Source organism: Paramormyrops kingsleyae, chromosome 1 (assembly GCF_048594095.1).
Source record: "Paramormyrops kingsleyae isolate MSU_618 chromosome 1, PKINGS_0.4, whole genome shotgun sequence".
Taxonomy (NCBI): domain Eukaryota; kingdom Metazoa; phylum Chordata; class Actinopteri; order Osteoglossiformes; family Mormyridae; genus Paramormyrops; species Paramormyrops kingsleyae.
Window position 1 is genome coordinate 38037752 of NC_132797.1, and position 72089 is coordinate 38109840.

General features: G+C 37.1%; 4 protein-coding genes across 8 annotated transcripts in view; 2 read left to right on the forward strand and 2 right to left on the reverse strand.

Moving 5' to 3' along the window:
• The first annotated feature begins 7750 nt into the window (after positions 1-7750).
• On the forward strand, positions 7751-24176 carry ccdc93 (CCC complex scaffolding subunit CCDC93). Of its 2 annotated transcripts, XM_023844629.2 has the most exons (24): positions 7751-7894; positions 8281-8394; positions 8642-8736; positions 8930-9041; positions 10625-10723; positions 10821-10877; positions 11224-11324; positions 11888-11905; positions 14786-14822; positions 14978-15067; positions 16172-16222; positions 16646-16732; positions 16893-17009; positions 17229-17291; positions 18816-18889; positions 19361-19442; positions 19699-19773; positions 19858-19929; positions 20801-20909; positions 21257-21339; positions 21888-21925; positions 22740-22824; positions 23154-23267; positions 23737-24176. In XM_023844629.2, exons 1-24 carry the CDS (start codon positions 7811-7813, stop codon positions 23791-23793), a joined length of 1914 nt encoding a protein of 637 aa, XP_023700397.1. In that variant the 5' UTR covers positions 7751-7810; the 3' UTR covers positions 23794-24176. The 2 variants fall into 2 exon arrangements, with proteins under 2 accessions (XP_023700397.1, XP_023700398.1); XM_023844630.2 differs by lacking the exon at positions 11888-11905.
• Positions 24177-32964: 8788 nt separating this feature from the next.
• Positions 32965-40628, reverse strand: ddx18 (DEAD (Asp-Glu-Ala-Asp) box polypeptide 18). Its single transcript, XM_023844634.2, has 14 exons — positions 40453-40628; positions 39876-40067; positions 39351-39530; positions 38228-38363; positions 37883-37983; positions 37279-37478; positions 36974-37088; positions 36330-36469; positions 36035-36196; positions 35746-35898; positions 34352-34465; positions 34145-34201; positions 33858-34035; positions 32965-33388 (listed from the first exon to the last, which is right to left on the reverse strand). Exons 1-14 carry the CDS (start codon positions 40577-40579, stop codon positions 33243-33245), a joined length of 2001 nt encoding a protein of 666 aa, XP_023700402.1. The 5' UTR covers positions 40580-40628; the 3' UTR covers positions 32965-33242.
• A 6859-nt stretch (positions 40629-47487) lies between these two features.
• LOC111860690 (actin related protein 3) lies at positions 47488-60227 on the reverse strand. 2 transcript variants are annotated; one of them, XM_023844610.2, is made up of 12 exons: positions 60014-60227; positions 58058-58113; positions 56138-56262; positions 55501-55611; positions 53169-53264; positions 52460-52567; positions 51281-51424; positions 50533-50706; positions 50126-50218; positions 49696-49821; positions 49251-49334; positions 47488-48353 (listed from the first exon to the last, which is right to left on the reverse strand). In XM_023844610.2, exons 1-12 carry the CDS (start codon positions 60055-60057, stop codon positions 48258-48260), a joined length of 1257 nt encoding a protein of 418 aa, XP_023700378.1. In that variant the 5' UTR covers positions 60058-60227; the 3' UTR covers positions 47488-48257. The 2 variants fall into 2 exon arrangements, with proteins under 2 accessions (XP_023700378.1, XP_023700379.1); XM_023844611.2 differs by lacking the exon at positions 60014-60227 and adding an exon at positions 59295-59319.
• A 17-nt stretch (positions 60228-60244) lies between these two features.
• Positions 60245-72089, forward strand: part of LOC111860689 (solute carrier family 35 member F5) — a 19819-nt gene continuing 7974 nt past the window's right edge. The window contains exons 1-10 of one of the 3 annotated variants that reach the window (XM_072715319.1): positions 60245-61239; positions 61367-61455; positions 62845-62989; positions 63503-63652; positions 64214-64276; positions 66906-66987; positions 67213-67403; positions 67604-67685; positions 68254-68341; positions 69058-69122. In XM_072715319.1, coding sequence (XP_072571420.1) covers positions 62852-62989; positions 63503-63652; positions 64214-64276; positions 66906-66987; positions 67213-67403; positions 67604-67685; positions 68254-68341; positions 69058-69122 — 859 coding nt within the window. In that variant the 5' untranslated portion in view covers positions 60245-61239; positions 61367-61455; positions 62845-62851. The other 2 variants (XM_072715323.1, XM_072715321.1) reach the window with 2 other exon arrangements.

Below are 72089 nucleotides of genomic sequence, written 5' to 3' on the forward strand. Positions count from 1 at the left end.
CTCAAGCTTGAGCTTCTGGTATGGCCTCCCTGGACTAGCACAAACACAACATGCCTGCATACCGGCTTCCCATCTGGACTAATTTATCTGAGCTTCTCTGTCTGGTTGAGAATGGTACATCACACACCTCAAAACCTGGCCATAAGTTGTTAAACATGTCCCCTTTCCTACTGTGCAATCTTCAGCAATGGCATTTCCTAGTCCAAATATTTCTGCAGATTGCCTTGTTTTCTTCTGCACTGCCTTCAGTGATGTCATAACTGTAAAAAACCTGAAAATGTTGCAGAATTACTTTGTGTGTGCATAAATATATTTTAAATTGCGATAGTACAAAACAGGACATAAAGGCAATAGGCTTAACATCTCATAGTATCAATTTAAAAATGACAGAAGATTGAATAATATTATGAAACTGATTATTCACTATTATTAAATTACTTACTCGACAGAACTGAACCACATGGGCTTTGTTCTAGCTTTTACAAAACTAAATTAAAGCTGAGCTTCTCATAATAACTTGCAGACGGGTCAAAATTAGTGCCTACGACAAAATAAAGTACACTGCCTAAAATATTTTTAGGTAGAATTTTTATTACCACAATAAGAAAAGTCATTTGCATTGCATGACCATCCCGCTATTGTATTGCATTACTGAAAACTTCAGATGACAGGAGGACCCCTTCAACTTAATGCTATATGGCCAAAATTTTAAATGCTTGCAAGACATGTGAAAAGGAAAAAAAAAAAAACCAGAATAGGGACAGCCTCATCTTTCATCCTTAGGGCTTTTCATGCACCCTAACCTTTACATGGTGCTTACCAGCCATTCGTGCTCATTTAACTAATTTAACATATGAGAAACATGAGCGAGACATGACAGGGAGCTTGTCTGCCTCTCTCTGCCACTCCCAGAGTGACAGAGAGGCCATGCTCAGATGAGATGCAGGAGCCTGACTCAGGCTGATCAGCATGGTTTCCTATTAAGAAATGAGCAGAAGCTTTGGCCCCTGTGCCCTACCCTGCACATCTGTTCCAATATTCCACAGTGCACCATTACATACTGCTAAACAAAGAGTGGTTTCATGAATGGCAGGATGAAGTTAAACACCTTCCCTGGTCTCCCTGATTCAGATATCAATAAACTTCTAGATTCAAACATCAGTGAACTTAATATGCAACTTAGGATTGTACCTTCTTTATCCCTCAAACAACTGGAGGATTTTCTTCTTGAAAATGTTTGGCATTCCTGTCAAAATTACTGTTTCTATGAACAACTAAGCAAGTAAAAGATGTGCCTGTATTAATAAAGTGTCTCAGAGTAGGAAAAGGGTCCTAAGTGGCCCAAAATTCTCAGAGCTTTATTAAGATTCTTATCCTAGGAAAGTACTGCTCTGGAGCTGTCCTAACCCACTAGGAACTGCCAGATGATAGTGTTCAGGTGAAGATCAGCATGCACATTCCAGGAAAGGAGGAACTTGATGAATACAATAGACAACACAGAGCTCATAAAAGCAAATGACAAATGATATTTGTCAATTATTACTGAAAAGTATGAAGAAGTGTACTACAGTAATTAGCAAAGTAATATTTTGCCACGCCACTTTGTGTATGTTTACTTGTTTAAGTGGGGGGTTAGACCTTTGAATGAGCATTGCATCATGGTCAAGAAAAATGAATTTTTCAAGAAGAAATTGTTTAGAACACTGATTCGATCAGGATGTCAGAATTTTGTCTTCCTCAGTGGATGTACTGGCATCATGTAACTACTTCGTATTAAACATGAAGCTGTGCTGCTTTGATGTCATCCATCAATTCAAGGAACAAATAACACTTTCATGTATAAACTAAAGAAAGATTACTGGCTAAGAATCAATGGTATATAAAATACTTTATATTTATACAATTGCTTTGTATAAATCAAGCTGCTGAACAGCTTCATAATCATATGTAGACTACATATGTGGTCAAAATCTGCATCAGTGGATGCATGTACCAAAAAGCTATGATGTAATATGTGATGGTATTTAGGCAAAAGGAACGGGTACACCTTTAATGGGATTCCAGTCCATCACAGGGCACATACATACACAATGATACACTATGGCAAATCTTGAGATTCTAGTTAGGATTACTGAATGTCTAGGGACTACGGGTGGAAACAAGTACTCGGAGACAACCCACATGAAGCAGGGAAAACATGCAAACTCCACATACTGAGGTGGGATTTGAACTTCCATCTCTGGAAGTGTGAAGCAACAGTGCTACCAAATGAGCCTCCTTGAAAATTAATAACTGAAAACTTATTCATTCAAACAGAAAGCTAATCCTAAATCAATGCCTGTAACAAGCAAATTTGCATAAGCTGCTGATTAGTAAATAATTATTGCAAATCAGATTATGTTGTAATATATGCCATCAAGAATTTTAGTAAAGAATTTTTTAGTTTTAGAACTATAGCTATTGCATGCCATACAATAACGATCAGTCATATGAAAATATATCGATTTCTTCTGAAGAGGTTTCCTCTAATGTTAAACCTGCTGAATATACTAACCAGGAGATTTCCATACTTAACTTATCTCCTTAATATAACCACCCACTGGAACAAATTTGTTGAGTGAACACTTATAACACAACTAAATGGAACAGTAATGGTGGTTCATTTTAGACAAAGACAATTACCTTTGATCAAATCTAAGAAGAAAAGGACAAGCATATCAACCACGTGAATACAATGCTGATGATTTAAAAATGCTCATTATTTATTCATTCCAAACACAAGGATAACAGTATGTTTCATTAACCACAAAACAGCACAAACTAAGAAGTATAACTAATATGGATGCAAATTAATCATGCACAGGTTGAACATACTCCTCATAAATGCAATGAGAATCACATCAACTGGCTGTGCTAAGAACCATTTCCCCTCTATTAACATGGTCTAAAAATTCATTTAAAGTGGTTAGCAATGACACCATTCAAGCCAATCTGATTTTTCTATAATTCTGTGGTAATTTTAGTTCTTAGAAAACTTGAGTAAGAAGGAGATATAGGGAGATAGACAAACTAAGAGAGCATGAGAAAAATGAAAGGATGAGAAAGAGTTTTGTGTCAGGGAGGATCTAGGCAATAAGTGAATATGGCCAGACACCTGATTCGTCATTCCGCATGACCTAATATTTGAAGGCTGTTTTGTTGTTAGCACTATTTGTACCAGTGTCACACCCCTGCTATAATGTGTATTGAAGACTTTCATTCTGGCCCATTAGGCTACTCACCTCCCTTACTTATTCTGTGCAGGGTCTCTATATTTCCCATTAACCTTTCACCCCCAATTCCCTAGTGGAGACTGGGTGCTTATGATCTATAAAGGCATTAAACATTGTTACAAACATTTGTGGTTTGTTACACATAGCAAATGATTCTTTTATGAAATAAAAGCAAAAAATCCCTATTGTACAGGATTGGTCAATATAGTATGTATGATATACTTTATTGGTAATTTGTTTTTAAATATCCAGTCTCGCACTCTATAAAAGAGCAAGTTTTAGGGTCAGAGTGCAGGGTCAGCCACCATGCAGTGGAACAGTTAAGGGGTCAAAGGCCCAATGGTGATACGATTACTCTCCCAGCCACAGGATTCAAACCCATAACCTTCTGGACAGAGGCATAGATCCCTAATCCATTGAGCAACATGCCACCCCTTATATCAGGGGTGGGCAATATTATCTGCAATAGGCCAGGGTGTATACAGGATTTTGGGATAATTTGTGAGGACTCTTCAGCCAATCAGTCCTCTAATAAGTAATCTAATTAGGGAGTTACAGCGAAAATCCGCACACCCAACGGCCGATTCTGGATAAGATTGCCTGTCTTATATAGATAGATTATCTATTTTTCTCTATAGAAATTGCTTACTCCCTTAAATTCATGAATACTTTTCCCAACTACTTAACCACTACTGGTTTGTGGAGAGCTTAGAACTTATCCCAGGAAGCACAAGGTAAAAGGTAAGAGACAAACCTGGATAGTATGTTAGTCCATCACAAGGCACACATGACACACCATGGTCAATTTAGAGATGCCAGTTCTCCTAATGTTTTATTTTTTGGACTTACTCCCTTGAGTAAAGTGAGCAATGTATAAGTAAGATAAAAATTTACAAATGCATAATGAATAAGTAATGAAAGCTATAAATATCAAATTTATCAAAGAAATTGTGGTTTGCAGTTTGCAGTACAATCCACAAATAAGAGGTTGGAAGATGCATGCATGGTTCTCTCCTTATTATAGAAAATGATATTCCTGTTGCTTTCTGTTGTACATGCACCACCTAGTGACCAAGCATTAATGTAGGTTATAAAAATAATAACAGGTAACAACCAGAATGAATCCAGATTCTTGAATGTACTAGCTCAGACTTTACAAATACCACTTGCAACCATATATGGATTATGAAAATAAAAAATAAATATAACAATAGTACAAATACTATTGTACTAGCTCCAAAAAAAAGTGACATATAGAAAGCATAAATTAGCTGAGTATCACCATCAATGATTGTATTTAGTCAAAAAATATTAAATTACTAATTACTTAATTTGATTTCAAGCAGTATCGTAAGTAGAAAAAATAATGACAAAGTGGAAATCCTTTGTGTCGTAAGTCTATGAAGTTATGAAAAGAGACCTGCATTATGCCACATCTGACTGCCCAAACATGGTTTATATTATTTATATAAATAAAATGTAAATGTAATTCAGAATATAGAAAATATGAAGCAAGCAAAGCCTAGAAAAGCATGTCAAAAACGTCTTACTGACTAAGAAAACAATTCTTTAGCACTTTCACAATCATTTTCACGTTCAATGCAGAATAATTATTGAGAATATAGGGTGCTACAATATATGGAAATGGCAGCTCACAGTGGCTGTCAGTATGCTACACTTCGACTGCACAGACTGTCAGTGTTAATCAAGTCCCATCTCTTAACAGTGGCTGCTGGTATCAATGAGTGAAGATTAATATTCTGGGTGCAACCGATGATAAATCATTTGTACATAATTAGTGTGCAAGCAAGGTTACAGCTGACATGAATTTTTATCTTAATTAAGGGGGAAATTTGTTCCATTAATTTAATTTGGTGTGCATGAATAGGCCAGCACCTAACAAAGTTAATCTTACACCTGTCATCATGGCCAGCGGTGAAGCCCTAGTAGTGAGGTTATAGAAATGGCTTCTTTGTAGCACACAATTGTTTTCTGAAACCTGCTGTTCAGCTAGGCAATTGTGAAAAGCGTATCAGGTATTATTCTGAGGCACAAACTCTTTATTACAATTTAATAGTTTGGAATCTTTTAATTTGGTATTTTGCAAACAGAAACATGATCTAATGAAATGCTAACTCTTCTGAATTGTATTAGTTAGGAAAAAAATTATTAGATAAAAAAACTCAACTGTCCTTAAAAAGGAAATTAAGTAACAAATTCTAAATTTCAAAAGGGGTGTTTCCTTCCCATCCAAATAAAAGCAAATTAATCAAGAGACTAATCAAATATTTTATCCACCCTAACATTATGGAATATTCACAAGATATAACATTTCTAGTTTATCCCTTGATTTGAAAAGGAGCACTAGAAACACAAGTATAAAATTTATGGCTGCATTACATATCGGTGAGGTAAATGAAACTGGTTTTAAGGAGGATTCAGAGGGTGTTCATTTTTCTCATTGGATGAGGTTCTTATAATGGTTCTTATAACAGTTTAATAATATCTGCAACAACTGAATAATATAAATAACATTATTTAATTCTGGAAAACAACAATATTTAAATTTAGCTGTTTGTTGTATTGTCGTTTGTCATTACAGAACAGAATACAGTATGTTATAAAAAAAAACACTGTGTTAGTGTTCATTGTTTCTATGATATGACAATATTTGTTTCATATTAAGCATTATTTAGATGAGTTATTTTTTGCAGCAGTAGGATAGAGCACAGTAAGTTATTAAAACTGATTTAGGTGATTTAGTGAACTAGATTTTCTTATCACCATGGTTTGGCTATTAAACTCATTTTAGCAATTGATCAGTTAGAACACAATAAGGAGTCATGTGTTTCAGCATTAAGCTGTGATAATTGTGTCTGACCAAGTGGAAAGAAAAGTAGCTCAGTAGTGGAGCAAGAAAATGACTGATTTAAAAACAAAAAGCCCTAATGGAATTCACTACTGTCAGTCACTCACCAGGGAACTCTATTACCTGTAGTGATTCATAGTCTATTATACTATCTTCCATTTTAATAGAATGTCTATCTTCTTTAATACAGACCCCTCAACCATGTAACCATATATTTGTCAAGCACCTGAAATTATATGGAAACCTGTTTAAACCTCTGTACACTTGGTGGAAACACAATTTTACACATTCATATAAGCGGTACAAGTAAACCTTGTACCAAGATGCATATCTCTTTAAATATGAAATGACAACACTAAATGTCATCCCAAATAAGACTTACTATATCACATTCTTCACCAACATTTTAATCCTCCCTCTGTCTCCTGTTTCCTGTCATTCTGTCCATTCACTTCTGTCAAAGTAATGGAAGTCAGTAAGTAGCTCTAAGTCCTGTCACCTTTGAGTCGGGGCTGCCAATTTAGTAACATTTAAGCTTGTAATGTAGTGCATTTCAGACTTCAATAGAATGCTTAATGACTAATAACACCACACATCATATCTAATTATTTGATTTTTGGATGCACTTATAGACTTAGCCAGCTATTCTTACCTTAAGTGCTATGACATTTTGGGGGATTATTCTTTATTTTTATCCCATTTTAAAATGCCTGTAATGAAAAATGTTTCTTTAGACTATTATTTTATTTATTTATTTATTTATTAAAAGCACTCTTATTACACATTTCAATTGTGCCTTCTCCTCCTCACTTTGTGGCTGCCCTTCAATGGAGATAGAATTTCTAGCTTTACACAGATACATTTCTGGCACCAGGCTCATCTCTTTGCTACTGGCTAAAGGTCTTATCGTCAACACTTACCTTGTGAAACAACTTTCATTTTGAAAGAACTCCAACAAAGTGACACATAATAAATCTTATTGAAATCTTAGTTAATAAATTATGATGCTATGCATATTGTTCATATATAACTTTAAATTTGTAATTATACACCTGGTAGCGGATGTTATTTTGAATTTTTTTATATGCTGCTTTAACAACCGTAGATTACACAACTACATGACATTCAGCATACTTCGCAACGAGCGTGCAAATGGTTAGGGTGAATTGGAGGGTTGCCAAGTCCTGGCAAATACTTCCCAAAATTCTACATAACATAGCCTGAAACCTGGCCAAAATGTGTTGACATATTATATTCAACTATAATGTTAACTACGTCTATATATTGTAATTGTCCAAAGTTGTTGTCCTGCACCAAAGCAACTGAAATTCTTTTATGCTATTCATACGGAAAATTAAGTTTTCTGAGTCATGAGGCGGTACTAGATAGCTGTGAATGCGAAAGAGGGAGCCCCCTTCAGTATTTTCTGGACTGCCCATAAGAATTTTCTGCCGTAAATCCTTCTTTTTCCTAACATATTTCCTATGTATATGTGCATTCTAATTTAAAACAAAATCTTACTGTGAGTCCGGGGTCTATTTTTAAAATTGCGCGTTAAAAAGCTGCCATCCACCAGCCTCTGCCTAAACCAGCCCAATTTTACGTGACAACTGCGAACCTGGCAACCCTGATGACTTGTGCTGTTCATGTGATTTCGCTGTAGCTCAACATGGCGGCGGTGTCTGTGTTCCATAGAGTAAGAGCAGGATCGAAAATCGGAGTTCAATATGACCAAGATGGCAATCTTATCCAGGTGACAACATGATTATATGTTGGTGTCTACAAATGAACACCTTAAGTTACTAAGATTGTATTTTGTTTTGTATAAAATATTGTTCTTTTGACTCGCTTATACTATGTAGCGGGCAGAATCCTAGCTACCTGTATAGTTTTCGAAAAACAGTATCAATTCCTTTGTTTTCTACATGTTTGAATGTTTTTCCCTCTTATGTGCTAATATATTCAATTAAGAAGTCATTGATTACTACGTTCGTTAATTTTTAAGTTGCTAATTTGTTGTCAGTAGCGAGCTTATGTGTTTGACAAGCTATGTTACATTTCTAATAATGTATTAAATGCGCACAGTATTTTTTTCTTCCTACAAATAGACAGATAAGTAGATCCTGGTTCATTTTGCAGGTTGAGACGCGTGAAGATGAAGAACAGAGCAATAAGCTGTCTGAGATCCTGGAGCTCTTTTTGGCCGCCGGATACTTTCGAGCTCGGATTAAGGGATTGTCACCTTTCGACAAGGTTGTGAGACGCTAATAGCAAGTGAAAAATAGTCAATATCTTAAGTTTTGCATTCAGAACTTAACGTACATTTGAACCACAACGTAAGAAAAAAATAATATTGTTTGCAAATATTTACGTGTACTTAAAGTACTGCATCGCATTACTATTGTGTAGTAATAAACGACAATAACTTTTCATCAAGTGCAACACTTAGCAATATGCTTTTATCTAATTAGATATATTAATCCAAAACATTTTATAACAGGTCGTCGGAGGAATGACCTGGTGCATAACAACCTGTAATTTTGACATTGATGTCGATCTTCTTTTTCAAGAAAACTCAACCATTGGTCAGAAAATGTAAGTCCCTCAGTTGTTTTTCCTCGGAAAAATATAGTATTTTTAATAATAAAAAACATGTATTTTTATAAGCCGTATCAAAAACGTATATTCCAATTGTAAAAAAACTTGTTTAGAAATCTGAAGTCTGTTTTCAAACAAAAAAAAACCAGCTGTTAAACATATATAATGCTGTTATCTCATTCTGTTTCAGAGCCCTCACTGAGAAAATCGTGTCAGTCCTACCGAAAATGAAATGTCCCCATCGTTTGGAACCCCACCAGATTCAAGGGCTGGATTTTATCCACATCTTCCCTGTTGTGCAGGTAATGTGTCAAAAGTGCAAATCATGGCTACAAGTTTGCAGTATAAAACTAATTATCTCCTGTTACTTGACATTGTTTGAAGTTGATGTCTTTGAATGTTTCTTTTTCCAGTACATATTACAGGTTTTATTTATTTATTTTTATTTATTTACCTTTATTTTACCAGGAAGTCCCATTGAGATATAAAATCTCTTTTACAAGAGAGACCTGGCCAAGGTAGCAGCCATACAAAACGTAAACATATACATGACAATAAAACATTAAACCGTAAAACAGAACAACAATTGTTTTTTACAGCCATATAAGCTGAAGCTCTCATTTTGAGTTTTCCAGCAAACTATATATAGCCATCCAGCTGTAAAAGTTAAAAAGTTAGTTATTTTTTTTGCTATCTGGAGTGTATAGAGGACACTATATCTCAAAGGGAAAATAAAAATCTGAACTCTGGAAGGTACTGCCAGATTTCATGGTGGTGATGCAAAGGCCATTTGTTAAATTAAAATTTAATCTTTTTAAATGGTCTGCATTTATATAGCACTTTTTTCTACTCTTATGAGTACCGAAGCACTTTACAATTCGTGCCTCACATTCACCCATTCATGCTCACACTCACACACCGATGGCAGAGGCTGCCAAGCAAGGCGCCAACCTGCACACCGGGACCAATTTGGGGTTCAGTGTCTTGCTCAAGGACACTTTGATGGGGACAGGAGGAACCCGGGCTCAAACCTGCAACCCTCCAGTTGCCGAACGAGAGCACTACCTCCTGTGCCACCATCTTTATACAAATATTAATGATGATTGTAGTGTCGGATATTCGATATAACACAGGAGATCATGAGATGAACAATAGCTGAACATGTGGAAAGACCACTAACGTGTGCTGCTCTGTAAGCTTGCACAAAAAGTGAAATAATTGTTGCACAGTTTTTTTCTTTGTTTTTTTTAATGGTATTTTTAGTTATAGTATATTTTTTTTATAGAATAATGTTGTTAGTTTTTGTTTTTTTTGTTGAAACTAGAGCTCTTACTGTATAACACTATATGGAACCTTGGATGCTCAGTGAATAGAACCTCTGTCTCACATCTTTTGGGTTAGTGGTTTCAGTCCTACTACCACTCTGTATGTGTGGAGTTTTTCTGTTCTCCACGTCACATAGGATTCCTCTGGGTATTTCACTTTCCATCCACAATTCATTGATTTTTGGCTAGGCTAGCTGCCATCTGTAAATTGCTCATAGCATGTGATTGTGTAGGTGTGTGCCCTGTAATGGACTGGCATCACATTCAGGGTGTGTCCCTGCTTTGTGGCCTCTGTTGGGATATGCTTTAGGTCCTTGCACAACCCTGACCAGGATGAATGAATGCAATGAACTACTCATTCCTCTACCAAGTCACTCAGTAGGATAAACCCATCAATGAATATACTGCAGATGACTGTGCACTTTGCTGCCATCTGTTGATGGCAGAATGGACTCTGTCCTTGGAGTCTTTACAAAAACTATTTTACAGATATTTTAATTAGTTTGGGTCTTCTTTCATTATTGTAGTGTAATTTGATGTTTGTGTGTCCCTTGTTTTAGTGGCTAGTGAAGCGTGCTATAGAAACACGAGAAGAGATGGGGGACTACATCCGGGCCTATTCTATTTCACAGTTCCAGAAGACTCACAGTACCCCAGAGGTAAACTTGCTATAGAATGTAGCATCATCGCTAGCACAAATGTTCACTGTTTTTGAGCAATTTCATTGTTATATCCCACATAACTTTGTTCTCATAGGATAATGAGTTCATGCAGAGGAAAGAAAAAGCAATAAAAACAGTGATGGGTGTTTCCGTAAGTACAGATTCTGGTTAATTTTGGTTAAAATTTAAAATCAGAATTATATTTTTGTTTCCAACTATACATTGAACTATAAACTTGTCTTTCCTCATGAATGCTGAAAAAATGTAAATAAGATCATAAACTTTTTCCATCCATTTCTGTTCAATTATGTAACAAATAAAGCAACAATGGGTATTGCTATCTTTTATGTATTGAATATTATAATAAAGAACAAGTGTGTTGATGATGTTAAATTGTCTTAATTTTACTCCATGATTCTGGGGTAAACTGAAAATGCACTCGTAGATGTATACTTCAAGTATGAATAAATTATACTTATTCTTGTTCATCCTAACAGGACGTTTATAAGCCACAGAGGAAGTACAAAAGGCTGATGGAAGCAGCAGCCCTGGTAGACGAGGAGTCTAAAGTCCACTCTACTCTTCTGGAGTATGGGCGGTAAGTTGTGTCTTCATTCATTTCCTCAATCTTTTTTGTGGAATTACGCTTCTTTAATTGAAAAGTCATGATAGGGATACCTTTTGCTTCAGTGATAAATGTCAGGAAAAATTGTTATGAATTACTTGGCCTGGCCTTAATTAATATAACTTGTAGCTAATTATATGTAAACAAAATGGGACATTTTTATGTTGATCGGTATATCACGTACAAAGCTCACCCTTTATTCTCCACAATTGGATATGTTTACATGTGAATTTGTATGAAATGTGAATCATGTCTTCTTTGTTTTCAGGATTAGACATTGCATTGGATTTTATTGATACTGTTGCTAGACCAGAATTTCAGTTAATGAAGCATACACATTTGCGTAGATGATTACATCTGCAATCAATTAGTATGTGACAGTTCAATTGATATATTAGAAGTCTTTTTTTTTGTTGCAGTCCATATTAGTCTGAGACCAGCAATTAATAGAATAGCTCACCAGAATCATATCTGATTTTGTTTTTGATCTTAGCCTTACTGATTTTTATTTTTTTTTATCTTAATTGTTGCTAAAGAATTTCAGAGTTTATACCGTGAGTATGTTCTGAGTGCAGTTGGACTGCTGAACCTCGAGTGTTGTTCTGAATGTTTTGCAAACATAACTTGAAGTGAAATTAAACAGAAGGCTGGACTCTATCTGCATGGGCACCATGATGATTCCTGAGTGTACTGAAAGCTCACTGGATGATTTCCTCTGGTTTTATTACGTGTTGACTTGCTTTGCTATATATGATCAGGTGGACACTCCTTTGCAGGTGCAAATTCATACTGATCAGCTCCTGTTAAGCTCTTGTTTTAAAGCCAGTTGAAACTGTCTGTAGTTGTATAATGGATTGAAACAGTGTAGAAATGCATTTTCAGTGAAATTACATGAATAATTTGTAATGAAAATACTTCACAAGTGAACTATTAGTCGGGTCATTCCATGTCAAATCATCACACTTTCGAACCTCATTGTCATGGATTTTAACGAAACTTGGCATGCTGAGTTGGTCACATGAGTACCTCATGAAACTGAAATTGGGCATGTCTGGGATCAATATTGAGGGAGATTTAAGTGAACAAAATTTGAGCTTTATTGGGGGGGGTGCTATGGTTTTGACTGGCTATATTTATATTTATAAGCTGCACAGAAGTGGTCCTTGTATTGTTTTAAAGCTATTGTCCAGCTCTATAGATTGAACAAATAATATGCCATCCGCATATGAATAATTACAATGTAATAACCAATTAAAATATTAAACATTCAATAACAAAAAATCTAAAGCGTGTATCAAAACCACAATACCTTACAATGCTGTTAGCAGTAGGTTATTATTTTTCATGATGACTACTATTGCCAGAACTAGCTGGGGAAATATAATTTAATTTGGAAAAATTTTAATTTACTATTAAAAATGAATAAAAAGACAATGTTGCCAAAGTACCTGAAAAAAAGAGAATTACAGTAAAATCCCGTTATAACGGACTTCAAGGGACCTGGCAAAACAGTCGGTTATAGCCAAAGTCCGTTATATCCAGAGTCGCTATATACCCAGAACACAACTACAGGACACCAGTTACTCATGCCACACCCCAGCAGACACCCTTATGTTATACATTATTATATTGTACATGTAGAATCCAACTTTGCATAACTATTAATAATCCCGACTACATATCTGCACTGGATATCACTGCTGTGATACTCATGTGACCAAATCAGCAAGCCAAGTTACTCATGTGACCAAATCAGCAAGCCAAGTTTCGTTAAAATCCGTGACGACGAAGTCCGAAAGTGTGATGATTTGACATGGAACGACCCAGTCAGCTTCTTTGTGCTACTGGTGTTATCTGAAGGAGAATAAAGCATTAATGTGCTTATTTGTAAAGGGCTTGTTGGATGCTAATTAAGCTTCCCACATGCCTGATAGGCCTAATATGAGGAGCAACTCTAATTTGGCCTGTCCTTAATAAAATAAATGTCACTTGTTTGCTGTATTCTTATTCTTTAAAAATGGTAACTGGGTTATGGTAGTGTATCTATGATTGCTATGAATTACATTGTGACTGTGAAAATATGCTTTTTAGAGCACTATCAGTTCTACCCCTAGTTTGGCTCTTGCAATGACTATTGTTTATCTTTGAAGTGTTATTTTATGTTTCTGTATAATTTGGCGCTTCAAGCAAGACAAGCCCCTCACCCTGGTCCTACTTCAAGAAATAATATGAAGCTTATTTACTGATAATATATGGTCTGATTAATTTTTAGAGCACTTTTAACTAATTACATATATTAATCGAATTATTATGCTTGAAAGTATTGTCTCACAACTAGGGATGCTCATTTCGATTAATTTTCCCAACCGACAACCGCCGTTCGTTAACCGAACATTAACCGTTAACTGATTAGATTAGAATATTAAATTCCTCTGGGGTCGGCGGTCCCGCCGGCGGGATCTGACAGAAATTTCGCCAAACCATTTAAATAACTCTGCGAGGTTTTATCATATACACATTTAAAAAACACCCTCAGAAACCTTGGACGGTCTACTTTTCAAATATATATATATATAGGTAGAAACTAAATATATTTTTATAGCTTCGTGATACGAATAAAAAGAACAAGAGTGACTGACTTAAGCGTCTGCGTCTCGAAGCAGCTCTGATCGCCTTCCCACTTGCAAATTGCACTATTCGCATGATAACAACATGATAATCCGACAGTTAGTATTGGATAAAGAAATATGTGAATACGCCCATTGTAACCGAAATAAAACAAGAGCACATGTCTGGGTAGTGTTTACACCGATCGGCTACAATATAGCACACGGATACGTCTCTGCCGCTGAAGCTTTGCGCCAATGTTTCCATTTTCAGCAGCAAAGCTCGTACCTGTGTTCATGGCTCAGTGGGCTAAGCCTGTGTGCCTGTAATCACAGTCGCAGATTCATACCCAGTGTTGTTATGAGTGTATTTAGAACGTGAAAAGCGATCTTCAGCTGAGATGCCACAAAACTTCATACTACTACTAATAATTAAAATGTATATAAAAACATTTTAAACCGTTTAACTGATAGTAATATTCGGTCAAAATTAATTATTTCGGTTAACGGTTAAACGGTCAAAAGGAGCATCCCTACTCACAACACATCCAGTGTAACTACGCGTGTTGTCATATTTAATGCGTATTGGATTGTGTTTGTAAGTTCAAACTGCAGGTATGTCAGGTGATGACATGCTCTTTCTACAGTAGTGAATAATCTGCTTGTTTGAGTTTTCCTCACTTTAATAACTATTTCTGACATTGTCTTTACACTTGTTATCTGAGTGAATGAAATTATGCATGTTTTTGAACTTTACTGACAGCAGCACAATGGCTTTAATGAATCTTGCTGATAACAATGTATTTAATTTTGCTCACCCCCCCACAGGCGTTATCTGTTTAGCAAAGCACCAAAACAAGATAAGGTTAGTATATTTTGAATAATTAATTCAAATGTGAGGAGAAAAAAAATAATAGGATGTATGTTAAACTGTTCAGGTCAATTAAATGTTTTATTAATTTAGTATGTGGAGAAGTACAGGACTGGTTAAAGATATTATGAGTTTGGTCTTTGGTACAGGAGAATGACAAAAAAGTATCCTTGGGACATGGTGTTCCTGGAGGAATGACAGAGGTGTCGGAAGAAGAGGAATTGCAGGCAGCTGAGGAGGTTGGCTTTGGATTCTGGCTTCTATCTGAGGATTTTGAATCCAATTAAGCTTTTCTTGATCTTTGAATCATTAAAAGTTGTTCATATGAGCAATTAGTTTACAGGTAATCCAGGCGTGGGGAACCTGGTCCATGGAGGGCCAGTGTGGGTACTGGTTTTTGGGATGACCGCTCAATCAGCCAATAACAGTGGGTCCCTAGGGCTATAGTTGAGAACTGCTGTTTTATTATTGGCTGATTGAGAGGTCATCCCAAAAACCTGCACCCACACTGGCCCTCCATGGAACAGGTTCCCCACCCTTGATCTAATCCTTACATACTGCATCAGTCAGGTGTCTTTTATATCATAAAAAACCCTGGGTTTGGCCATAGGTGATTTTACTGGGGTGTGGAATTGCACTCCCTTCTTGTCAGATGAAAATGCTATTTAAACATATGGAGTTCAATAAAGTTAAATTATATTATATAAATTATATGACGGTTAGTTCTGCAATAAAAGTGTAAATTGAACTTTGCAGTCCACCTGATGATCTCTTCACCACTTGAGGGCAACAATATTTTTATTTTCAGACCTGTGGCATGGTTTTAATTTAGTTATTCCGCTAATAAGCTGGCTAGTTGTTTCACTGCTCTTACCAGTACTATTAGATGAAACTACACCGGGTATACAACCACACTCCTCGTATGTTATTGCTTAATTATAAAGTTATATTTGTGTTAGTAATGTGTATGTTTGTGTTAGTAATGTGTAATAATGTGTATGTTTTCACCATTATTTTTACAACTTTATCTGCCACGTGCACCTGGGGGTGGGTGAGGTTGAGTGCTGATGGTGGCTTTCACCTGGCCAAAAGATTGAAAGTGATCTGCTTTTGAGGTGCTGATTGCCCTTTTTCGATCATCAACGGTCAAGTTAAATTTCCCAACCCCCCCCCCCCCCACTTCATTTAGTGAAGCATCTGCCTCTCAAATTTTCTGCATCTGCCCCTTAAGTCTCGCCTTGCACCCCCTGGGAGGGAAGCCTATGGGTTTGGCCATTGCTGCAACCTTGGAATGTATGTCTGTTCATATGCATTTATAAAACTATATTTTTGTTCTGTTATAGCTGCGCATTAAAACTCTGATGACTGGCATGGCTGCAATGGCAAAAGAAGACGTAAGACTTGTATAATTATTATTGAGAATATAAAAAATACACAACCACTCCTTGTTTAGTGAACGAGTCCTATTCCAATGACCAGGTTGTTTAGTGAAATTGTTGCAACATGAAAATCATGGTAGCCTATCATTACTGCAGTTGCACTTACTTTCCTTCAGCTTTCCTTAATAAATTTCTTTTATCCTTCATGGTGTGGACAAAATTTTGTACATTCTACTTAAAAGATCTCTCTCATTCCAGTGTGCACTGCTGTCATGCATTTATGTAAAAATTTTATATTCCTGTGTTTGTCAGAAAGTTCATTTTATTACCGTTGTAACTGAGGTAGTCAATAAACGAGGAGTGGTTGTACTCTAAATATTCATAAGGGCTATAGTTTGAATGGTTTAATTTAGTTTTTTCAAATGTTGCCTCTTGTAGGGGAGGCTAACAGCCAGTACTGTGGGCCACATCGTGGGCCTGCAGTCTGAAGAGATCAAGCAGATGGCCTTGGACTATGCAGACAAGGTGGGTGTCACAATTTGGATGTAGAAATCTTAGGATCATTCTCACCATGTTGGGCAAATATATCAATGTTAGTAGAATTTTTAACAGAATAAATATAATTGCTTTTTCAATTTGAGATATAAAGCTGGCCCAAGAGTGACACAACTTTTTTTTATTCCAGCAATCTGAGCGATTAATGGAAGACCAGACCGATGGCTATGGTCCAACTCAGCAGCATCGTAGACTTGTGGCTTCTCTTAACAAGCAGATTCAGCAGAAGACCAAGCAACTGGAAGAGGTATCTTTGCTAGGCCGTTTATCTGTAGTCTTACTGTCATGGTTGCATGATCAAGCTAGAATGTTTTGATTCTTATTATGCACAAAGTCACAAACATCACCGAACTGCACTGAAAGTGAGTACTTTAGTTCAGTCAGTTAACCCTAGTTAAATTATATTTTCTCAGGTATCTGTTTTTTAAACAGTATTCTTTTGTGTTGAATGGCCTTTTGTCTTTAGCTACAGGCCAAACAGTTGGAGGCCCAGGCAGGATGTGAAGAAGCCAAGGGCAAACTTACAGAGGTAAGAAGTGTCAGTACAGATGTTCCTCTACTTATGAATAAGATATGTTCCAAACGGCCATTCGTAACTTGATATATACGTAAGTCATTATTCAATATCATTTTAAGAGTATACGCAAGTACAAAGAACTAGGATGCTGGGAGTATGCACACTACACTACTGTGCGGCGGGAGTAGCGGCCAGAAGTCATACTAGGCGGAATTGGAGCACAGAAAAAAAAAAAATTATGTTGCGGACAGAAAACGGGAGCCCAAATGAACACAATTTGGACTTGGTCCTCTTCGTTCGTATGTCTGAAAGTTTGTAAGTTGAAAGTTCGTAAGTAAAGGAGCGTCTGTTCTGCCAATATTGTGACGCTCAGGGATAGAAAAGACCACCCTTGAGCTCAGGCTGTCAAAAGAACTTTGTGAGACCATCGGTAGAAGCAAACACACTGTGCTGATTTGGGAGGTACTTGGCAGAATGTTAACATATAAGCAGGGTGATGTATATGTGTTTGTGTCAACAGATAGCTAGTATTCAGCATTGCCTTTTCTCAAGAAATTGACTTTATTTGATCATACTTACCGTTTCCAATACAAACACTCCTCATTTAGCAACTATAGTCAAACCTCCCTTATCCGGACCTCTAGTATATGGGCACCTCCCTCTACCAGGCAGCTCTAGGCACGCGCATGTGCAAATTAATTTTACACAACCAGCAGCTGTTGTTACGAGCCCCAGTCTAGGGTTGGGGTGTAACAGAGTGAAAGGGAAAGGGGACGTGGAGTAAGGGAAGGACAGGGTGCAATGAACAAGGGAACACACGAGGACAAAGGTGTATTTTTGTTATATTTTCCTGTTTTTATTGACACACCACGGACACAGAAAAAATAAACCTAGTGCAAAAGGACTCGGGAGTGAATATGGTGAAAACAATAAACAAAACCCAGCTTCTGAACGCCACCAAAAGCTAACTTACCTAAGTGCAAATAGCAAGTAAACCCAAGCGAAAGTACAGACAAGGGCAAAGCGAAAATCAGAAACCTATAAACCAAACAAATCATACACAGTAATATCCATAAAAGAAAAGCAAGCCAACAACAATAATCAATAAGTGAGCAGAGCTTTTTTTTCACTTCGGAAGACGGAAGTGACGAATGCTGCTTACAGAGAGTTGTGGGCGGAGTCTGCACGTGGAGGCAGAGCAAACATCAAATTCAGAGCGAGCTAGAGAACAACACACTGCAAGACGACACACTGCCCTTGTTGTTGCATTATACAACCCTGATCATGGATGCAAATTTATAAAACTGAAAGCACAAGCACACAGTGCCTGTTAAGTTTTAGCAAGGAAACAATTATTGAAACAGCAGAATATGAAGAAGAGACTTCCCTGGGCTCAAAAAATTTAGAAACGGGGTATCTAAGGATTGGAAGGTGGTCTTTTGAAATGATTACTTTTGTCTGGTACAGTATATACATATGAAGCAAATTCTTCAATCGTGGCTAATAGTTTCCTCTGTGGGTTTTTTCTCTAATAAGGCTATGGAACTAACAGAGAAGTTGGAGAAAGAGCTGTGCACTCTGGAAGCAGTAGAGGCCCAGGCTGATTCTGGGTATGTAAAACTGGTTCCTACAGAATTAGTTGAATAGGTTATCTGTCTGTTTGATGATATGCATTATAAGTTGATAGTGATCCTTGAGAGTGTCTGAATTTGTAGGCCAGTACAGACTCAGCAGAAGTATTTGATGCATTGCCTCATCTAGAGAGTAGTGCACTAGCCAGAGTGAGAAAATAAGTTCTTCATTGATAGAGGACTATGGGAATCGGCACCAAACTAAAAGTCTTGTGCATCAGCACTTCTGTGTGTAATCCATCAGCCTCTGAAAATGTCTCATGAGCTTTATTGGCTTCCTCCCTGCACGTAATTTTGTAAATTCATTGTGACTTTTAACAACTTTTAGCATGCTTTGCACTATATGGTTTGGTTCCTCATGCTACACTGGGGTTTAGTTATAGATTTAAAGACTAATTATAGAACAACCCTACTCTCAACAAAGCATTAAGGTTTGTTGGTATTTTCTAGTATCCTTGAGAAATTGAGAGCCCTTGTCGCCATGAATGAGAAACTGAAGAATCAAGAACAGGAGTTCAGAACCCATTGTAAGGTAAGTGTTGTATTGATGGAACTGTTTTTCTTCTCCTTATAAAGAATTACTGCAAAATACAGCTGGAATTAGGGTAACCTTTGAACCTCATGCTATCAGACTCCCTCTTGAATGAATGAATAATAGAAAGTGAGGTATAAATTGTGCAATATCAGTTTGGCATGTATGGTGAGCTCTTCAGGCAGTGTAAGGAATTTTCTAGGTGTAACTCCAAACTTTCCTTTGAGAACTTTACTAAAAGGTTTTCACCTTTTAGGAAGAGATGGTTCGTTTGCAGCAGATCATTGAGAACTTGAAGATGGAGTCAGGTGGTGATGGTAGTGATGAGAAGGTAATCCACTGTTTTGTATACTAAAGAGCCCTTTGGGAATTATGAGATATGCCTGCTTGTAATATTGTGTCTTGTTCTATCTAGGAGAGGAACAAGCTGATTGAGAAGCAGTATGACATAGATCGAGAGAAACTTCAGAAGATCAGACTGTTACTGGTAACTAGTCCCTCAGGCTATGCGCTGATCTGCATCAGTGATCAGTTTTCAAGTAAAGCATTGGTTAGGGCACTGGAAACACACAAATCACCAACTTTTCATAATGTAATTATTCATTTTAAAGTTTCAGCATCCCTGCACCTCTAACCAGGATAATGGGGAGGATGGATAGGTTGAAGAAGTGTAATTGTATAATGCTGTATTCTAAGCTAGATAGTTGAAAACTGGGGGGGGGGGGAAAGGAAAAAAAAAAATATATATATATATATATATATATATATATATAATATATATAAATATATATATAAATATATATATAAATATATATATAAATATATATATATATATATATATATAAATATATATATATATATATATATATATATATATAAATATATATATATATATAAATATATATATATATAAATATATATATATATATATATATATATATCTCACATATATTCAGCAATTTCTTCTTTTATATTCTATATATTATATTTTATATTCTGACTGATTCGAAAATTCATAAAAAGAATAAGTCATTGGAAACTTATTTGCTTGTATATCAATAATGTGTAGTATGCATATTTTTTGTGTCGTGAACATGAATTCTAACAGCAGAATCTCACATCTGCATGCATAGATACTCTGTATTTTCAAATGTGTTTATACTCTGTAATTCACATAGGAACAGGAAGATTATTCATTCTGTTTGACAGTATACCATTTCAGAATGCAACCATTTTTTAAATTACCCAACCAGATCTACATCATTTTCGTTATCTATACTGTTACCCTGCATTCTTTTTGCCAAATACCATACTGTCAGGCCAACAATCCATTTGCTCTCATGTCTGGTCTCGTCTAGGCCCGAAGAAACAGGGAAATTGCCATACTGCAGAGGAAGATTGATGAAGTGCCAAGTCGTGCAGAACTAACCCAGTATCAGAAGAGATTTATTGAGCTTTATGGGCAGGGTATGTACTCTGCCATTTGCTTTGTGTTGTACTTGTTTTGGGTGTTTTCCTTTTTTGAAATTGTTGGTTACCAGAACTGCCATTTAACCCTTAGTTGTTTTTCACGTTTAATACTTCTGCACATCCACTCCGTTTAAGCACAAACCTCCATTGTTTAATATCAATCTGTATGGTTAGCGTATCGTTAATACTTCAAGCTTTCTGACTGAAAAGCTTGTGAGTTGTGGATTTTCAGTCATTTTTTAAAACACTGGCTAAAAGTATCATAAAGCACAGCCAAGTTATTTTATATAATTGGTATATGATTTTTCAGAAGGAAAAAATGTTTGACATAAAAAATGTTAAAGTTTCAGCAACACACAAGGAAACCAAACAGTTCTTCACCCTCTACAACACACTGGATGACAAGAAAGTGTTTTTGGAAAAAGAGGTAAGATCTTTAAAAAATATATACAAGTTAAGTTTCCCCATACCCTGTCTGTTTTAGTTGTTTGTGAATAAATGCCTCTCATTCATTATGGGGGTGAAGATTGATTGCTTAGAACCTGTTTGACAGAAGCCTGTCGGATATGAGAAAATTTTACAAGCTGTCGTTAGTGCCAAGGGCATATTTGCAGATATTTATGGATGGATGATAACTTTGAAGAAAATATCAGAAATGGTTTCTCAGAAGGTTCCTTGTATTGTAAAGCTTGACTGGAACATTATGTTCTCTCAGCACAATTTCAAGAAGGCACAAAGCATGACAGTAACTCGAACTGCACAAATTAACATGAAAGGTTTGACTGTTTGGAAGGATTTAGCTTCAGCAGCAACTTGAATGCTTCACTGACATTTTTGTTATTTAGGAATCCTAAATTTCAACTTGAGCACCAGTTTTTCACAATTTACTTGTAATATGATACAGATTATAATTAGTATTTAATACTGTTCAGATGTCCCAGGGATGATTTTACAGTTTTGCTGTTCTCTCCTTAGGTGAACTTGCTAAATTCCATCCATGACAATTTTCAACAGTGAGTGTGTTTTTTTCCCGTCCAAGAATTAATACATGTATCAGCATGGGTTGTTCAATGAAACTGAAACACCTGGTTTTAAACCACAATAATTTATTTGTATGGTGTAGGGCCACATTTGCAGCCAATACAGCATCAGATCATCTTGGGAATGACAGATACAAGTCCTGTACAGTGGCCAGAGGGATTTTGAGCTATTCCTCTTGCAAAACAGTGGCCAGGTCACTACGTAATGCTGGTGGAGGAAAACGTTTCCAGATTCGTTCTTCCAAAATACCCCAAATGTGGCTCAATAATATTCAGATCTGGTGACTGTGCAGACCATGGGAGATGTTCAGCTTCATTTTTGCATTTATCAGACCACTCTGTCACCAGTTTTGCTGTGTGTATTGGTGCATTATCACCCTGATACATGATATCAACTTCAGGGTAGAATGTTTGAACCATTGGATGAACATGGTCCTCCAGAATGGTTTGGTAGCCCTTGGCAGTGACGCACAGATATGGCAGCAAGACGCACACCAACAATTTGTCCTCTTTTGAACTCCCATTATGTTATGTGGATTGCAATATTTTATGTAGAGCTGTGCTATTGCTCCACTTATTCTTACTGATGGAATGGGCAATCAGTGAAGATGGCGACCAGACTGTGTATTGGTCAATGTTTCAGTTTCATTGTCCAACCCCTGCAGTAGCATTATGACTTGTACATCTTCTGAACACAGCTGTGTTTCGTTTTTAATGATTAGGGAAGGATCTGCTGCTGTTTGCATAATGCTAGTGATTTTCCTTTTGTTAATTATTTGTTACACAGAGCTATGGCATCTTCAGGAGCTAAAGAGCAGTTCCTCCGGCAAATGGAGCAGATTGTGGAGGGAATCAAGCAAAACAGAATGAAGGTGCTAATTTTTCTTCATACAGCTTGTGTTTCCCATTCGCATCCTTTAATTTATAGAATATAATGTGTATATGCAGCTCATAGCAAAGTGTAAAAGCATGTAAAGCTTAATTTTGAATGCTGTATTCATTTTGAAATCATTATGATTCTTCTTTTACCTTTTTTCACTGGTTTTAAAATTAAAAAAATTTGAGGAAGATGTAGTCTGTTCCCACTAAGAGAACAATGCAATTTGTATGAAAGCTTTAGAATCATAGTTTCAGTTGGCAGGTTAAATCCTTTCATTTCATAGATTTGACCTGGTCTGTCACTTTCCCACACTCACTATAGATGGAAAAGAAGAAACAGGAGAATAAAATGAGGAGGGACCAACTCAACGATGAGTATTTAGAGCTTCTTGAAAAGCAGAGGCTGTATTTTAAGACAATCAAGGACTTCAAAGAGGTAGGGTTTTCTATGGGTTTCTAGATTGATAATCATTTTGGTTAGGTGAACCTAGTATATTGTTTACACAGCTGTCTTTAGCATTACTTGGGTATAATATATATTCATTAATGCTCTTCTGCCCAAAGCATTGTTAGCAACCTACGAAACTTGGCAGATGCAATTGCTATTACCCATTGACTTCATTTCCTTCTCCCCCCCCAAAAGTTGCACAAATTGGCCAGATGGTGGTGCTACACTTCATCTGTTACAGATAGACCTGCAGATATTCATTGCCAAAACAAGCCAATATTTTCACAAATTTTCAAATGCTTCCATCTTTAATGTTTTTGCAAATTTCCAATTAATAGGTTACAAATTACTCTGTACAAATAACAAAACTGGCTGAATGGTTAAACTCTAAAAGCAAGACTCACACCCTATTTAATGTGCCCATGATTAAGTATTACCTCTGCCTGTTTACCCTTAGGAATGCAGGAAGAATGAGATGTTGCTGTCCAAGCTACGAGCAAAGGGTGCTTTGTAGCATACTTAAGGACTTCCACTTCCACTGGAATTATTTCATGTGTGACACATTACTGGCCCACTCTTGTCTGAAGTGTTTATTACAAAGGTCATTCCCATTTGTTGATTCCTGTACAAAATTGTATTTTGTGCATATTTTTACTAGCCAACAAGTAATCTTGCTGAGATTTGTAAAGCACAATACTAATAAAATTCACTTTCTCATTATTTGGGTTAAAATTAAGCTGCTGTACATGCTGTACAGATAAGCTTTATATCCATCTAATATGATTGACTTGTTGGATAATAGGTGTCTTATTCCAATGTATGATTTATTTGCTTGGTTGTATAAACCCTTGTGTTCCCCAAGACACAGGAACCTATGAATAAACAGAATGAAAAACATGGTTGTTTCCTGTGCTGTTACCATAACTGATAATGGTAATGATTCCATTCTGAATGAATTACAGTTGTATACCAAATCTCTACACATAGGCCTAGTAATCGGTCCAGGCAGGAAAGCTTGGGGATGGGATAAACTTTTACCCCCTTTTTAATGGTTTATTGCATATACAATTACTTTCAAACTATGCATTTAAACCCCTACAGTTTAAACATATAAAAAGAGTATTATCCGGATTAGGGCTGTCGCGGTCAATCAACTTCCCCTGCAGTGATTTAGGGTGGCTTAATGCCACGATATGCAGTATTATCGCCGTTTTTTGTGTCGTTTTTTGCAATTCACTTAATTTCTCCTAATTTTAGTAGCATTTAAATATACTTTGTTAGTTCTGGAAGTTGGTCAAATGTATGTATGTATGTATGTGTGTGTGTGTGTGTGTGTGTGTGTGTGTGTGTGTGTGTGTGTGTGTGTATGTATATATATTAAAATTAAAAATCAAAATAAAAGTCCAAAAATGATAAAATTATAAAGGTTTCTATCAGAGTCATTTTCAGATCATAACTTTTAAAAGAAATATATATTTCAACATGGACTCCAGTTTAAATGTGCACTTCTAGTTTGTTTTTATGACTAACAAAGCACCCCACAGCTCAAAGTATGTAGACATCAATTTTGGTACCTCCATAAGGATCCAATGACCAATATCTGTCATAATCCTTCATTCAAAAAGGCTAAATTGGGCAACTACTACCCCTCAGTGAAGTCATCCATATTTACATGGATTTCAACATGTAAACTTTGTATATACATGATTCACACTAGCTACCTGGTTATTGTAACTTAGCTCATTCACATGTTCCGTCCATATTTGCACTAAAATTTCTCTGGGTCCTGTTTTCTTCTCATATAATAATCTGGGCTCGGTTTCCCGATAATGGTGACTCTTAACGTCTTACGAAGACTCTAAAGATAAAGCTTACGAAAGGTATTTGTTTTCCTATGTATGTTTCCCGAACAATCTCTTAGGTTGCTTATGGGAGAGCTTCTTAAGAACGACCATAATTGGTGCCGGAACACCTGATTGGTTGACGTCGATGGCTCAAGAATTGATTCTTCGCTCCATGCATAAACTGCTTGACTGCCACATGAGAGAAAGTGCTGTTATTTATAAATATAACACTGGGAATCCTTCAAAATATTACATTAATCAGAACTGGGTAGAACCTAAAAATAAAATACAAAATTAACAACTTTAATCATCTAATCGTAAATGATTTTCGCAGATTAGGTGCACGAACCCATCTCCCCATACTGCGTGCACCAGTATGTGTGCATATCATTGATCTTGGGACGAGCAATGGCACAATGGCTGAGAGAAAAGTTGTGTTACTGTCTAAACATAAGAGAATGTCATGTGCTTCAGTATTGACTACTAAGGACTATTCCAGGGTGCTTTTTTGGAGGACATATATTAGACTAACATGTAAATGAATGTGCAGTGTAGGCTTATCAACCTCATGAACCAAAGTGTTATGTCCCCAAGCTGGCCTAGAGGTAAGGGGATCAACATTGCACTAGATGGAGGACCATGATTGCTACCAGGGGGTTTCACAGAAAGCATAAGTTGACTTCAGGGAGAGCCAAGGCCAACACAAGAAACAAAACAAAGCCCTATGTTAGAACAAAAATGACCATAAATTATTAACTTACAAAAGAAAACATACAAACCTGCAACTGAACTCCCTAATCACTCATTTGAAAAACAGGACAAAAAGGTGTTAAACTAAAATGGCAGCTCTCTCCTACAAATTTTCTCTGGCAAAGATAACAGAAAAACAAAGGCTGAATCAGTTTTTGTGTGACCAGCAGCTACAGGAAATGCATGAAACCTCACCTAACCAGTAGCATCCCAGAAGGCATAGCCTAACAGAGAGCTCTCACAAAGAACTAGTGCTCTGCTATAATAATAAAAAAAAGCACCGGGGGGTATTTTTCACACATGAATTACTCGTTTATCCGGATGTAACTGTTGACGATTTGGCATGATCCTGGATCTGTCGGTTTTTCGAAACTCTTGCTGGATGTGTTGTCAAGGCAGTACATCCAAATCCTCAAACCTGCTCGGAGCAGGTTTGTTCTACGTAAACAAGGATTAGCTCACACACTTAATCAGTGTCCGTGCAAGGAAATCCGTTCAGTCATGGCCTCGCCATTCATGGATGCGCAACCAATTGCAATCGGTGCACAAATAATAAAAAGGGAATTTCAAATTGAGAGGGTTTTGCGCGATCTACACAAGACTTTCCCCAGAATAAGGATCCTCCCTCTCCAAGACAAAAGCAGCTTTCCTCTTTTCCAAAGGCTGAAAGAGAATACTATTATCGTCATAAGCTGGGCCATGTTGTTATAGAGATGGAATATTATATCTTAAAGATTTATTAGATCCGTATAGTAGAAGTCCAACTAGGCGAAGTCGGGCTCTCAGAGCGACACAGACAATGTGCATTATTATATTTTGCATTATTATATTATATATTGAGACCAATAGCCAATAAGGAAAACAAGGAGGGAACCCAGAGACCGGGAACCTGAAAGCAGCACATTACCTCTTCACAGTCTTTACATTATTTTTGAGGAATGTAACACCTCCACCCATAAGATTAAACATATGTTTGTTAACTTTATCACACCCTAAACAGCTACACCATTGAACGGGCAGCTGCCATCACACTGTCACATCCTTTTTTGTGCTTCACCAGAAGCCCACCTCGTCAGCTGCTGGATGTTGCTGTACATACGTGACAGAAACACAAGGGGGTTGTGATCAGTATAAACCTTCACGGATTGTGGAGTTGATCCACATAGACTTCAGGGCTGAAGGGCAAGAAGCATGGCCAGGGTTTCCTTCTCAGTTGTTTAATATCTCTTTTAATGCTTGTTAAACTTACAGGAGAAGTAGCATACTGGGTGGCTCACTCCCTTGGCATCATCTTGGAGAAGGACAGCCCCACCCCCACATCATTAACATCTACCTCCACTTTAAAGGGTTTGGAAAAATCTGGAGCAGCAAGGACAGGTGAGCTGGACAAAAGAGCTTTAGCATATACTGGCAGTCACCACTCCATACAAATGGCTGTTTAGGGCTAAATAGACTAGGAACAGAAAGGCAACAGTAGCAGTTAGGACCTTAGTTTTGACAGGTCAGGTGACAATCTGTTCTTCAAGCAACTTTAAGGGAACTCTAACTGAATGACCAAAAATAACTTCAACTGGGCTAAAGCCCAGTGATTCTTGTTTAGCTTCCCATATAGCAAATACCCATCAGTGGTACATCCCAATCTTTACCAGTATTCAAACAGTACTTCTGCAACATAGATTTAAAAGTCTGATGCCATCTTTCTTGGAATGATAACATGGTTAGCCCCTAGAGTTTGCATGACCTATTTGAAAAGTTTGGAGTGAAAATTAGTGCCCTGGTATGTCTGAACTATTCTGGGAAGGTGGTTAAAAAAAAAGAAAAGTTTGTTAAAGTAATAAGAGGAGCAGTGATTCTTCTGACAGGGATTGCCTCTGGAAAGCGTGATGCAATATACATTGTTAAAAGGAACTGATTATCAGCTTTTATCTTCAGCAATGGGCTAACACAGTCCACAAGCACATGCTTGAAAGGCTCACCAATTGCTGGGATAGGCTAGAGAGCAGCAGAAGGGACTACCTGATTTGGTTTTCTTGCAGTTTGACAGGTTTTACAAGTGCGGCAAAACTGCAACATATTAGCTTTTATCCAGGCCAAAAGAAATGGCTGAGTACCTTGTTATATGTTTTTGTAATCCCTACATGTCCAAGCAATGGGTGGTGATGTGCAAGAGATAACACATGATGGTGATCGGCAGAAGGAACCACAATTTGGTACACAGTACTCCAATAACATGCTGTGTCCTGCAAAAAATAACATGAGCAGCATTTCCCTCCTGTCTCAGATATGGAAACAAAGCATTTAGCCAAAGTCAGTTGTCTGGGCAACGATAAGTGCTTCATGTGTGACAGGCAATGTCACTGAAGGTGGACTAGGGGGCTCTACCTCCAAAACATGCTTTACTTCCAATAGCTCTGTACCTTCATGCACATTGCTACTTGAAACTGAGGAGGCTCCTTCACCAGCGAGTATTGAAGCCAACCTTGAGTCAGCGGAACCTGCTTCCTTTGCCATGCGCTTAGACTGAGCCCCGATAAGAGCACTAGCAGAAAAGAATGGATAGGTAGGATTTTGACAATTCATCCACACCCAAGTTTGCTTCGGTGTTACCTGTGACGTCACGTGCAGGATATATTTTCCCTCCAGCAATATCATTACCCATGATGAACTCAACCCATTTCATAGGAAAAGAGGGTCGTACTGCAACACTGAAAGCCCCACTGATCAACCTGGATTTAACATGCACACATTGCATAGCAGTTGGAACATAACCCATTTCAACTCCTTCAACTAGGGTGCTAGTTTGCAGGGGGAAATCTAACTTAGAGGCAACACATCAGCCAATATTAAAGACAGAGACCCACCAGTATCCTTAATTTTTATAGGTTGTTCATCCACTGGTTTGCCAGGTTAAGGACACAGATCCCTCAAATATGAATGGCTTGAAACATGGGTCAGGTTCTTCTTGCAGACTCTCTTCCATGCTCTTTGATAAAACGGTTTTAATTACCCCCAACCCTTTTGTCAGCTAACCCTCAGCTGATTGATGTTTGCGTCTTAAGGCTAAGCACTCTGTAACAACATGGCCCAGCTTATGACAATAATAGTATTCCCTTTCAGCCTTTGGAAAAGGGGAAAGCTGCTTTTGTCTTGGAGAGGGAGGATCCTTATTCTGGGGAAAGTTTTGTGTAGAGTTACCATGCTGACTTACAAACACATTCTTATGGGTCAAAGCGAATTCATCAGCTGCTACTGCAGCAAAGTTGATACCTTTTGTTCATTCAAATTAACCACAATTTTTTTCAGAAATTTTGAAATCCTCTATTAGTACCAACTCACACAGTGAATTCCAGTCAGTAACTTCACTTGCTGCACACCATTTTTCAAAAAGAGTTGTATTCTACCTGGAGAACTCAACACAAGGCTGGTTTGTAGGTTTCTTGTGATTATGAAAGCATTGTCTATATGCTTCGGGCACCAGCTCATATGCAGCAAGGGTAGCAGATTTTACAACATCATACTGCAAACTATCTTCTAGTGACAAAGCGAAACACACTTCTTGGGTGTTTACCACTAATTTACACTGAAGTTGCAAAGGCCAAAACACTTTGGGCCAATGCAATGAAGCAGCAACATGCTCAAACAGTGAAATAAGTATCAACCTCAGCCTCACAGAATGTTGACACCAACACAATTTATTTACTCACATTAAATGAGCTTGGGCCTGCTAATTAAGAGATCACAGCACCTGCAGGAGAATCTGTGGTAAACTCAGTGGAAAGGGCAGGATTAAAGATTGCTGAATTAGATGTAGAAATGGCAGCCTGAAGCTGTATAACAACGTTGGGCTTATGTGCCTTCAGCTCTAGCTGACGCAGACTTATTTCATTATCAGCCTGAAACTCAAGCTCCAGATTTCTAAGTTTGAAGAATTTCTCAGTTTCTACCTCCAGTTCAAACTTACAAAGTTCGAACTCTGCCTGTCGGACTTGAGCTTTATTCTGAACCTCCAACTGTAGTCGTGTCAAACATACCTTGAGAACTCCCTCCTCTTTTAACCCAGAAAAATGAGATGGACTTCCAGCAGGTGAGGTTATTACATTTGCAACCTTTTGTGGAGTCCCAATTGCAGGCATTTCCTCAGCCTTTGGCACAGCAGACTTAATTGGAGATCAGATAATCTATCTGGAGAAACTCAGGCATGGTAAGCCAAACCAACTGAGAAACCCCTACTCCACCAGTTTGGTTAAGATCACTTCTCTCAAGTCTTCAGCAGTTGTTTGGCTATATTTAACTCAAAGTGTGCTCCTATAGACAAGAGGTCATATTTTATACAAAAATTTAAATCCGCCCAAGAAGGACCTTCTAGAAACTTACTTAATGTATCATCATAATGTAACACAAAGTTTTGATATACTTTGACTTTGACTTGCACAGAGACGTGTGCATTCCAGGAGCATTGGAAATTGCCCCCCCCCCCCCCGCTTCCCAATTAATAAATAAATACATAATCAAGACCGCGTTATTATATTTCCTTATGAATTTGCACATTACTGAGCTCAATTCGCTCCGCATTCAGAACACAAGGACGAAACCTAACAAAGATTGCAGTCATGTATCAGACAAAATAATTTTATCATATGGATCATTTATTTTTTTAGTTAAGTGATGTTTGGTTATGAAACTACCCTTAACGATGTTAGACTTATTTAAAACAAGTATGAGCCAACAACAGTGAGGAGACAGCTAAGAGAGGCTTGGGCCAATCTTTTGAAAGAATACCTTAAAGAACATTTCGGGTTCTTATCGGAGTGATAAGACAACTTAAGGTAAATCTTACAAACAACGTAGTGGTTTCGGGAAACCGGGCCCTGCTCTTTTTCATTCAACCAACCTTACTGGACAAGTCAGTACAGGATAAAAAAAATAAATTTTTAAATCACCACACCCAATAAGTAGCTTCCAATGAAAGGAGAACACTATGAAGCACTGATATTTCAAGCTATACTTATTTTTCTTTATTAGTCATTTTTAAATATCCCAGCATGCCTCGCGAGCCCATGTACACTACCGTTCCAAAGTTTGGGGTCACTTCGAAATGTCCTTATTTTTGAAAGAAAAACACAGTTTTTTTCAATGAAGATAACTTTAGACTAATCAGAAATACACGCTATACATTGTTAATGTGGTAAATGACTATTCTAGCTGCAAATGTGTGGTGTTTGATGCAATATCTACATAGATGTATAGAGGCCCATTTCCAGCAACTATCACTCCAGTGTTCTAATGGTACAGTGTGTTTGCTCATTTGCTCACTGTAATCATCAGAAGGCTAATGGATGGTTAGAAAATCCTTGTGCAATCATTAGCACAGCTGAGAACAGTTTAGCTGGTTAGAGAAGCTATAAAACTGACCTTCCTTTGAGCAGGTTGAGTATCTGGAGCATCACATTTGTGGGGTCGATAAAACGCTCAAAATGGCCAGAAAAAGATAACTGTCATGTGAAACTCGACAGTCTATTCTTGTTCTTAGAAATGAAGGCTATTCCGAGAAATTGCCAAGAAACTGAAGATTTCCTACAACGGTGTGTTACTCCCTTCAGAGAACAGCACAAACAGGCTCTAACCAGAGTAGAAAGAGAAGTGGGAGGCCCCGCTGCACAACTGAGCAAGAAGATAAGTACATAAGAGTCTCTACTTTGAGAAATAGACGCCTCACAGGTCCTCAACTGGCAGCTTCATTAAATAGTACCCGCAAAATGCCAGTGTCAACATCTACAGTGAAGAGGCGCCTCCGGGATGCTGGCCTTCAGGGCAGAGTGGCAAAGAAAAAGCCATATCTGAGACTGGCCAATAAACGTAAAAGATTAATATGGGCAAAAGAACACAGACATTGGACAGAGGAAGATTGGAAAAAAGTGTTATGGACGGACAAATCGAAGTTTGAGGTGTTTGGATCACACAGAAGAACATTTGTGAGACGCAGAACAACTGAAAAGATGCTGGAAGAGTGCCTGACGCCATCGGTCAAGCACGGTGGGGGTAACGTGATGGTCTGGGGTTGCTTTATGGCTGTTAAGGTGGGAGATTTGTTTAGGGTAAAAGGGGTTTTCAATAAAGAAGGCTATCACTCTATTTTGCAACGCCATGCCATACCCTGTGGACAGAGCTTGATTGGAGCCAATTTCATCCTACAACAGGACAATGACCCAAAGCACACCTCCAAATTGTGCAAGAACTATTTAGAGAAGAAGCAGGCAGCTGGTATTCTATCTGTAATGGAGTGGCCAGCGCAGTCACCAGATCTAAACCCCATTGAGCTGTTGTGGGAGCAGCTTGACCGTATGGTACGCAAGAAGTGCCCATCCAGCCAAAGCAACTTGTGGGAGGGGCTTCTAGAAGTGTGGGGTGAAATTTCTCCAGATTACCTCAACAAATTAACAGCTAGAATGCCAAAGGTCTGCAATGCTGTAATTGCTGCAAATGGAGGATTCTTTGACGAAAGCAAAGTTTGAAGGAAACTATTATTTCAAATAAAAATCATTATTTCTAACCTTGTCAATGTCTTTACTATGTTTTCTATTCATTTTCCAACTAATGTGGTAAATAAAAGTGACTTTTCATGGAAAACACAAAATTGTCTGGGTGACCCAAAACTTTTGAATGGTAGTGTATATAGCGCCGCTATATTTGTTAGCGTAAATACTTGTGCTCCCTAGTATTGCATGTATTCTTACCTGTGTTGTATGTGTAATCCTGACCTACTCTAGTGTTGTGTAATGACCTACCGTGTGAGCCTTCCCGTTAGTGTGAAACCTCCCCGCGTTTGCCTGCCGCGTTTGCCTGCCATGTTTGCCTCCGTGTTATTGTTCCTATTTGTGTGGTCCTTTTAAGATCTAACAAAGAGTAACTTTGTGTCAATCAGTCTCGTCTCTTTATTCACCATTGTCACGATGCCTCGGTCTGCCCGGCACCAGAATATTAACAAAAACATACTGGAAATAGCTTCCAGTGAGATTTATAGAATTTGCTTATGTGAATGAGCTTCTTGTTTATACATGTAAGTGATTTAAATGCTTAACAGCTGCATGCAATTCTGAGGAAAAAGCCTTTTTAATACATCAATGATGAGAATCACCAACTGATTTTTATATCCATGAACAAATGAATTCCAGTAGAATTCCACATATGAAAAGGGAGGGAAAATGGATGAAAAAAAGAATCCTCAAACTAAGAGGTAAAATGGGACACGAGTATCTCTGCAGACAAATCACTGACAAAAAAAGGAATGGTGACTTCTAAAATTAAGCTCAGGTAGCATCATGAAACTTGCAGGGTAAATACAAAAGGAATATTCCTGGTTGAATTTGCTTCAGCGGGAAAACTGCCTTCTGTCACTCTTCCCTTTGGCGACATGTTTGAAGATCCGGGATTTCTGCACATTCTTTGATTTTTGGTAGCCAAAGCCACCACCACCTCCTCTCTTCTGCATCTTAACCCCTTTGCTACTATGCACATCTGGTTGAGAACACTAGTTAAGGAAATAGATGCAAAAAGTTGCCTTTAAAAAGCCAAGACAGCCAGCAGCAATAATGTAAATAGGGAAAATATACACAAAGTATGGAAGGAAATTTGAGTGCTCCAAAATAGCAAGAATTTTAAGATTGCTGAGAAGATGGTGCCATGTGTGTGTGTGTATATACATATACACACATACATACACACACATATATACACATACACACACATATACATATATATATACACATATATATACACATACATATATACATATATATGTATATACACACACATATATACACACACACACACACACACACACACACACACACACGTACGTACGCATGCACGCACACCCACTCCATATTTAAAAAAAGCTTTGCTTGTTTCAAGAAATATATATAGTACAATGTAACTTTGAATGCAGTACAACTGACAACTCTGGTTTGGTGAATAGAAAGGATACTGAGGTCAACATATGGTGGCACTTTGAAGCCAAATGACAATGCCACCTGGGGGAGGTTGAGGTTGTTCACATTGTAGATCTGCTTCAGGGAGTGAGAGTCATAGGCTCGCACGTAGGACTTGTAGGCCTCCTGGGCTGACTTGTGCAGGTAGTAGTTCTTCTCAATAAGTTTCTCCAGCTACAGGAGAAACAGAAGAAATGGCAAGGTCAATACAGTTTTTTTTTTTTTTTTTTTTTTTTTTTTTTACCCGAAAATGATTTGCATTGTGAAATTACAATAAATTTACCTGGTTCTGGATATCAGATACCTTAGTCCATGAGAATTCAAACTCACTCAGTGGTACCTGAAATTGAGGTTCAGTGAATTTCTCTTCCACAAAAACATAAACAAAATACAGTCAAACGTTCATCTGACAGAAGCTATTTGTCATAGATAATGCATATGGCTTCATACAATATTAATATTACAATCAGATATGATTATGAATCTATACCTTTGCTTGTTTCAAGAATCGCAGAAACCCCAGTTCTTCAGGCCGAAGTATTAGAAGGGCATGACCTCTTCCATTAATTCCACGTGCTGTCCTGCCAACGCGGTGGATATATTCCTAATAGATCAAAATTTTCAGTTAAATAATAAAATTAAGATTCAGCATATCAGAGGTAAAATCTGGTCTTGAAGGAGGGCTGGGCAATATGACAAAAAATATATCCATCAATCACAATACAATTCAAGTCATTAGTTCTTTACTCCAAGGCCCCATTTTTGCTTAAAATTCCCTTAAGGATTCCCCTTAGCCAGAAACTTTAATAAACGTATGTCATTGTAGTCAGTAACAATACAAAACACTGGCAGTATGGTTTGCTGCTGGTATTTTTCTCTGACTGCCTCATTGCTTGTTCAACTGAATGGTTTTGACATTGCTGGTAGTTTCCCCACTTCTCCTTTATTGAAAGATAAAATATTGTCCCGTTTTGAACAAATACAACATGCAATCTGTCCTGCTTTTCTTCAGACTGAAAACAGAAACCCCTGTTGATGGTGTTTGTGACTGTAAGCTCTTGCATTCTGTGTGTTCTACTGGATGGCAATACTTCAAGTGGTGAAATAAGTTTGCAGTATTTCTCCTTTTAGTTAACACAAGATTTTGGCAGAGATTACAATACACAGCACCAGTTTGTTGTATGTCAGATTATCAATTACCAAAACACTGCTACACTACAGTCTTTTTACATTGTTTATCCACAAAATCTCTTTTTTTTTTTAAGGATGTGGCTGCTGAGTTGTTGCTTTCTTCAAAAATGTGAAAGCATTTCCTCTGATGGAGTACTCATCTGTTACAAAACTCACATACATTATCAACAGTAACATGTGCTGTGCTCTGCTAACTCAATTAACCTTGCTCTGTGTATAGAGGTTGTGTTCGCTTCTGTGATGTGATAGGTTGATGTGTGATATCAAACAATGTTTCTTATGAACAGCCTATCGAAGTTTCTCATTTTATTGAGTAAATCCTATATGTCAATGTATCGTTTATATCGCCCAGTCCTAACTTGCAGTAAGGTGCAGACATATAGCAAGGACATTTAAAAGAATGTCACTAGAGGTGTAACAAGTCTGCAAATCAACATTTCAGTTCAGAGCTCGATTTTTGGCCAACGGTTCAGTGCTTAGCTTTTGCCACAAGCGTGATCACTTGATTGATATGAATCATTGGTCCAATATAATTATGAGTGGCCTCAACAGACTGCACTTGCAGCAATCGGTTGGGGGGGGCAGCTAAGGGAATATCATGCTTCCAAGATCATGAACATTCGCATCGCAGCTGGAGTCTTGGTTTCAGAACCGTTACAGCCTTTTATGGCACACAACACCATCAATGATCACCTTTGGGTCATCGGGTGGATCATACTGGATGATCCAATCCACCTCTGGGATATCCAGGCCCCTTGCAGCAACATCTGTACAGAGCAGGATGCCCGAGTCAGCATTGCAGAACTGGAAGAAGGTGGTAGTGCGCTTCGTCTGCTTCTGCTTGCCCTATTCAACACCAAAATGAGATAAAGAGCTCATGTAATGAACATACAAAACAAAACGACATTGCAGTAGTTTCATAACAAAACAAGCATATGCCCATTAGAACTGACTCCTTTATACACGTGCTATGTACACTTACATGAATAGCCATCACAGGAAGATCAATGTAGTTAAGCAGCTCATAGTGGAACTTGACTGACATGCAGGAGGAGAAGAACACCATAAGTTTCTTCTTGCGGTTCTTTTTCAGGAAGGTGAACAGCAGCAAGAACCTCTTCTCAGAAGGACAAACCACATAGCCCTGAAACAACAATCTCCATCACTTTAGTCATCTAAAGGTAAATGCATACAATGTGACCCATTTCAGAATGCAATCAGAACCAAATTAGATCCTTAAGTGACAACATGGATCCAAGTGCTTCAATGAGACTTACCTGCTCCAGTCCATCCACTGTTGCTGTGTCTTTGTTGTCATCAACCCCCACATACAAGGGCTGTTTCTTAAGAGAGATCCTGGCTAGATCTTCCACCTTGCGGGTTTGTGTAGCAGAAAAAAGCATCGTCTGCCTCCGCTCTGATGGGGTGGTAACAGGAGTGAGTTAGCTTCTATTTCTACAGTTACAGAATCATTATGTACTTTATAAACCAGGGCCATTCTTGAATGAATTCATCAGTTTCAATTCAAATAATTTCGATTTGGACTGGAATTGCTTTTTTAAACCTCAACATGAAATATATACATTACTAAATTATAGTACATCTGACACCACTAAAAACCATCCCTCAGGCGTATTCACTCATATCAAATCTAATACTGTTCTAACAAAACTTAAAGGTGAGTTAAGTCTTTGGAAATTAAATAATGGTGTAAAGGAAGCCAAGAGTCCCACTATTGATTTATCCAATTTATGGAAAACAGTAAACTTCTTAGTTTAAATAGCCTGTGCAATAATCCCCATACACAATATGTTTAAAGCCTTATACAATAAATTCTCAGTGTATTATGGTATAGATTTCAATACATGCCTTAACTGGAAAAACAAGCATTTACTAATAAGGTTTCCTTAATAACACATACTTGGCAAAAGCTTAATTATCTGCTTTAGCTCTTCTTCAAATCCCACTTCAAGAATGCGGTCAGCTTCATCGATGATCAGGCACTGAAGGTTCTTGTACATAAATCCAGCAGTGTTCTAAAGACAGCACATTCAGACACATGTAGAACTATTTGTCACCTTTCAATAACAACAACTCCAATGACTCTAGGGACACTGTCTGACCCTATGCTGTTATCCTCATTTGAATGTCTATTTGGACAAAAGCTTTTTCTAAATAAATGTAAAACTCCAGAGAAATACTCAATGAGCAGTAGAATCAGGGCACCTGCAAGTGGTCCAGCAGTCTTCCAGGGGTGGCAACCAGGATGTTGACTCCATTGGCCAGTTTCTGCGCCTCAGCAGAGCGATTGCTGCCACCCATAATCAGCCCAAATGTGTGCACATGCTGGGCCATCAGCTCCTTCATCACCCCGTATGTCTGCATGGCCAGCTCCCGGGTAGGTGACAAGATGATGACACCAGTACCTGAAGGCAGGCGGATCCAAATATATATCTCAGCGAAACACCTTCAACTTCACACCGGAAACATTCTGCTGCCCATTAATTTAAATAGTGAGTGCAATGCATTTTCATATTCACAGTACATTAAACTCATTCATGTTCCCACAACAGCTAGTCCAGTACAATCTTGTAGTTAGTTTGAAACCTATCCTTATGTGTGAAGGTTGGGTAAACCCCCGAATTGGATCTCACTGCATCATAGGGCATGCAAGCAGGTACACAAATGTGCCAAAAATAAATAAATAATGTGAACTCCAGGAGAACTGGCAAAATAAACAGTGCCATGGCAGAAATGAATCCCACAACCCTGTAGGTGTAACACTACAAAGGCATGTCTAAATGGGACTAGAAAAGTAGTAGAATCTCACCATTTCTGGGCATGAACTTAAGTTTGTAGATCAGCTCAATGGATGGAATCAGGAAAGCCAGAGTTTTCCCACTTCCTGTTTTAGCAGCTGCCAATACATCTCTGCATAATAAAACCAACAAAGAACTATAAAATTAAGCCACAACATTCTCTCTTGCTAATACATCAGTTTAAATTTTGGTATTGGTATGGTTCACATAATTCCATAGTCTCAATTATCATTAGCTCATTTGTGCAAAAGTTAACACTTTCAAATTTCAAAAATATCTAGCAAGTCATTGTGTAAATCACCAAAGAAATATCTAGCAGAAGAAATCACTTCAACAGTTGACCCATATATTCTTACCTGCCCTCCAGCAAGGGTCGTATTGTCTTGTGCTGGATTTCTGTCATGTGTTCGAAGCCCATGTCCTTCACCCCTTTCAGAGTGCTCTCACTCACCAACTCAACCAAAGATGCAAAGGATGTGTCTTCAAAAGCACCTGTGCATCACAGCAGAAACAATATTAAACAGATACACAGTGCAATGGCATCAGTCACTCTGCTACATATAACCACACATTCATGCTAGTGGTGCTCTGATCAAGATATTTTTTTGCGTCAGATTCTAATACAAGGCATTTAAGATGACTGAGTATTTGCTGGTACCAAGCGCTGATATGATATTTTCTATTCTGGTTAAACTTCTACCAGTACAGACTTAAAGTGTGTTAACATCAGTTAAACCAAAATAACCTGATGAAGGCCTTGGGTTGAAACATTGTGCTACATCCACAGTGAATCTATAATAAAAATAACCCAAGCCATTTGAGTTCGGACCTGACATTTGTAGTTTTGTTGATTGTGTTGCATTGTTGACGAACCAATGGTAATAACCATCTGGAAAGGTAGAGTGTGGTATTTTAAATTTTTTTAGTAAAACCAACATAACTTCTTTAAGATATGCTTAAAAATGGATTAGTTCTGTATTAGGAAAATAGCCTGGACCATAGCATTCTTTTAATAATTTAATAATACTGAACCGATCTAGTCTAATAAAAAGCTGCCACAAATTAAAACACTGACCAAAGAGATAATTCTGCAAAGAATGACAGTAAAAGCACAGTTCCACTTACAAGTGATGTGAGCAGTAACTTTAACATTCACACACACACACATAGCCAAAGCTCCCTAAGTCAGGGGAAGCCTGCATTCCCTAACATTGAAATAAACTGGATATTGACCTTGTATCTATGTAACAGCATAAACAGAGAAACTGTGAAAACCAGCTCAAAACAAAGTAAAACTATCTTAATTTGATTTAATGTAGCTGATAGCAGCTTCGATCAGGCAAATACCAATCTTTCAAATGAAGACATCCCTAGTTTATAGCATTATTATTAACTGGTAAAATGATTAACAAATCATACCAGACATCATAGCAGCTTTACAAAAAAAAAAAAAATCTATTTTTTGCTTTAACTTTATACCTGTCAGCCCCAATGGAAGGTCTGGTCCATTATCTTCATCTTTTTCATCTGATGTTCCCTCTTCTTCAGACTCATTTTCACAGTCCACTTCACCAGGTTTCTGTGTGCCCTCTGTAGTTTCTTTGCAGTCCAACTTCTCCTGCTCAGTATCTTCATTCTGTGTTTTGGCTTTTTTTGCACCTTATTAAAAAGTAATATAAACATAAGACACACACACAAATGCACATTAACATACAAGTGAAAAGTGAGGGGTGAAAAGTGAGGGGTGAGGGGTGAGGGGTGAGGGGGGGGGGGGGGGGGGCAGAAGGAACATGCACCTCAATTTGCTTCATCCTCTCACCAAAAAGAATTAGGCCTTCACATTTAAATGAAGTTGTGTCCCCCCAATATCAAACTCTGTCCTGCGCCCTTGTGTATAAGGTGTACAACAACATTATCATGTAATTCTCAAAACAATATACTGAAAATTTTAAGCTACATTTAAACACGTTTAACACGTTTTGAAGTCATTGAAAAACGAAATACCTGTACCACCAGCACTGTTGGCTAGTTTTCTTTTCTTCTTCACAGAACTATCAGTTTCTTTACTTTCATTCAGAGATGGAAATTTACACTTTTTAAATTTCTTCATTGGCTTCATATGCCTTTTCTCTGTGATATTTTCATTTTCCGGACTGTTTTCAGCAGGGGCTTCATCTGTTACATTTCCGGCACTTTCTGAAACGAGGAATTTTAAAAATCTTAATTTTACTGTTACAATGAAGGGAAAATTATACATTTTTAAAAATGATTTTATCCTAAGAAGACAATTAAGTGACATCCCATCAAACCAACCAGCGTGCGTGCGTGCAATACAGGCTAGATCAATTTTAAAAAATCATCAAAAACTGGTAAAAAAAAAAAAAAAAAAAAGCGAAAACTCCTGCAAAGGTTACATGTAAGCAATTGCCTCAGTTATTTTTCAGGAATTCCTTATTTCTAAAGCTGATGAGTTAAATACTACAATAATCGCAAAAAAAAATACTCATAAGACATCAGACATTCCTCCAACCCATTATGTTAGCGGACTTAAAACCAATATTAATAATCAAAAACGAATTACCATTGTCGTCATTTTCATCTTTGAGTTGTACTTCTTTGAGTTGTCGATTTAATAAATTCCTTTTTTTATTTTTTTCACTTCTTTTTTGAATTTTCTTACGGAGAAGTTTCATCTGCAGGTCCGCCATACTTGCACACGTGCTCTTTTACGTACCCACGTGCTACTGTATGCTATTTACGTAACAGAAATAGGACGCCGAATAGGTGTCCATGGTGTTGCCGGTTAGAAATTATGTGGGCATATGCATCGATATGGGCATTTATCATTACATTGATTTAGCCGATGCATTATTCAGTGTGACGTTGAACTGAGGAAGGAGGGTTGTCTAGTCCCTGGAGCAATTGGGGTTATTTGGGTAGTAAATGTTTATTTGCTCAAAAATTTAATACAGTTTGATATTTTTTTAACATATCCAATTTAACACAGTGAAAACTTATTATTTTTTTTTTTTTACAAAAAGATACTTATTGATTTAGCTATTCAAACAATGTCACAGCCACATAGCCTACATTATACGCCTTACATTTACTGTATTCCCTGCAGGACGGAGAATATATGAGGTTTTAGGACCGATTCACTGCCACAGACGCTTTGCTTGTTACATTTTTTAAAACTTCGCAGAAGCATTTTGTGGGTGATTAATTGGAACTGATTAAATCTTGAGAAAAACCGCTCCAAAACTGAAGTAACATCATACATGTGAATGTGATAAGTCAAAAAGTATCTGATGGATTATATTACTGCTTCATCAAACATATTATGGATGCAGATGTACAACTTATTTTATTTTGAGAAAAGGTGTGCCAAAAATAAAACAGCAAACTAGAAGACACCGGGGCTGTGTTTCATATGTCCACGTGTTCACTAATGGTATGACGTTCGCGAATCATCCATGGAAGGCCATTAGGGACAAAATGTCTTAAACTTTTCACCTAAAGGCGACCAGATAGCATTCCATAAAAAAATCCATGCCTAACGCATAGATATGTTACATTTTACCCCTACAAGACTTCGTACAAGCCAATGCAATGTGTTTGCAATGTGTCTTGATGTCAACAAAGTGATCCTTTTAAAATAAAAGCATCATCGACTCCTAACCACAAACATCCATACGTTTTCTTTAAGCACTATTATCCTACTCAGGGTCATGGGGTTCTGGGGCCTATCCTAGAGGCTACGGGTGCAAGACAGGGAACAACCCAGGACTGGGTTCCCAATCCATTGAGGGCACACTCACAAACCATTTGATTGCAATATCATATAGGAGAATTTTTTTTTAGTTACATTTAATAATTGGCGTTCAAGGTACACTTAAGTGGGTTTTCACTTGTATTCATCCACATCCATTATTTGTTGTGAACTGTTAAAAAGTTTGTCTCAGTATTACGCTGACGGTTTCTTCTAGAATCTAGATCCTCAATTACAGTTCTGTTCTATACAGTACATGCACGCCAGTAGGTGGCGATAAAGAACCTTACAAAAGGGTTGAGTGTGAAGTGAAAGAAGTGTAATGTAGGACTGCTTCTTGAATGGTTTGTTTTCCCACTATTGCGTTTACATAAAGACATAAGATGACAATATTACTTAACATCTGCTTTGCTTCCTCCTATGATAAAAAGCAACAACAGTTAAAGATTAATGAAAATGTAAATGTCTTAACAGCTGATTACTCTTTTGGCAAAATGCAGCCAAAGGTTAGCAAATATATTTATTTGTTCAATAGCCTTTTATTATCACAGGGAATACAAAAACATTTGTTCATTGGATTCAGTTTCAAATTGCTTAATCATGTCTGTTAATCACATTAATCAAAAGTGTCTCCTAGTCCTGTGTTCCCTGTTCGGTCATTGTTCTCTGTCCATGCGTGTTCGCCCTGCCTATTTCTCCTAATAAACACCCCTGTGACGGGTTTCACTTGCAAACAGCCTGCATTCAGGTCGTCTTTCCCCCGCTGCGATGTGGCAGCAGCAGTCAAATGTTATTAGCTTTTAAACTGTTTGTGTTCAGAAAGTTGCAATGAGATTCAGACATTTAGTTTGACGGGATTAAAGCCTGTGTTTAGGCTGTTGTGGAAATACCTGTGATCATTTTTATATTACCAAAAAAGAACTTTCGCGTCAAATAAATGTTTATTTATTTAAAACTAGCCCAATTCAGTGTAATATGTTATATCCAGATCCTCACGCTTTTATATGTCCCACTGAGAAATACTGGAAATGTTTGATTTAGTGCGGGTCTCTAAATCAGAGAAAATAATTAGCTCAGTGAGTGGAAAGTGGATGTTTCAGGCATAAATCATCCACTTACCATTCTCAAAAATTCATACTGTATTATATATATGCATTTATATCGATGTGGGCCCTTGTTTTGGTTATTTTTCAAAACTAATGTCCAATGACTTCTAAATATTCCAGATATAAACTAATAATTATAGCTGTAGCTGGTCTCCTTTGTATGAAATTTGCAAGAAAACAGTTGTCACATTTTGTTTTACTTACAAACAATGGATGGGGCAACTTCTACAAGATGGTGTTGCACTCCACATGCATTGGCCTACAGCTGGAGACTTGCCTGTCATGCCTTCAAAATATACGTCATTTGGTTGATACATTTCATATACTAAGCAGATGTTATGCTGCTACATACACTCACCTAAAGGATTATTAGGAACACCTGTTCAATTTCTCATTAATGCAATTATCTAATCAACCAATCACATGGCAGTTGCTTCAATGCATTTAGGGGTGTGGTCCTGGTCATGACAATCTCCTGAACTCCAAACTGAATGTCAGAATGGGAAAGAAAGGTGATTTAAGCAATTTTGAGCGTGGCATGGTTGTTGGTGCCAGACGGGCCGGTCTGAGTATTTCACAATCTGCTCAGTTACTGGGATTTTCACGCACAACCATTTCTAGGGTTTACAAAGAATGGTGTGCAAAGGGAAAGACATCCAGTATGCGGCAGTCCTGTGGGCGAAAATGCCTTGTTGATGCTAGAGGTCAGAGGAGAATGGGCCGACTGATTCAAGCTGATAGAAGAGCAACTTTGACTGAAATAACCACTCGTTACAACCGAGGTTTGCAGCAAAGCATTTGTGAAGCCACAACACGCACAACCTTGAGGCGGATGGGCTACAACAGCAGAAGACCCCACCGGGTACCACTCATCTCCACTTCAAATAGGAAAAAGAGGCTACAATTTGCACAAGCTCACCAAAATTGGACAGTAGAAGACTGGAAAAATGTTGCCTGGTCTGATGAGTCTCGATTTCTGTTGAGACATTCAAATGGTAGAGTCAGAATTTGGCATAAACAAAATGAGAACATGGATCCATCATGCCTTGTTACCACTGTGCAGGCTGCTGGTGGTGGTGTAATGGTGTGGAGGATGTTTTCTTGGCACACTTTAGGCCCCTTAGTGCCAATTGAGCATCGTTTAAATGCCACGGCCTACCTGAGCATTGTTTCTGACCATGTCCATCCCTTTATGACCACCATGTACCCATCCTCTGATGGCTACTTCCAGCAGGATAATGCACCATGTCACAAAGCTCGAATGATTTCAAATTGGTTTCTTGAACATGACAATGAGTTCACTGTACTAAAATGGCCCCCACAGTCACCAGATCTCAGAGCATCTTTGGAATGTGGTGGAACGGGAGCTTCGTGCCCTGGATGTGCATCCCACAAATCTCCATCAACTGCAAGATGCTATCCTATCAATATGGGCCAACATTTCTAAAGAATGCTTTCAGCACCTTGTTGAATCAATGCCACGTAGAAATAAGGCAGTTCTGAAGGCGAAAGGGGGTCAAACACCGTATTAGTATGGTGTTCCTAATAATCCTTTAGGTGAGTGTATAATGTTGTGCTGGATATTTCACCTAGTAGGTGGTAGCATACTGGACCTAAGCTGAATCTTTAAAGTAGCAACAAGTCTGTGGTCAGAATTCACAAACTGGGCACTTCTATAGACCCTGCAATTCTGCAGGAGCCTCCAGTGTCTGCCCATGAGGGTGTGATTGATCTCCTTTGCCACACTACCAGTATTGGGGCACCAAGTCCAAGATTCAAGATTCTTTAATTGTCACATGCATAGTTATACAGGTACAACAGGCAGTGAAATGTATCCTGAGCCACTCTTTTGACTGTGCAACTATTGGAATAATTTATGAAGGAATAAGCAAGAATATAGTTACAAAGGATATGATAAAAAAACTTAAAATAGAACTTTGAATACAATACAGATTTGATTTAGAGACGTGCGATATGCAGTTATAAGTTATAGTGCATTGTATGGAACGATGACGATGAGAATGAGACACCGAGAAGGTTGCTGTCCAGTATAGTATAAAAGTACTATAATCATATACTGTACTATAATACTATAGTGTAAAGAGAAGGGGGCGTGTCCTGATTGAGGAGTCGAATGACCTGAGGATGAAAACTCCTTCTGAGTTTTCCTGTCTTGGCCATGATATTGCGGAACCTTCTGCCTGATTGCAGAAGCTGAAATAGTTTGTTACCAGGATGTGAGGGGTCTTTTAGAATCCCTATGGCTATGTATCTACATCTTGTGTAAATGACCTGCATTGAAGGGAGAGCTGACCTGCAGCAGCGTTCTGCTGCACAGATCACTCTCTGAAGCGCTTGGAAACAGGCTCAGGGCGTTGGAAACAGGATCCAGCAACCCGCAGTCCCTGACCTTTCACAAAGTCAAGGAACATGGAGCCACTCTCACCCTGGTCTCCAGACCCATGGGGACTGACACAATCCTCATAGCCAGCCCTGTCAGTGCCAGTGGTTGCATTGAAGTCACCTATGACAAAAGGAGTATAATGGAGTATAAGCTCATGGCATTCATCAACCACCGAGCGAAGTTGCAAGTAAAAGTCTCACTCAACAAGACATCACTCACTGCAGTCGGAACATATACTGAGACAATAGACAAGACACCCAAGGAGTGCCTTAGCCTGAGTCTCATAATACGCTGAAATACATTGAAAGGAGTGACATCAGACACCACTGAGAAAAGCCAATCCAACATAGTAACAGCTACTTCCTGAGTATGGCAGCCATCAGAGCGAGCTGACCAAAAGTAGGTGTGTCCACCTACAGAGATCTGACAGCAGAGGAAGACGGACATCTAACAAGATGTTCCATGCACCTACCCAGATGGGCCACCTCAGACTGGGTCCCAAGTGCTGCCGTGCAGCAAATGACACCTCAGCACCATGCAGCCCCGATCCCCAACAGGCCTGACCCTATTAGCTCTCTGACAGTTTCCACTCTTCCGGGGATGAGGCTCCTGAAGGCTTTCCCCATCCCCTTCATGATACGTACATCCTTCCTGTGGATGACTGCAGCAGAGCAACTCCTGTGAAGAGCAGAAGGGTGTCATGCTCATTTGAACCTTTCTGCTGTGAAGTGATTTACTGCCAATCCCGTTACCAACACCCAAAATTTTTTCCCCGCAAGTTGGAGGACTGCTTGCAGGGCTGAATGCAGTTTTATGCCATACCCAGGACAGCTGCAGACCGAAACAATTAACCAAACACTAGAGCTGAGAACAAGACACAAGTGTACTAATTGTGTATTAACATTAGTCATGTAAATCAATCAAATACATTAAAATAACGATTAGTTTTTAAAGCAGCAGTAGCCCTGCTAATGTTATAGCTCACATGCAAATATTTCATAATCAAGCTACTTAACAATGGTTAATAGTTACAGTTCAGACAGAACATAACTTCACAAATACAGTTCCAACACTCACATGACAGGTCACAATGCATGGGTACAGCTTCAGTACACTGCATTTTGGTGGGTATTGTGGGTACTCGTTGGCTTATAGCCTGTACTTGCTCGGTTTAAACTTATGAACTGTTTCTGGAATTTTAAAACTTTTTTTTTTAAACTGAAACCATGGATCTTGAGGTCCCACTGTTTTTGACAGATCTTTTTCATTCTTTTGTATAGTTGTTGTTAGGCTGAAGATCTGGACCTGATCTAATTTTGAGACAAATTTCACCAAAATAGAAGGAATGTCACATTGTGACAGCAAAGAGAAGGTCAGCTCAGACATTTGATCTTGTCAGCATGATAACTCAACCATTATTTGGCCAATCTCTTCCAAACTTTGCAGTACATTTTATGGGTCAAGATCTTAACCTGTGTTATGATGCACTGAGAACACGACGGGAAGGGAAGCACCAGAGCCCAGAAGTTGGGGTAAAACTCGGGATTTAATAGAGGAAGGACGCAATCAGGAGCATGAAAAGACATTAGCGATCCAAAAACGTCAATGACAAGTGTGTGCTCATAAAGCCAAAGTTCGTGCATCAGTGATACCAAATCATGAACAGTTCTAGGTAACTTGTAAGTGTGAATGAGTGACATGGAAGTGTATGTGGAAATAAATCGAAACTGGACATTCACATTGCCTGTTCTTACCATACAGCTTGTGGAGATTGCAAAGAGAGCAAGAACAAGTGATTTCATTAGAGGTCACAAGTTGTACTCAGGCACCAACACCTCCAAAACACGTACTGTTACGTAAGTCAACAGAAAATTTCCATTGAGTTTTTCATTGCATATATTTCACATTATGCATTATGAAGCGTCTGCTGTTTGTGACCACTTTTAGTAAACTGCTATTTAGGCATTTAATTTACTACTATCCAGGAGAAACGTTTAATTGTAAGAGATATGGGTGAGAAATTCTTTTTTGTTCTCTGTGCTGCATATAAGCTTCAGGCTCACTGTGATGCTGTACTGGATAACATTATAGGAAAATGGATGGAAGAGTTAAGTGGATGTCTGTTCTGACCTTATATATGCTCTATTATAAAAAAAGCATACATCACATTTATTCTGCAATACCAAACCATTTATATTGCTAAGTGGTACATGTTTTTGGCAGTTTTCAAGTAAATACAAATATTTCCCTTGAAGGCAGCTACATGAGACTGCGGAAAAGTCCGAATACTTTAATTTCTTGAATCCAGGAACACAAGATGATATCTCCACCATTCACTGTGTTTACAGTTGCAGTTTATTTTTTTCTCCAAAGTGACAATAGTGGTGGAAAGAGAAAAACAATTTTATAAACAGGTAGAAAATGTGTGTTCCAGTTTTGCAATGCTGTGAGAAATTAAGTGCACAATATTTATTCTGCACCTTTAAGAAAATGCCGGTCCAACAATTCAAATCATTATTATTGTCACTATTATGTAATACCAATTATAAATTATCAATAATATTGCCTTTAAGGAAAGCTCTTAAGCAGGGACAAGAGTACAGAGAAAGGGTGACTAACAGCTACTCCACAGTCATAAAAGAAAAATAAATGTTCAAGTCAGGTTAACAGTGTTGACATTATATTATAATTCCTGAAATCACCCAGCTTTACATATGAAACTTAAGAAATATAAACAAGATTTTTTTGTACATTTCATTCAGATATAAACAAGACAGATGTCAAAATATATTCATATGCAACAATCTGGATAACAACACAAAAATTTGGGCATATAACATTCCGAACTATATCCAAAACCTATAACCATAAGGTTTACAAATTATCAACAATTTTATCATTCTTGTTATTCCACACATTGCTCTGAAAATATAAAAGAAAAAAAAACTTTTTTTTTTTTGCTTAGAAACATTAAAAAAGGTACAATTTTAAAGCTTTAATGCATATGGGCTGTATTTGTTTCATAATTCATATAATAATATTCTTTTAAACAAAAGTGACCCATTCAGATACACCCAACCAAAGCATACAAGTGCAAAGGTCAGCACTTAAGACATGACTCCAAACACAGGATTATGGCGGCAAATACTGGGCCCGATTTCCTCATAGTCCTTTTTGGTGTGGCAGACTTGATAAAACTCCGGCTGACAAAGGGAGAGACAGGCAAAAGTTGAATGTTTGATGATCAGATAAATCCGGCAGATAATATAAATGTTTAATTTAAATGTAAATTTATATGTTAATCAAACTGAAGGCTTCAGTGGGATGGTAACTTATTAGAAAAATCTACAAAAAAGCTAAAATTAAGTTCAAAACTAATGTAATGGAAAAATGTACTAAGACATACAACACATTTTTTGTGGAAGCAGCGATTACAGCAACAGGTTTTTTTACTATTTTGTCTAGACTGTCATGATGCATATGTTGAACCTCTCCCAAGATGCTTGTTTACCAGTTACATTTTCATAGTTTTCATAAGATTCACAATAGGATTTACCAGCATTCAATGAATTCTTAATTCAATAAAGTAAATCTAACCTTGTACTTGAAATGAAATGAATTAATTCAAGATTTCCTGGAATTTTTTTGTAACCTTCTCCCACAATATTCAGGAACCATTTCAAATGTATTCCCTCGTATTCACAGTCAAGCCTCTTCTTGAAATTCAAGCATATATTACGATGCCCTACAGATTTAAATCTAAACAACTAAAATCTGAAAATCCTGGAACTATGCATGATGATTACTAATTTAATACTGTAAAAATAAATTTAGGATTGCCATATAAAACCATTTCAATATATGCGTTATTTTGCAGGTTTTTTTTTTTTTTTTTTTAAATACTTTTTTCCCTCATTTAACACTGCATTCCCATTCTATCTTTAAATTTGTGAAGTGGGCTGACGTATGAGTGCAGGTTTAAAACTATATTGTCTACGTCTACCAGGTTCCACAAAATGAACAGACTGTAAATTCAATTTTTTAAAACAAACTAATGCACATCAATTGCAGTTTCAAGAAAGTGGGGAAAAAACACTTACAGTTGAAGCTAACATAGATCCTCCAAACCAAACGGCATATCTCTGCATATGATGGGTTAGTACTTGCACATCAATTGGTTTTGGCTACAAAACAAAGATAAACACAGATACAGTCAGCTACAAATCAATCATTTTCTGATACTTTAAGATGATTTTCAGATTTAGTGGAGTCACTGACTGATTAGCACTGTTTTACTGTTTATTTTATACAACTCTATTATCTACTTTATCTGCTTTTTATCTTATTATCTGCTTTTTAATGTTTTTATTTGATTTTTCCAATCTTCTACATATTTCGCGGATTTGAACATCAGGATTTGTTTTAATGAATGTAAAGCACTTTGGGCTGCATTCCTTTGTAAGAAAGGTGCTATACAAATAAAGATTTATTATTTTTATTATGGCCAGATTTCCCCTCTCAGTTGCCCATAAAAAATATGCTTACTTTTATCTTCCCACCGCTAAGCTCTTCACTCATTTTTAATCGAGCATCGACTGTCCTCTTCAAATCTCGCTGCAGCCGACGGCCGAAATCCCTGAACATAGTTGAGCCACCAGAAAGGACAATGTTCTGCAAGGGAAAAAGCCTCTTTAATATGCACATCTGCAACATCTGAATATAATACAACATTAAATAGTATTAAGTTTACTGTAGGAATTGAGAAACAATAATGCTTGTTGATTCAACATCTTCTGTCTACCACCATTGTGTTATTACATTAATCATCTAAAGGATATTCAGGATCAGAATTCAAAAGGAATGGCTATGAGGCCAGATAAAATTAGTGTACGATTGCACAACAGAGAGTGAATACATTTTCAAACACAAATTAAAACCGAGGTCCCATGAGAACTGAGGCGGTAATGGGATTTACTTTATAAAGAGGACGTCTGACATCAATGGGACAGTTCTGAATTACTTCATCCACAACCTCAGAAATGGGCTGGGTGAAGTCAGGGTTAGAAAACTGTGGAATAAGCAAGGGAGGTTTAATTTCCTGAGAGCATGGTGAACATGGAAAACTTTTCACATTTTGAAAATCAACAACATACCGTTACCAATTTGCATTACAGATGAAGAAAACATTGATAAGGCTAACAAAAGTTCATTAAATCGTTTAATGTAAATATACCATCTCTACAACAGAGGTGAAAGTTAACAAAAAATGAGAACTTTCATCAAGCAATTAGTAACTAAAGAGGAAAGACCCTTGTAAGAGCTGAGAGGACGAATGCGGTGTTCAGTCTTACAAATTGGTAGGTCTAGTTTTTCTCTAGGTACCTCTGGATGGAAGAAGATCTCTGGGCCCAAGAAGCGTTCATAACCCACGTCAATGGTGAACTCCTTCTTGCTAATGGAGTTGATGCCAGTGTACTGTTTCATCCATTTGGACCCATCTGTGTCATATTTGTTGAATTCCTTTACTAAATCTGGACACACATAACTGAATCGTTCCTGTAAAAACAAATGAACAAGAAGATAAGGAAAGTCTGAATAATGTGAAATTCTCACACTAAAACCTTTATTTTCTCTCAGCAACCAGATGCTTCTTATAGCAGGAAACATCTAATGTGAATAGTGTAGAGGTGCATGCAAAATTCATATGGGATTGCTTAAAAATGGTCTAAACAATTATTAACACCAATCATTTTGGCTCAGTACTGTGTCTAGTGAAAGCCCACCACAGGTAATCAACCAGCCATCTCTAACAGAATGCAGACTGTCCCTGACTTACAGTCTACACAATATATGACAACTCACATGGATGAAAACATTTTCCCTGTTATGAGTGTGCCACTTATACAAACAGCCTTCAGTATGAATAATAAAGCTTTTCATAATGCTTGAAATCACTGAAGTTAATACAGTAATTACACATCTGTCTGTCTTTACATCCATTAATTAGTATCAAATTATTCAGATATTAACCATATTAAGATCTGCACTTTTCAAAGTCACTTGGTGACTGCTTATCTATTAGTCATTTCTGTGACAACAGTGATTTCTGAGGGTGGGAAAAGAAGCAGACCTTGACGGCTTTAGCTGTCTCCAAGGACTGCTCAGGAGGAATTCCCGCCTCCCTTTCCCTTAGGAGCTGTTGGGTGAAGTATGTGATGTCCCGTCCAGCAATGGGTATGTGTTTTATACAGCTTCCAATCACATACCCCTCTGCCTAAAATATGAAGAAATACACATTAAAACACATTAACACCAAACAAGTCAAAATATACTGAAAAAGGCATTTATTAACTACAAAAATACAGCAAATTTACTGCTCTTGTCATAGACACGTTTTTAAATTCTGTAAACACCCCAAAGCACATGCTTTAGGTTTGGGGTATTTCAGTCAATGCAAGGGCCATATTAAAAACCACCAATGAATTTGTGGGCTGACCAAGGCTTAATTATTTGACTTATAACAGTATGACCCAATCTTTGGAGTTATTTGGTTGAAATCTTTACTATATGTAAGTAACATGTACAAATGAGAACTAGAGCACAGGTGACATAGGCAGCCGCCTACTGCCCCAGCCTCTGAGGGGTTGCCAACCTGCCAGTCAATTTCACTTTGCCCCAGACGGGGGGCACTGGTGGTGATGCCGGCTAGGACCGATACTGCTGGAAACATATCCAACATGCTACCTCATTTGAGACATCACCCGAGTGTGTGTACGACCAGAGCAATGCAGAAATAGCCCAAGAAAGTCTCCCCGTGCCATTCAAGGCAGTTTTGGCAGGAAAACTGGGCTATAAAAATAGATACAGCTAAAGGAGTGTTTATTGCTACAGATAAGTGACCATACTCGGTAGGAAGGAAGGAACACAGAATTTAGTTCATTGTGAGTATTATTACGCAGTATTATTTTTGAAATGTTATTTATTTTACATTTTTTTAAAAAATGGTGGGAGGGGGCATTAAGCCATGTCCATTTATCTGCTTTTGAAAAAATCAGATATAACCTTTTCTTTTGACGTATAATTAAAGCTTTTATTATTAAACGTTTTATTGATTTGCATTTATTCATTTACAGGTATTTTTTGTGATCACTGCATTCTTAATGGTGCTCCAAAAGATTTTCTTGGGTTATTAAACAGAGTCAGAGTGACCTTAAACCACTGCATGCTAAAAAGCATACATAGATCATTGTAAGTCACAAAATCCATAATGCATATTTGAAGAAGGGGGACAGCTGTCACTCATACTCACCACAGGGATAACATGGGTAACGCCATCACCACTGTCTATGACTGTCCCAGTCAGTGTTCTCTCCCCCACTTGTCTAGACGTCCAGGAGGCTGCCAAAGCGAGAACAGCCTGGAGAGATAGCAGTGCTGTTAGATACATTTCAGCAGTAACTCCTGTACACTTTGGATGCCCACAAAATGGCACTTATTACATTTGTTATCATTGTATGTTACATAGCAGCACTTAAAGCCTAGTATATAAATAAACAGTGATTAAGTATAAATTTGATTTGAACATGTCACAACACCTTCCAGCGATATATATATATATATATATATATATATATATATATATATATATATATATATATATATATATATATATATATAGACACACACACACACACGTAGGGTAAATATATCCTTATGGGGACCGCTCATTCATTTCAATGGGAAAAACGCTAACGCTAACTATGACAACCTTAACCCCTACCCTGCCCTAACCGTAACCATAAGTAACCTAACAAAATACAAGAGTTTTTGCATTTTTAGTTTTTTCATAGCAAGTCACCGTTTTTTATAAAATAGAGTTTTCCCTTATGGGGACCAGGAAACCGGTCCCCATAAGGGAAAAAAAACGGATATTTATCACGTTATGGGGACATTGTGTCCCCATAAGGATAGGTAAACCCGCTCGCACACACACACACAAACACACACACATATATTACCTGAACAGCAATGTAGAGTCCTGGAACATTAAAAGACTCAAACATTATCTCTGCTGTGTACTCCCGGTTTTCAGGTGTGTTTAAAGGAGGTTCCGTCTGTAGGTGAATGGGGGACAGCGTCACAAGCTAATCACCAGCCATGTAGGTTAAATTCAAGCACATCATATCATAATAATAATCAAGCTATTGAAAGTGTTGGACGTCATGGACTTTTCAAGTCAATAAACATATTAAGAAAACAACACATTAATAGAAGCAGAGAAGTAGCTTAATGGGAACCGGTTTTCAATGTACAAGTCAGCCCTGCTACAATGCAACTAATGCATTCCTGAAAAAGCTTGTGTTCACTAAAATTGCATATGGAAATACATATACTGTATCTAATGGGAAAAATAGGGTTTGGGGAATGCAACTCCAAAAATTAGTAACTTGCACATCGTAGTTACAGTCTCGCATCCTGGAATGCTCTTTGTGTGTGTGTGTGTGTGTGTCATATATATATTTTTTACAGACATAGAGTTCAAAAGAGGACAAATTTTTGGTGTGCATCTCCCTGATGCATTTGTCACTAGCACAGCAAGTCTTTGTGGTGAATTGAGAGCCATGGTATCCAAGTTAGCATCGGCATACCACCACGATGGATGGATCACATCCAACAGGAGTAACTGGACACAAGAGGAAGCCGACTGCTAGGGATGCCGGGGCACTAAACCGGATTGTATCCAAAAAACCTAAAACCTCAGCTGCCTAACTCGCGGCAGAATTGAACGTGCACCTCGACTCTCCTGTGTCCACCAAAACTGTTCGTTGGGCGCTCCACAGGGTCAATATTCATGGTCAGGCTGCTATAGCCAAACCTTTGGTCACCCATGCCAATGTCAAATGTCAGTTTCAATGGTGCCAGCAGCAAAAATCTTGCACTGTGGACATTTTGAAACATGTATTGTTCTCTGACAGGTTCACCTTCACTGCCTTTCCCACATCCGGGAGAGTTACAGTGTGGAGAGGCCCCAAAGAGGCTTACCACCCAGACTGTTGTGAACCCGGAGTAAGGGACGAGGGTTTATCAGTGATGGTATGAGGATGATAGTGCACCAATACACACAGCAAGACTGGTTGCAGAGTGGTTTGATGAACATGAAAGTGAATTGAACATGGCCTGTACATTCACCGCGAGTCAGGAAACATTTTCCTCCCCCAGTATCATGTAGTGGCCATTGTTCTGCAAAAGGAATGGCTCAAAATCCCTCTGGCCAATGTGCAGGACTTGTATCTGTCATTCCCAAGACTAACTGATGCTGTACTGGTCGCAAAAGGAGACTCTACATCATGCTAATAAATTATTGTGGTCTAAAACCACTACATAAAATCGACTACATCAACTAATTGTGGCAGCCCTATCTGCCTGTCAAATTTTAAATCAGGGTAAAAAAAACACCCAGGCAGATGGCAGATGTTTGTATGTGCAAGGAAAACTGATCTAGATTCTGTGTTAAGGAATCAATACCTGTATGCTGGACAAATAAAATTACTTTGGATTTACTTTCATTAAGAAAAAGGAAATTATGAGTCATCCACTTTTTAATCTCCTCTAGACATACATAAAGGCAAGTTACACGAATTATAGATTCCAAATTTCCATTCCAGTTAATTGTATGTACCGGTAATGTCTTGCAGCATACTAGCACCCTGTCTAAAGTGTACTCACTTTGAGTTCTGTATCTACTGCATTAAAACAAGGAATAAGGTACTCCGGCTTTCAAAACCCCCCCAAAAAAGTGATTAGATCAAGTGATGTCTCTTGATTCTTCATACTGTGTTTCCTGTGCTTCTTGGGTCAGGGTAAACTGTACCCCTACACTAGATAAGCAGTTATGGAAAATGCATAGATGTGAAGGTATAGTCTGCAAAACAATTTCAATATTGAAAATGATAAACAACAGGGTGCTCTATTTAAAGCTATGGACAACAATTTATTTGGATAATTATATATAACTAAATGAATAAATGTGTACTTTGTTGTAACTTAATTCATTGGGTTTTTAATATTTTTCAAAAAGTACGTCAAATGCAACAGAATAAATGCTTCTATACAAACTAAATCATTTAAAAGCCGATTACGGCACATGAAAGAACCAGAATATATATATACCAGTCAGCAAAGTGTAGGCATTTACTATTTTTTTCCAACATAGCAGGCAATAGTAAATTTTGGCAGCTTGGCAGCTTGTACAAAGAAGAACTGCATTCTTATTGTAAATAATATCCAAATTTGTATATTTCATGATATTTTACAGGATGATTTATATTGGTTGATGACCGAGGCTCTTACCAAGAGGAAGTAATGGTCTTCAGGTTCTGCTCTCAGGTACTTGAAAATGACTTGTTCCATGAATCTTTCCATCAGGTCCCAGTCTTCCACGATGCCATGACGAATTGGCCACTGTTGACAGGCAATAATTATTATACGAATGCAATAATGTGAATTGATTTATTTTTACTACATTTAGTCACATTAACTTTATTTGGAACAGTGCAGTACATTTATTTTCTTGTTCTAACAGTGGTATCAAATCCATCTTCAACTTTTTCCATTGTAGATAAATCAAAATCTGAATAGTAAAAATGTAAAGTATTAGTGATTTGAGATGTTGTGGAAGCTTGTGCTCATTTACCAGTTTGTATGAAAGCAATATTAGTTTTTAGTTTTGTGGACAAATCGTGTTTACATTTGATATTTCTTTTAGGCACGGGGCATTATGATATTCAAGACATAAAATCGTTCGGATTTGTAAGTTATGGCCAAACGAGTAATTATTTAAATTTTTTTAGATAGTTTCATTTCATGTGTAGCGTAAAGACAAACATTAGATGATAAAGCCTAGTTGCAGCTTTGGCCTTACATGCCATAGGAAGCCTGTTTTAAACCCCTACTCTCCGTACTTTACCCGTTGATAAAAACATATTACCTTTGTTGCATAGTTTGGTTTGTCTATGGCCTCATCACCAATAAAGAAGTCCAAATCATCCACTCCCTTCATCATTCTGCGCTGGGCCTGGTCTCCCACTTTGGCTGACTCTTTGATGGCGATACCTGTAAAGAAAGTATGAAAATGTTATCACTGGAAACTTGTCACACTTGATGAAATGGGTGTTAGGCCATAAAACTACCCTACCACATACAATTTTCAAAAAAATTAAGCACGGTAACTTGACAGACTCACAAATAAATTCATGTATATAAATTAGTATATTATAAATCTCAAATGTTGTTCCATTTACTATCAGTATAATAGTGTAACATAGTATTATACTGAAACAATGGAAATCAATGGAACGTAAAATAATATTATTTATTTTCCACTATGGTTTGCCCAAAGTAACTTCGGTACTTTAGAATATCTTTTTTTAATAAAAAATAAATAAATAAATAAAGCCTATTTAGTTCCAAGTATGAAATTTCAAATGAATAACAAAACACTGCTCTCTATTTTTAGACTATTTTGTAGTCATTTTATCTTTATTTTATCTTCATTACATTACTTTGCATTTCACTACACAGTAGTACAGTGTATATTTCTGCATGTGACAAAACTTGGCACTAGTGTTAGCAGAATGTACCATTTGTCCATTGATTTTCTATACCTGCTTGTCAGTATCCTGCAGCATTTGCCAAACCAATATAGTAAACAGAGATTTATGTAGAGCTGTAACAATAAGGTTACATAATTTTTTAAACGAATGAATGCATTTCCTGATACGGGCAAAACATAAATCCACAAGTAGATATTGACCATGGAAAACATTATGCTAATTGTGGTTGTGAGTCAGTTACAGCTAGTGCTGGAGAACATTTTCATCTCCCAATAATTTGCACCAACACCAGAGAGAGAGCAGTTAATAAGACCAAGACTATCTGTCACTCAACTTCAAGATGCTACTGGAAACACATCCAACATGTTAACTCATTTGAGACAACATCATCTGAATGTATGTATGACCAAAGAAAGGCAGAAAACGTCTCTGCAAGGTAGACTCCCTGGGGTATTTAAGATGCTTACCCAGAAAATTCAGACCAGGTTAAAACACACACACACAGAAACAATCAAACAAATTTGGTTAAAGGCAAGGACGTAACTTTGGTTTGAACATTTCTGAACATTAGGGGGGCTGAGATCTTCATGATTACTGAAGCGTTATATTAGCTGATTTTGATTTAATCGGGGTGGGGTTACAACCCCCCCACCCCCCCGTAATTTAAGCCCATGGTTAAAAGGGTGTTTATCGCTACACATATGCGACCATATTCTGTATAATACAGTATACATTGTTTAGGTTAATATGATTGTTATGATGCAGTCTTATTTTTGAAATTTTATTTTACATATTTTTTTTTAGTGTGCAAATAAGCACCTCTTAGGTTTTGTTATTCGACAGATTAATTGACTTATATTTGGTGTATAACTGTTCCTAATTGTGTTGGCAATTTTAGTAATAATTTCAAAACAAATTCTGTTTCCCTGCTGTATCGAAACTGCACAGAACCGTGAAACCAAAACTGAGGTGTGTTCCTAACCATGAACTGTGCGTACTGTTACACTCCTAGATTATCCCAGCTGTGTAAAGTTTTTTTTATGACACCTGTGACTTTAAAAATAACTAGATTTTTCTAAATAAAGCATTTGCACTTTTCTTTAAACCATATGTTTTGACCAAAGTCATCGGATAGTTGATTGCCTGATCACATGATTAATCAACGATCAAAATTCAAAATGACATTTTTTTTGCAGCTCTAAAAACAATCACTTTATCCAAGAGGACTAATACATTAAAGAACAATGTTTTAATCCGTGAAGATTGTTCAGATTCAACTGTGATGGAATACTTACATGACGGAACAATAAATTGTGGTTCTGTGTTGCCAGCATATCCAAGTTTTGTGTATCTGAAAGAAACATCTTGTATCATTCCACATACACTGCTTTATAATTATTTCAATAGGAAATAAATTCAGTCCAGGGTTAAAGGGTGTGCTCAGGGGATCCAAAAGTGAAACCATTGTGCTGAGCCTGAGATTTGACCCAGCAACCAGTTCCGATCACAAGTACCGCATCCTAACTCACTGAGTATGACACTACCCCCTTTGAAAAACTAATTGTTGTACAGCTGCTATAATCCAAACTTAACACAAAACACTAAGCACACAATAGTTCCTCAAAGGTTCTTAGTGTTTAAAACCATTTTTCCAGATTTTGCTATGTAAGACTGTCTTGTAAACATCTATAAAAATTACTTAAAGCAGTAGGTTGTGGTGGAAAAAGACTGCTATGTCAGCCAGAAGGTGTGTGTGTGTGTGTGTGTTGGGGAGGGGGGGTGTCAAATATCAGCCTCAGATCTATGTCTGTGGAATTTGGGTGTGTTTCCTCAAGGTACTCACTTTCCCTTCTGCAATCCAAGAACAAATAAGTAAACTAAACTGCCCAATGTATGTGATTTTTCTGTCTGTCTTTTTGTGTGTTATGGTCTGACATCTCTCTTGGGGCCTATTCTACATGAAATAGGCTCCAGGCTCCCTAAAACTCTGTACTGGATAAGCAGAATGGAAGATGAACAGAAACAGGTAGCAGGTTTTTTTTTTTTTTTGTTTCTTCAAATAAGTTCAAAGGATGTCACAAAACAGGAACAATTTAAATTGTAATGTATGAGGGTCATGACAATGCTGATATAACTCCTGCCAAACTTGAATCCTCCGACAGAAGATCAGTATCCGTATCCATCAATAATATGAAGGGAATTCCGGACTTGCCCAGTAAAATTTATTTGCTTGCCTAGTCTGTCGAACTCGTTGTCACGGTGTAAGGTATTTCTAGATTTCTTTTAAAAGGACATGATTCGTTTAAATAATCAGGTCAAACTCTGCAGCAAGCAACATTATATGCTGACAATTGTATCCGATTAAAGAACTTGTCAGTACCGATTTACATTTTAACTTGAGCGCCAGATGTCTTCATAATAGTGTAAGTAATTTAAGTGTAAGTAATCACACAAAAAGCAACCATTTCATTCTTTTCGGCTACACAGGAAACCAGAAACACGTATAATTTTACAGTTCACATGTGGACTCACCATAAAGCTTTAGCTTCGCTTGCACGGTATTACAATGCTAAGTTTTTTTTTAAAAAAAAAACATTATTAGATGGCTAAAAAAAAAAATTCGGACTCCGAGAAATACCATATATGGAATAGATGGTTGAATGAGGAAGCGGTTTTTTCAAAGTGAGGAAGACGTATGTTTTCGCTCAGGCAATGATAATGTATACTAATATGCCTCAAAATATGAAATAATCAACCAGAAAAACACTATATATATACAGTTATTTGAACAACATATATATATATATATATATATATATATATTATATATATATATATATATATATATATATATATATATATATAATGCAAAATGTGATTAATAATAAAATAAATGTTAGAAGAACCTTTCATATATTAATTTCAGACTTTAAGATACCTACAATATACCTACAATGAAAAGCTTTATTCCGACAGGAAGGTGATTTTTTTTGATGAGGGTGGAAGTGACTTGCCAGTAAGCGATAACAGTGTTTCTTATGCAGCTCTCATTACATTAAACGCAATAAAATACAAATTATATTAAGATGCAATTGCCTCAAATATCTCGTTAGTATAATTCGCATGCTACATACAAGTAACAGCAATCACGGCGTGATTTTAATCTATTTTACTAAAATATATACCCTACTCTGAAAAGCAAACATCTGTATACCCGCCCCTTTGTGTGTAAAGAATTTTACTTAACTTACCCTGTGCCACAATCGACTACGCAAGCAGGTAACCGTCCAGCCATATCTCACGTTTCAGTTAAAATAATATACCTCTTTATTGATCCCGGGTTATAAAAAAGTATAGATAGATAAAATATATATACTATCCTCACAGCTGTAGAGAAACTATGGAGAACGTAAAGGCGGAACCTTGAACCCCCACAGTGAAGTTTCTACTTCCGCATTCAGTTTCATAGGCTCAAGCAAAAGCAATATGGATGACGGGAGGCAGTCAACAATAAAGTCACGGTTGAATTTATTTCAAATAACTGTAGCTTCCTTCTCTGTTCATACCGATGGACATATACCCACTAAGTAACTTCTAATTGAAAAGGATTTATTTTGGTACAATAAGTTCTTTCTATTTGAATTTTTAGTCTTGTAATGATTTATTCTTAGACCTAGATATTTTTGATACATTTGTGCGTTGTTTTTCCCGTTTAGTCGCATTTTTTCGCAGAACGATCCTGAACAAAGTCTGAGTCTTCTAAGGAGAGTACGCTGGGATATGTGAAAGATTCATTACAGTAGATTATTTCTAGGGCATGCCTCAAGTTTAGAGCTTTCTGAATATATGTCAGTTGCCTCATACTTTTACAGTCCTAGTTATGACCATGCACTTGGTTATCAAGTAGGTTATTTTACAGCATTTCTCTTTGTTATCTCGTTGTCGTTCTTTACGTGAAAAGGACGTTCAAACCATTCATTCTTTGTTTTACAGTTCACACAATTATATTCTGAATGGCATTATTTTTTCTGTTTTAAAAAGGTGGTACAATTTTTCAGACATATTAGCCTAATAATTGATGGAACTTCTTTCTTCTAGGACAACTGTATAATGTAAGAGTGCTAAAATTGAAATACAGTATATTGTACTGTTCTGACAGGCAACTCACGTTTTAAGTTTATAAAATTTACACGATACTGAAGACTATTGACGACAAATTGTGGTTTTTGACATGATATTATATCTGCTTATTGTACCCGTGATCATATGTTCCCAGAGCTATTGTGATTAGTTTATATTTTATTTTGTTAGCGTCAAAAAAAATCTGAGTCTTATCCATGTGACACGTTGACGTTTCCGTCTGATCAGTGACGTTTTATGCGTATGTAAATACTATGTCTGGTAACATCAAGGCTGCAATAGTAACTGCGCGAAAAGCAAACGTCAACTGCAAGCGAGACCAGTCACACAGAGATAGGTGGGTCTGCGCAGTTAGACCGCAATCACAACGCCAAACTCAAACATCTAAATATTTTCATTTAAGGGAAAACGTTTGAACGTCAAGGAATGCTGTATGACTTTTGATATGTTTGTTATTTCGCTAGCTAGCTTGCTAGGTGGCTGGCTAGCACTGAAAATGAGAAAGTCACAGTAACACAGGAGTGGCGGACGGCACTATTTTTCAGTGTTTCTGGTAAATATTCTTCGACGAGCTTTATACTTAACTGCACATGAATTTTTAAATAATCTTTCATCTGATAATTGCTAACGACCACTCGCTAGTGGATGAATCACTCAGTTTAAGATTAGGCAGTGTTGCTAGATTGTGGTTAGGTAAATATTAAGTTCACTAGTTTGTTTCTAGCTTTCAAATTAGCAATGCATAACGTTGGTTGTTGTTGTTATTATTATTATTATTATTATTATTATTATTATTGGTAGCAGTAGTAGTTAGCATAACAAGTATTGCGACCTTTGACTGCATTTCAGTCAAATGGCATATGTTCAGAAGCTCTGCATATTGTACTTTCAACAGTTTTTCTTCATAGGCATTTATTAATTTGATGCACTGTAACTACGTTCAGTTAATAAATATCTATTTAGTACATTACCTTTTTTGTTTTGTTTTGCTGTAACATGGACTGTTTCACAACTGAAACAGAAATTATTAGCTGCAATTGTAAATTGTATGACTGCCCTTCACAACGGGAAGTTCACTAGTACACTAATAAAATTATTAGCAGTAGTAATATTATCTTTTCTCTCAGTTTTTCCTACCCAGTGGAGGTGAGTAGATCATATAATAATATTAATAATAATAATAAAAACACTTCGTTTCACAATAGCCTGGATATTTAATTTAATTTAATTTAATATATTATTTAATTCAATTTGATACTAAATTGTTCGTCATAAGAAGAGCTATACCGAGAGCTGTTCTGTTCTGATTGAACCATCTGTGACATTCGCATAACAATTTAAGAATAAAAATTTATTCTCTACAGTGCTCATGTGTTAAAATTACACACTACATATTGCCATCTTCATGTATTTGTAGGAGTGGAATTATTCAACTGATATCAGCAGTTTGATGAATTTCCTCAGAGAGAATTTGTTGAATGTATTTGAATTGAAATTTATATTTATATAAATTGATTCAGGTTAGTTTACAGGGAAAAGGGAACTGCATGAATATTTGTTTGTGTGCCATCCATTTACCAACTACATGGTATATGAATGATTATTCTAAATGTCAGATTTGGAACGTAATTTTTCTAATAACCCTAACCACATAAAAACAAAATAAGGAAATTATTATATTGTATTATAATTATTCTGACATCGATACTTAAGGACAAGGAACATCCAATAAGGCAGTTGGTAATAATTAGTATTTGCATCCATGTGTTTGCATAGTGTATTTAATTGCAGTGTCTCTGATACAGTCAAAATCACTAGTCACTAGTTTAAAAGAAATGCTATTTAGTGACTTTAACATGGATCTTTAATGGTAAGACAGCCTGTGTCAGTAATACAGTGATTAATGAACCAGCTCTGATATGCATCTTCTTTGGCCTCACAGCCTCCTGATGGTGTGGTGCATTGTTATGAACCGGGTTAGTAGCTTCCAGAGTGGTGTGCTGGCCCAGCGAAGGCGCACAGCTCTAGGGATCATCGTTTTACTTCTTGTCGATGTTATTTGGGTGGCCTCCTCTGAGCTTACCTTGGTATGTCATGTCAGTTATACCCTGACCCATTGTTCAAGCAGTCTACCATTCATGTAACTGGAGCCATTTTGTCTGTTGAAGAAATGTTTATGTGTATGTCATATATATATATATATATATATATATATATATATATATATATATATATATATATATATATATATATATATATTTGAGGAAGTTAATAAGGATTAATAAAGAAACCTGCAGTATATGTATGAATTCATTACCAATGTTGGTTAATTTGTTTATCCCGATTAACTTGTTAAAACTGAGGAATATTGAACTTTATTTTGGCAGCAGTGCATCAGTATTGTGATTTAGTCATAATTTAAGTCAAATCATTTCAGTTTTGTCTCCTATATCCAATGGTTACTTTTGTTATTTTTTATGATACTTTTTTCTTTCAGTGGCTAAATAATGATTAATTCGATAGATAGAGAGAGAGAGAGAGAGAGAGATACAGAGATAGACAGAGACATAATAAATACTATATATACACTTTTTTTCCAGTATATATTCAAGCACGAGGAGTACAACAAACCATTCTTCAGCACTTTTGCCAAGACATCCATGTTCATCCTGTACCTGCTGGGATTTCTGGTGTGGAAGCCTTGGAGGCAGCAGTGCTCTGGCAGATTCCGAGGCAGGCCAAAAGCCTTTGTGAGGGTTGCACCGCTTATTTACTTGCGTGTCTGCAGAGTGTGGCTCAGTGGGTTAGGACTGTGTGCTCCTGATCAGAAGGTTGCCTGTTCAAATCCTGTCATTGGCAGACTGATCTGACTGTTGGATCCTTGAGAAAAGCTCTGGGGACTGACTGATCCTACTTTATCAATTGTGCATTGTGTTGGATAAAAGCAACTGCTGTATAAGTATAGTATTGTAAATCAAAGCATCTTTTGTTCAAGATCGTTAGTTATACTTGTGTTCAAAAGCAATACAGATTAAGACTTGCTCATGGGTAAATTGATAATTGTTTTTTTGGGATTTGAACACCATCAGCCTACTGTTTCACTATGTACAGTATTGCCATACAGACCAGCTCTTTTGTAGGAGCAATCCATATACTTGGGCAGTATGAATTGCTCGTCAGAAACAAAGCAGTCATGCATAGAGCAGTTGATGGGGGAAGAAATTCTTCAAATGTGGATAGCTGAAATGTCATAAAAGAAAAAGAACACCCTAAATTCCATCTCCTGAGTTTAAATGCATTTTATATTTCAGTTTGCTGATGGAGAGGCCTATCTAACAGCTTGTCCTACAGACCACAGTTTGAACAATTCTTTAGTAAGTACTGTTTTCTAATTATGTCTGTAGCATGATTTAACTGACTATTACAGTATTTTACCATCTTATGTAATGAAAATTATGAAAATAAACATGGTTGCATTTAGAAAATGTTGTTTTCTAACAACCTAATACACTAGAATGGAACCCCAGATGTCTTTTTGTTATTTGGTTGTACAGATGAAGTAAATCTATTTTCTCCTAATATGCATTGATTAAATTTTGTACCAAATATATTTTCTTAGTAGTAAAGTAATTCCATTTTATTTCTACAAATGACCTTGGCATCACCTATTTTGATTCTGATGAAATTGGCATGTGAATTATTCATACTTTCCAGAGCTCAGAAATGTTTTATTATTATTATTATTATTATTTATTTCCCTTAGAGATATAGTGCACTATGGGTAGCAAAAAAATTATAATAAAGTTTTTTATGAGCTGTTACTTTCTTCCTATTACTCATTGGATATTTCAGACAGAGAACTTCTTTACAGAATGAAAATTAAACTTTTGTCACAATCAAAGTTCATCTTGCTAACTTCCTTTTTACTACATTTGGTTAAAAAAAGTGAAGGGATTGGAGTAACAAGTCAGATTTTAATTATAAAATGTATATGTATGCAACTTGTACAAAAAACAGTAACCTGTTACTTCGTCCTTAGAAACAGATTTAGGCAAAATACAAGCATAAAATACATAGTTGAGCTATGTAGCTGTAATAGAAAAAAGTTACAGCACATAAAACACTGAATAATCTTATTTTTTGTTCCCCATCGTGTGGGAAAAGGCAAAGGTAATGTTTCTTTTTTAAAATAGAAAACATTTCTGACCTCTGGATAATTCACATGTCAAATTTAATAAAACGGTGACTCAAAAACTTTTTGGAAATTTGTTGAAATTAAATGGTCCAGTAACTTAACATATATGTCTTGCCTATTTACCTAGAGTGTAGTTTTCATCAAGGGGTATAAATCATTGGCCCCAAGGCAATTTGAACTGATTACAGTTATTGAGGGAAAGATTCGATACATTGGAAATATTTCTTTTCTATCATGATTCGATTCATAAATTGATTATTTTAATGACCTAAATTTTTAACTTGAAAAATTATATTGAAAAAAAAAATCACATTTAATTACACTCTATTGGAATAATGGAATACTAATGGAATATAAGGAAAGTGGATTCTCTGAACATTCATTTTTATTGTTGTCAAAAGGCCAAGTACTGAACAGTGCAGGAAAAAATCAAACACATTAGGGAGCACTACCTAATGGGGGGGGGGGGTGGAGGGGTTGCCATAGGTAATTATGTGGATACCGAAATATCGATCTGGGGTTCAGATTTAATAATGTTTTGACAAAATCCCTCGTCCTCCACTATGGAAAATGGCTGATTGTCCAGTGCAGTCATCTCCATTGTTTTAGTAGTTGTGTCTCTAGCTGTGGTACTGCTAACTTTGCATATTTATGAAATTTAAACATTACCCAAGATTGACACATCTGACTGTTACTGATATCTTGACTTTTAATGAATAGACAGACAAGAATCAAAAACACTAAATGAGAATCTAAGTCGGGAAGAGATGTTAAGGTGGAAAAAGCCAGGGAGTCTCTCCTGGGGAGTGAAGGGAGGGCCAGGCACTCATGCAGGAAGATGGGATATCAGGACAAGCACAAACACTCAGTAGGGGTTCGGCGTACAGACACTCACCAGGCTCATATAACCATACCAGAGGGAAATCAAGAAATCAGGGAAAGCGGGCCAGAGTAATGCTCAGTAATCAGACAGCTGTCAGTACTCTGGCGAATGCAAGCGGGTGTGGGGATGGCGGCGGGCAGCAATCGGGATCCATCCTCACAGTACATAATAATAATAATACTGTAATAAAGAGAGATATATTAAAATAAAAATATATTGCTCAAGAATCGTGAGAGAAAATTACAATCTTGATTCTGAGTGGAAAAACAAAGGGTGAGAGAAGTAGTTTTGATGGCCCCTTAAATAAATTACATCATAAAACGTATTTTCATTGGTCAGTTAGATATCAAATGCTATTAGGAAACTGGAGAATGGTGTTTTCCATCTACACTAATAGCCAAAATTGTGGAAAAACCTAGCATTTTTGGCATTATATTTTAAAAATTACTACAATAATATTGGTGATAATGTTTATAAACAATCAAAGAATGTTACAAATATCATACATCGGATGATTAAATTAGTAACTGGAGCAACAGTTGAATAAAGTTCTGCAATCTCTAAAAATTGAATGCGTTTCCACAATTTTGGCCACTAGTGTATAGTAAAAAGTGGAATGTGTTAACTCGTAGACCTCCCGTATATTTTACTTGAGGAATGGCTCCACAGGTCTAGGCTTACTGGGGGTTTTATAGTACAACTTTTTGTTTTAGGAGATTGCACAGTGTTGTCTCGTAAGGACAACATAAATATGTTTTATTTTGGTTTTCCATGGTTATTTATTGCACTATGCTTTGCCATGTTGTCTGCTGGCATTGGCTTGTGTATGAATCATTTATAGTAAGCAACAGTAATCAGTTATGTTAAATGGTTATTATGGTAAGTTAAATGGTTATTATATTGTGGCAATTCTGTTGTCTTTCAGAGTGAACCACTCTATGTTCCTCTGAAGTTTCAAGATGTTTCAACAGAACCAAACAGCAATTCCAGTGGTAACTGTGACCGATGTAAGCATGTGTACAGAATAATCTTAATTAGATATTTGTGAAGTATTAAATAGTATTTTTGTATGCTAGTAAAGTATTAAAAGAATTAGTCATTTTGCAGAAATTTGTATTTAATGTTGCATATTCTATTGCTAAACAGTCAAATTGAATGTCCAGTTTTTAAAATATTCATTAATAAAGAAATTTTCTGCACTAATCACAAGTCCCAATTTAACCTTTTCACAGCCCCTAAAAAGCACCGTGTTCGATTTAGCAATATCATGGAGGTTCGGCAGCTTCCCTCCACACAGGCTCTTGAAGCGAAACTGTCTCGGATGTCCTACCCAGCTGCCAAAGATCACGAGACCTTGCTGAAAACAGTTGACAAGCTTACTGTGATTGAGGTTGCCAAAATTAGTTTTTTATTCTTCTTTGTTGTAAGTATCTGGATTATTATTATTATTTATTATTATAATAAATTATAATGTATTGGATGAATACAGCGCTTTTCAGAACCCAAAGACATATTTTACGACTTGTTTGATAATGATCAGCCATACTATGGTAAAAGTGAAAGAGTATTCTTAATCAGATATTGCACACTATGTAATAATGTGTTTAAATTTCCCCTGTGCAGTGGTTCCTTGCTAACCTATCCTACCAAGAAGCGCTATCCGATACACAGGTAGCCATAGTGAACATTTTATCATCAACTTCAGGTAAGAAAAACAGACCTAAATATTATATTGATGATGTACAGTTTAGTTCACCATAAAGTTCGCTTTCCCTCTAAGGTAATTTCTGCACTTTGGAAAAATAAATAAATAAAAATAGCTAGAGAAACATCATATACTTTTATATAACAATGATATAATATTAAGTGTTCTGTACAATCAAGGATGCATGACTAATGTACTTACATGGTTCATTAATGTCTGTAATGCAGGGTACCCTGTATTAAATAAAACCCCATGACATTTAGCAAACTTTATGCACATAAAACACTTTGAATAGTTTTCCCAGTATAAAACACCAATGTAATATTATTTACCTTATACTCACTGGACCTGTGCATATTGCCTTTCTGATTAATTGCATAATGATATTTAATTACCTAGATTTAGTGAACTCTGACAAAGTTTTGGTGAAAATTATTAGTTTTCCATCAGTGCTGAGTCTTCTTTTGAGCCAGACGTCTGAGTCTATATGGTGATTGAGTTTCATTACAGCTAAAAAGGCCATTGAAGGACCAAGTCATATATCACTGCTTTTGTTGTCTTTTACTAGGTCTTTTCACACTGATTTTGGCTGCCATATTTCCAAGCAACAGTAGTGACAGGTTTACATTGTCAAAGTTTTTAGCAGTTTTACTGAGGTAAGTAAACAAATTTATGCAAATATAAATTTCAATTAAATTTCAACCTGAAATTGTGTGAATTCTAATCTTGGATAAATAAGACATTTAGTTTATTTAGACTGATGATTTGCTAAGCTCTGTGAGTCTTATCACATTAGGCCATGATTTGGAGAGTAACACTTTTATTCCACAGGTGTGTAAAACAAAACAACCAAAAAACTCTTATTTTACAGATAATCCTGAATTGCACAGTATGTGTTCTGAACACGACAATAATTATTTATAGCAGGTTTGTTGAAAGTGATGGTTTAAAAAAAATGTTCCTAGGTAATTTCCCAGCATTTGGATCAATATAGTTAATTTGTACTGGTGGTTCAATATGAAGCCATATTTCTGCAGCCCTAAAGACATAAGGGTTGGGTCTGCTTATTTGACCTTATAAATGCATTTATTTATATCATATGTTTAGTGCCACTTTACAATAAGGCTACCCTTATAAAGAGATTATGAATGGTTTATAAGCAGGTTCTTAATTTGGTTGTAACAATTTGTAGATCATTATTACACAATTATAAACAAGTTTTATACCACAGTTTTTTTCTTATTGATGAGTTACTACCATTTATAAGTGGCAAAGGGTAGCCTTATTGTAAAGTGGTTCCATATGTTCTGTACTTTGATACTGTGAAATTAGTCTGTAGGCTGGATTTACATTTCTGTCATCCCTTTATAAGCATTGGAGGTGTGACTCTGGTGAGCTTCTCCACATCTGACAGCTCTGACGGAAATGCTGCTCTAGGTAAATGGCTTCTTTACTAATTTGCAAATTGCATCATTATAAATTACTCATTATAACTGTAAATATTATGAGTTTTGAATAATTAAGTATAGTCAGAAATATTAAGAAAAGTAGTTAAGCATTTGGTATATTAGATAAATGACAGACCTTCCTTCTAAATTGTTAAAATAGTTTTTTTTAAACCATATATTCAGGAGAACTATTCCTATGTTCAGTTTAATTCATTTTACATTTTTTAAAATACAGTGTTTGACATAGATTATGTATTACAGCAATAAAAAGCTGAAAGGAAAACTAATCCAAATGACGACATAGCAAAATAATTTTAAACATCCTGTTCTAGTTACTGGAGAAATAAAATACGTGTCATACAAAGGTTATCTGGCTGCCCAATCTCCTGGCTATGTTAACCTGTCAGACATGAGTGATGTCAGAATGGAGTGATTAGTGGGTTAGTCAGACATAATGCTCAGAGCTCAACAGCTGGGGACTTTACTGCCATAAACAAATTATTGTAAATTACAATGTGGCCTCTGGTCTGATAGTGAGACCAGGGTTGTATATGTTAAATCTGGATGCCTTTTAAATGAGACGACAAATTTTGAAATCCATGCTTAACATTTATATGTGTACATGAGTTCGGTATTAGTTATTTAGTGTTATTTTCATTGGTTGTTCTTCCCAGATAGGGAATAAATAAGGTTTTAGGACCATTGCACTGCTACTACAGTCATTTTATTGTCAAGGCATTTACTCAAAAAGTATTTGAAAGACTTTTTGAAACACAAAGGCATTATATGGGTGATGATTTGGAACTCATTAAATTTTGAGACAGATTGCCCCAAAATTGAAGTAGCAGCACATGGTGATAGCAAAAAAGGGACAGTTTCAGACACTTGATAATTTTTAGATGATAATTTCAAAGATCTTTGCCAGACTTTGCAGACACATTATATGGATGAAGATCAAATACCAAAACTGAAGCAAAGATCAAAAGTGAGTAAAAGGAAGGGTCACTTAGATAAGATGTTTGACCTTGTGAACAGGATAACTTTATTTGATTATTACTCTATTATACTCTATTTTGTTTTTGCTGGATCTTATTGCCACTTCAAAAACATTATACGGATGAAAATCTACAGCTAAAAGTCTGCACCTGAGAGCATTTAAAGGGAGGCTTGCAGAGGTCATCTTGTGAACACAGCAGTCTGGGTGTGAGATGATTTTCTGAATATTATAAAATAAATTTTATAATTTTTTTCATCACCTGCACCCTTGCTGGGCAAATTTTATCAGTAGCAGTCTGATAGCCAGCTGTGCGAAATTCATTGTGGGGAGCTCAACTAAATTTATTTGTGGGGAATTTAACAGACTATTCAGAGAGGAAGTCAACAGGCTCTGCTATGTATGAGGAATATGGTCGTAGTGGTCTCCAGACTAATATTACTTAGGGAGAATTCTGCAAATGTGAGAAATCAATTTCACTGCTAGGTCTCCTCCGTGCCCTGGGTTACAATAAAAAGTAAAACATTATGTGAGCCTTTAGATTAAGGTATGGAGTCTGAGCAGAGGGTTGTGTGAGCAGGCACAGTTAAAAGGTGAAACTTAATACCAGATTGTGAAATGTGGTTGGGGGGGCTGCTTAGAGTACTTGGGGGAGGGGTTGCGATGGCAAACAAGCCCCCTACACACCTTTAAGCAACTGACAATGATATCCGTTTAATTACAGTCTGTTTCGAATATCAGATTAAAGGATAAATATGCTACAGTACTAGGGCCGCATGACATTGGAAAAATTTCAAATATGGCAATGCGATTTTGTTGCAACAGATATTGGCAAATTTGTAAAGCAGAAAATGAGTTTCAAATACATGTCTAAGATTGATTTAACCAGCAAGGATAAAAATGAGTGTGATTGGCTCAAAAATGAGTGTGATGCATGCTGAGTTCATGCAAAAGCAGCAACAGTAAACTTTAAATCTCAAGTATAATCTTGAAAAGGAACAGTCATTAAAATTGCAAAACTTTGTTTTCTATAACAGACAGTAAAAATGTTTTAGTGAAGCTAACCCCCCTCCCCCCCCCCCCCCCCCCCCCACTGTAGTTTGCAGACTGTACAGACTGTATGAAACAACCTGATCTCAACCCATCTGACTATCACGGTCCTTGTGGTGTGAGAATTGCATGTGCATAACATACGATGTTGGTATTAAAATTGCACACCTACATACTATAGCCATTTTTCAAATTCAAAATACCCTGCCTTGCGTTGTGATGACATCATTCCGCGCCAGTACCCGTATTTACGGCATGGAAAACAAACACAAAGTACTTTTTTGAAGTGCTGTGGAAAAGAGCCCTTGTGAACATCCTGCCTTTCAAACCTGGTGTTTGTTGTGGACATTCCATGTTTTGAGGTCCAATAACAATTAATTGGGATGCCATTCTACCCAATCACACTCCATCATTACTTCCATCATTTTGCACCTGAGCACTGAAATTTCTTAGTAGGACCTCGGAGTCCATAGGAGCTATTTCCTTGAGCACCTCACCCACTTCCTTTAAGAAGGTTGGGTATTCCAGACTCTTGTTTGGTGCATATGCACAGCAGTTTTCCTCTCTGCAACTAGCAACTGCGTAGAGGCAACCCTCTCGTTCAGCAGGAAAACCGCCAGCTGCATAGTCCTCCCCCTAGGACTTGTGAGTATCCTCACCCCCAAGGTCTGGCTCCAGAGCCCACTCTGTGCACGGAGGTAAGGCCAACTGTACTGTATGTAGCCGACTCTCTTATATCTCCCACACTAGCTTGGGCTCTTTCCTCACCAGAGAGGTAACAATCCATGTTCCCATCTAGTCCACTTTCTACTTATGCTTCCTGCCCAAATGGTCCTGCATCTGACCCCCATCTTGTCATGTTGTGGGTGGTGAGCCAGATTATGTGGGTGACCCAGCCACCAAGCACGTTCT

Excerpts from the sequence above, each read along its gene's own strand:
- ddx18 (XM_023844634.2), bottom strand. The coding sequence starts at position 40,579 with ATGGCGGACCTGCAGATGAAACTTCTCCGTAAGAAAATTCAAAAAAGA. Across the intron at positions 40,068-40,452 it reads AGATGAAAATGACGACAATG|AAAGTGCCGGAAATGTAACA; the intron begins GTAATTCGTTTT and ends TCCTCGTTTCAG. Across the intron at positions 37,089-37,278 it reads GACTGCTGGACCACTTGCAG|AACACTGCTGGATTTATGTA; the intron begins GTGCCCTGATTC and ends TGCTGTCTTTAG.
- LOC111860690 (XM_023844610.2), bottom strand. The coding sequence starts at position 60,057 with ATGGCTGGACGGTTACCTGCTTGCGTAGTCGATTGTGGCACAGG. Across the intron at positions 56,263-58,057 it reads ACAATTTATTGTTCCGTCAT|GTATCGCCATCAAAGAGTCA; the intron begins GTAAGTATTCCA and ends CTTTCTTTACAG. Across the intron at positions 48,354-49,250 it reads GATCTATGTTAGCTTCAACT|CCGGAGTTTTATCAAGTCTG; the intron begins GTAAGTGTTTTT and ends TCCCTTTGTCAG.
- ccdc93 (XM_023844629.2), top strand. The coding sequence starts at position 7,811 with ATGGCGGCGGTGTCTGTGTTCCATAGAGTAAGAGCAGGATCGAAAATC. Across the intron at positions 14,823-14,977 it reads AAGCACCAAAACAAGATAAG|GAGAATGACAAAAAAGTATC; the intron begins GTTAGTATATTT and ends TCTTTGGTACAG. Across the intron at positions 19,930-20,800 it reads AGAAGATCAGACTGTTACTG|GCCCGAAGAAACAGGGAAAT; the intron begins GTAACTAGTCCC and ends GGTCTCGTCTAG.